The following is a 61546-nucleotide window of genomic DNA, read 5'->3' as shown; positions in this document are numbered from 1 at the left end:
GGTTTAGAACGTGATTCCATGAGTTGAGCATGCAATATTATATATGTATCTATTTTACTCTACCGAGCCGCGCTATAGTCAACCAGGTACGACACCTATTGTGCAACCACTGATCAATTGGGTTTTACCGAGATCCACCTAGCTGGGTACGATTCTACTAAGCCTTATGATGGCCGGGTACGTCTTTACCGAGCCTATTACGGCCGGGTATGATATGATGATGATGATACCCACAGAGGCATATGTTTTAAAAGTTTATGCATATATACATATGTATCATGCATTGCATGTCAGTAGCCCTCAGAGGTACCCAGATGTTACAGGTTGTATATTCTCTATCTCTGCTTACATTACTGTTCGTACTTATGGTTCCCTGCCTCACATACTCAGTACTTTATTCGTACTGATGTCCTTTTATTTGTAGACGCTGCATGTCGTGCTGCAGGTCCTGATAGACAGTCAAGCGCAACTCCCCCACCACAGTAGGCAGTCCAATTCAGCGGTGATTGGCGAGATCCCTTCTTCGGACTTGCCGTGGTCTTGGTATGCATTTTTGTTATAGACATTATGGATATGTCGGGGCCCTGTTCCGGCAATGTTGCAGCACTTACGTTCCTTTAGAGGCTTATAGACAGGTATCGACTCATGTATAGTTTGGTACGCTTTGTCGGCTGATTTTTGTTGTATAGTCTTTCATGGTAGCGTGGTAGCTCGTACCTTATATATAGTTTCTTGATTGTCTGGTCATCCCATGTTATGTATGTTCATGTCATCATCTTTTGTTGTTAGTTGTCCATGATCCATGTCTACCCATTATATTGATCTCGTCGGCCCTAAAAGATAATAAAGAAGGTTAGATAAAATATACATTGGTGCTCGGCAAGTATGACCGGGTGCTAGTCATGGCCCTCCAGTTTGGATCGTGACACTATGATTCAATGTATTAATATTTGTTGGAAACAAGACGATATCTGCCTTCTCAAATTTGGCTTTATTTATTAATTGTACTTTCTCTAAATTGTAGTTTACTATCATATATAAAGAAAACTAAGAGAATAGTTTACTTTCATGATTCTGAAAAGAAAATTATGAAAATAGCTTCAATATCAAATCGGGAAAAGAAGAGGAGTAGAAGACATACCTTCGTCTTCGTGTGTGGAACGTGGGGGTTTATAGTTGTTTTGTTTCAATAGCAGCAGTCAATAGAGAAGCTCAAAGATGTATAATATTCTTGTTTCAATAGTAATAGTTAAGGATAGGTTTGGCGTTTGGGTATCTTGTAGTTACTTCTTTTCATCAGAATCCACCCAAAATCCAAGGCCCAAGGTAAATATTAAATGCCTTCTATTTTAGACTTAACATATAAATATATTTTATACATATTATAAATATTGGGTTCGCTTTGGTATTATTGAAACCTACGATTTTACTTTAAAAAACCTAGTAATCGCTTCAGTTAGATTCGGTTTGATATGATCGATCGATTTTCAGAATAGTTTTGACACCCCGGATTGAGATTGTACTATTTGATCTTCTCCTATGATTTTGTCTTACTTCCCACTGTTTTCGCTCTTCAATCATATAGTAGCATCTCCGCTCTTTAAATGCTACAAACTCATTACGGCAAAATGGGAATTAAAATAGGAAATAAACAACATCTCCATTCTCCAACACAAGGCGAGCCATTTGAAAGCTCAAGACTCAAGCTGCTGATCTTGAGTTTTTTTTTTAGTTCTATCATCTGTCAAATTGCCCTAAAAACAGGCTCACATGAGACATGTACGTTGTACTCACAACAACAACAACAACAACAACAACAACAACCCAGTATAATCTCACTTAGTGGGGTCTGGGGAGGGTAGTGTGTACGCAGACCTTACCCCTACCCTAGGGTAGAGAGACTGTTTCCAAATAGACCCCCGTCATCCTTCCCTTCAAGAACTTCACAACCTCTCGGTTGGAAGTGGTGGTTGGAAGTGGAGTACGTTGTACTCCATCAATAGAAATATAATTATGATAATTTTTAACGGGTTAGCAGTTTATTCTATAAGAAAATTGAGTAATACGCCTCCGAAACTATAAACCATTAATTATAAAAATTCATTCTATTCACCAACCGTTAATTCGAAAATTTGATACCAGTAAGTCAATAAACTAGTTTTGATAATCTGTTATCAGTTACAGTTTGATTTTGAATAACCCTAATATGTATTTTTGAATAACAAAAAAATTATTTATGGATAAACGAGTATAAGCAAATACAGAAAAGAAAAAGAAAGCTGTGTATAAAAGTCCAACGGAGGCCCTTTTAACAGAAAATCAAACTATGTTGGGAACACGTGTACATTTTGAATCCTGAAGGATCGAAGTATTAAAAGAAAATAAAGAAAAGGGTCGAAGTGACACCTATAATCAGAATCTGAAACTCCAAAAAAGATCTTACGGCCCACGATCCAGTTCAAGAATGTAAGCGGTTGCACAATAGAATTCCCCCAAGGAAAAGATCATTAATGTGTGAGAAGGTTTTACTTTCTTTTCTCCCAGCTACCAGCCCTGCCTCTGCCTCCCTCTCACCATCATCTCTATGGTATGTGAACTGTGCAACTCTCTCTTTTGCCATGTCTGCTATTTCCCAGGTACCAAAATTTTGTCTTTTTCACTCAGTACATCTCTTCATTGGACATTCCTTGTACAGTTCCAAACTAAACAAGAATCTTTTCCTCTCTAACATTTGACCAGAATCACCTAGAGACCCTCCAAGGAGTTTGGACCCAACTTCTTTTTCTAACTTTTCTCTCTTTTATTTTAAGAATTGATGCCTATTTCACTTGTTGGGTTGTTTTGTTCTTTCTTCAGCAAAAACCCCTTCAGGTCATATGGGGTTTTGTGACTCCAAACCCTTAAAGTTTTGATTTTTATGTCTAATTCATCCCAGATCTTTGTTGTGGGGTATTAGTTCAGAGCTTTGTTACATATCCAGTTTTTATTTGAGTTCCCACAAGCTAATATATGGTGGGGTTGAGGCATAGTAGTAGATTATCAAGATTGTGCCTTTTTCTGAACTGATCATCCTTTTGAGGTAGCAATTGAGGGGTTTTGGGTTACTTTTTGACAATTTTGAGGGTTTAGTTTAGGCACGGAGCACAGTGTTTCAAGATTTTACGAATTAGGGTTTCTGTGAGCTTGTTATGGTGCTTTAGAGTTGCAAAGATCTGATTTCTTGGGTTGTATTCTAAAGATGGGTAGCAATGATCACTGCTTTGTTGAATGGAAGGAGCAATTTGTTTCGAAAGAGAGGGGACACCGTGTGGTTCACTATTTCTTGAAGGATATTTCAGGGGAGTCCATTCTTGCTGTTGTGGGCACTGAAAGAAGTGTTAGGCACATGTTCTATGTCGTCTCTGACGAGTTCTTGAAAGCTTATGCTGGTGAGAACTCTGTCTGTGCTGGCTTCAGATGGAGGTCAAGGAGAGAAGTTGTTAATTGGCTCACCTCTATGCTATCAAAACAGCACTTACAAAGTGATTTTTTGAGTAAGTACTGTCAAATTCTATTTAGATTAATGAAGGACATATACCAACTAGCTATACATTATGTGGTGGATCTATTGTACAAGTTTGTCTAATTGATTTCTTATCATAAATAGTTTGCCTAAGAGGTAAGATCAATTTAGATTCATGAAATTAGGACTGAGAAAATGTTTTCTTTAGCACAAGAAGAAGATGGGGAAATGTTTCATTGCTTCATTGGTTTTGACTTTTTCTACAACAATCTCATCGCATAAGTTCCATAAGAATGTGACGAATGGAGTTCTTTGTGATATTTATTTTTATGCAGTAAAGCATTCGGATATCTATGATTTTCTATAATGTTTTCCTTCTCTGTGATGGATGCACTTTAGCACATTCTGCCATGTAGTCTGAATATTAATGGAGTATCCGCTGCATATGCTTTTCATTTGATATTAATGACTTTTAAGTTACTGAATTTTTAATGAAAAACACATTTGCATACAATGCTGTCTTGTGAATATGGATTGTTAAGGGAAAACAGAAGCTTAACATACGCTCCATGTAATGGCAGAATCACCAAAAGATGATCATATGTCTGCATTCAGTGTCCAACCAACAGATATGGCAAGCAACAAGGTACACCTTTCTTGCAGCACTAACGCGTCTTCTCGTTGCTGTTTGAGATTTTTGACTGATCTTTTATGACAGGGTTCTATAACAAGAAACTTGAGAGTACATTCTTCCGACATTGTTTGGTCAGGTGAACCATGGATATGCAGTAAACAGCTCAAACACTACCCAACATTTTGCCGGAATGGGATTACTATTGCAGTAAGTTTCCTGGACTGACAATAAGAGGAATCACTTTTAGTGAGTTTTCCACTTGAAATGCTTTAGATTTTTCATCTGAAATTTCTTAGAAGCTGACCAAACTTATTCAAGTGAAAGACTTGAGACAAATGATAAAATATAGTATATCAAAGATTCAAAGAGTATATATGCCTTCCAAACAAAGTTAATTTTGTTGTTCATGGACCAAGTATTAAGCTTGTTGAGACCATTGGCAGTTTCATACTTGAAAGGGACAGAAACAAGCTTTTATGCTGTTATCCCAAAGAGGCAATAAAATTTATTTTTTCCCTCTAATTTTAATGCTGACAAATTCTGAACACTGCACAAAAGCATCAAAATGTATGGAGATGATGCAGGGCTAGCGCTTATACGGAGATTGTCATTTAGCTCTAAGTTCTGATCTAAGTTGCTCCGACACGACAGATTAGGTGCCGCACCCGGGTCGACACGACACTAGTATGGGTGTGGGTATGGGATCTGTACCGGATCTGGTCAAACAATTTTGGGTACTATGAGTCTTTGACCACGGCGGAAGAAAAAATTTGAGACGAGATACAATTTGATTACCAAAATCAGAATCAAAACTAGGGTAAATTTGAAGAAAATAACATACCTTATCTAGGAAATCAATCCTTTATTTACTTACAACTTGAGAATAAAAAAGAAATCCACACTTTACATGCTATACGTAAGTGTTCCACAAAATTTCTCATAATTTAGAGATATTTTTATTTTTTTATTTTTTTGAATTATTTTTAGCCGGATCTCTGCACCTTTATCCGTGCTAGGATCCATATCCCCAAATCTCAGAATTTTCGTTTCGAAGGATCCGACCTCTAGATCCGCACCCGTGTCGATACCCGCACCCATGTCCGAGTAACTTAGGTTCTGATACAAGTGGAAATATCAAATAGTAACTGATTTTGTGGTTCTACACTTCAAAATGTCCTCTTGACTGCCATAAGTCAAAGCTTTGCTTCGTCTGTTGTATCTTCCTATTCCTTCTCATGCATATTTGGTTTGAGCCTTGTACATAGATTGCAATCTAAGCTCCTGAAACAAGTAAAATACCAAATGAACCTTTTCAAGTGTATGCCATTTGGTAATGCCGTAATGGTATGCCCTTTACCTTTGCATGCATATTTCTTAGTTTACAGCTGTTAGTCTGTTTCTTTTCCATGTTCCAGGTACACGCATTTGTCTTTGTCATGGCTGAAAAGGAAAATCACTACCTTGCATATCTTGAAGACATGTATGAGGACCGTAAGGGCCAGAAAAAAGTCAAAGTGAGATGGTTCCACTTTAATAGGGAAGTCAGAGGGGTTATCACTTTAAGAAATCCTCACCCTAGAGAGGTTTTCATCACTCCTTATGCCCAGGTCATTAGTGCAGAGTGTGTAGATGGTCCGGCAATTGTCTTAACTCGGGAACATTATGAGAAGTGTGTAGCTGTTTTCCCCAATGACTTGCTAACAAGAGTACATTTCTGCTTCAGACAATTTAAGGGAAACAGAGTAAAACCTTTTGAATTAGGTAAAATGCGCGGCTACCTTGATCAATCAATTTTCTCATGTTTCAGTCCAGATTTCTTTGAAGACGAGGATTTTAGTGCTAAGGATGATACGAAAATTGGAGCTAAAAGGCCAAGAAAGAAATATAAGGAGCATCAGATGACAACATATGAAGAGTCCTACAAGAAGTTAAGGAATGGTTTCTTAAGTAGGAGATTTAACTCTAATAAGCATGTTGGAGGCGAGCTTTGGTATACTCCTAATTATGTGGTTAATGAGAAGATTGAATGTCTGAGCCAAGATAGTGGAATCCGAGGGTGCTGGTTCAGATGCACAGTTTTGGAAGTATCTCGGAGACAGATGAAGATAAGGTATGATGATATTAAGGATGAAGATGGATGCGGTAACCTTGAGGTATGACCCGGCATCTTTTCACAGCACTTTCATTACATGTTAAAAACTTTAACTAGGAGTAAAAATATTAATTATATCATTCTTGACCAAGATGAAACTACAAATTTTATTTTGTTACATTTTAAAAAACGAACATTAATTTTACACTTTCATCGACTTGATAGGAATGGATCCCCACATTTAGACTAGCGAGGCCTGATAAACTTGGGATGAGAAACTCAAGCCGTCCAACAATCAGGCCTTTCCGTTCTTGTGACCTGAGAGATGTTGCGTTTGACGTGGGAGCACCTGTTGATGCTTGGTGGAGTGATGGTTGGTGGGAAGGAATAATTGTTGACACAGTCAAATCAGAAAATGAAACCTATCGAGTTTATGTTCCCGGTGAGTTTTGCTCTTTGTTTTTCAATATTGTTGCTAAAGCTGTTTCACTGTGGGTATAGACCTTCTTATTGATGCAGCTTTTCTCCTCTTTGATATCAGGTGAGAGGATGTTTTTGAATATTGACAAAAAGAATCTAAGAATTTCAAGGGATTGGGTGGGAGATCGATGGGTAGATATTGAGACAAATAATGATATTCTTTCAATGGTCTCTTTCATCCAAGAAACCAAGGTTTCTGTATTATCAAGTATTACTTCGGAGTGCCAGCACGCTAGTCCCATGGATCATAAAATTCATGCAACTAGTGTGGATGAAGAAGCCGGCCATGGTTTTGCAGAAGCAAGACCTATCGATGGCCATTCAAAAGATTCGGTGTGTGTCAATGATGAGAAGCAAGGAGATGATATTGCAGAAAAGAGACTAACTGATAACGGCTCTAGAGATATGGACTTGATCAAGGATGAAAAACATTCAACTGAAAATAACGAAAAGGAGAATGATAGTAATAACAACAGCAGCAGCAGCAATGACAAGCATGACACAGACTGCCACCTTAGCGATGATAATGATTCTTACAACATGGACATTGACAATGAAATTAACGAGGACAGCAACGGGGAAAAATCATCAGAACCTGAGATTGATGGGAGAAAATGTGAAACGGAAGTCATGAATATGGCATGAGGGGATTATCACCGAAACGTATACCACTTTGTTTCAAGTGTACCTGGTGCTGTTTAATTGTACATAAGAGATGGAGAGCGAATGAGATTTGCTTGTAGTGTTAGGATTGGGTGTCTTAGCTGTACAGGCGGTATGCTTATTTTTCTTTTTCCCGGTTAGAACCTGGAGATGCTCTAGTAATTAGAATCTCTCTAGTGACTAGGATCTTCAACTATCTCTGTAACATGGATCTTAGTGCCACGATTAAGTCGAATTATTCTGCAAGCGTGTTGCACACTATGTAATAGTCGCTTACTTATTAAGAACCTTGCATTTTATGTTTAAAGGTAAAAGCACTGTGACAATTTGAGTGGCCTTTTCAAAATTGAGGGTGATGGATTCTGATCCACACCTATGAAAGTGGGAGGCTCATATCATAAGCCAGTTTAGTTCTGTTTTACATTTTGACATGACAGGAGAAAGAAAATTAGTAGTGAAATTCAGAGTCTGAGCCATTGCTGTCCACCAATGAACTTTACATCCAAAAAGGGCTCTGCTTCAGATTCATTGAGAGACTTGGACCATGGCACTCGACCTGCTCTATTGGCTCCATTTCCCCTGCACTCGTATTCTCCAAATACTGCATGCCTATAAACACAGATAAATACAAAGTTCATGCCTGCTCAACTTTTCCAAACTGATTAGAATCTAAGGGTGTGTTTGGAGATTAAAGTGTTCTTACTGGCGCCTAGAAGGTAGATTCCAGTCGGTCCAACCTTTAGGATCTATAATACCATCAATATCACATTTGGAGTATATAACCCTTGAATACTCTCCCCAAGCCCTGCCCAAAAACACTCTGCCACTTCCACTTATTTTACAGTTGACAAAAGAGAAACCAGTATCCTGATATACTGAGTTTCTGTGCTGAGCTGCTATTGCTCCATATCCTTTGGCTACTGAATGAAGTGTACAATTCTGTTGAAACATTAAAGAAAAAAGACCTATCAGTCTAAGTAATAACCAGTCTTTGTAACATCTAGTAGGGAATAGTAGTACCTTATAAAGTGATCTGGCATTGCCACAAATGAAATCAACAGATCCTTGAATATAACACTGGTAAAAATAATGAGATCCAGCATCATCTAAAAGTGTGTCCTGTGATCCCAATATCCTTACTCTATACAACACTGCTCTATCACCCGTTAATCTCAGCGCTACTGCCTGCATTCCAACACCTTCTGGCTCTGGAACTATGGTGTTCTGAAATCGTAAAGTAACCGTGTCAAGTCAAACATTGTCATTTCATTCTCTGATCAATTGTATAAGTAGCTAGTACCTCGATGGTGATACCCGTGGCGCAGAAGTAATCTGATTCTACTGTAACAGTTGCAGTTCTAGAAGTGCCTAACTTAGACCCAAATTGGTCCGTGTCAGAGGCTTTGTCATGCCCAGTAATAATGGTTCTGGCCGTTTGGTTTTGATCACCAACTAATGAAATGAATGGCTTCGACGCTGGTATATGCACCTTTTCTCTGCATGTCACAATATTAATTAGATAGCCAACGTTAACTAGACATCACAAGCTTGGCAAAGTGGTGTAAATTTATTATCTCAACTCCACTTGTATGAGAGTTTCTCCGGGGTTGTAATGGTTCTCAAAATTGTACTTCTTGTCTAAAATGATGTTTATTTCAAATAGTTCAGTTAATATTATTATTTTTCAATATATTACGAAGTGGTTCCAATGACACCCAGGGGCGGAGAGAGAGTTTTACCTAAGGGTTCGAACGAAACACAATAGCTTTTTCCTTAGATATTGTATTTTTATTAGAAAATTTATTAAATATGTATAAATACTTAATCGCAAACCCATTAACTAATGAGCTATGGGTTCCATTGCAAATTCAGAACCCATAAACTTTAAATCCTGGCTCAACCTCTATGACACCCGAATGCCTCCGCCATTCACACGTAAAACAAGATTGCAATAGAATGGATACTACTACCATTGCGTTATGGGCTGACAGAAATATAGAGTACTACGTTCTCGTAGATTAAATACGATTGTTTGTTCTTTTTATTTTTGTGTGTGTGTGTTCTTTTTGTGTGGTTTTGTTAAGTGGGTTGGCGGGGATGACCCACTACCATTCTATTAACTGTCAACCTTCTCTACTACCCACGTACTCAAGCTTAATTTGGCTTCAAACCAGTCAAAATAATACTGCAAAAACTGCATATAGGAATCAATACTTACACTTTCAAGATTTGTAAAAACAACAAAATTAAGGGTAATATTAATATCCTAACAAAAGCTCAAAGGAATTGATCACAAGAAAAAGTTGCAAATTTGAAGAGAGCCTTGCTTGAGCAACGTAAAGTTATGCATGTATGACCTATAGGTCACGGGTTCGAGCCGTGGAATTAGCTACTAATTCTTGCATCAGGGTAGGGTGCATACATTACACCCCATTGGAGTATGGCCTTTTTCGAACCTGCATGAATGGAAGATGCTTCGTACACTAGTCTGCTCTTTTAAAAGGTGCAAATATGATAAAATACGTAGGAAAAATAATTACCTGTAAGTTCCGGGATGAATGTAAATTATAACTCTTCGAGAATTATGAAAAGGCACCTTGTCAACTGCACCTTGTACAGTAATTGAATCTCCTTTACCTTTCTGATCAACCACTATGACTCTTTGAGAAGTACGTGATCGTTCATCCTTCAAACTCAAAGAACTAAAATCCAGTTTCATATCATCCCACGTAATATAAGAATATTGAGCCAGGCTTATATCAGCACAAATCAAGAAGAAAATCGCAACCCAAATGCTAAAATCACTTAAATTCATCACGATAGCCAGAAATTGTTGGTAAGAAAAAGAAATGAAGATGGTAAACAAGAGGTGTGGGCAGACAAGGAAGAAGTGAAGGCAATAAATATAAGAGCGTGGTTGGTTTTATAGTACTACAACGTAACTTTTTATAGTACAAAAATTCTTCCAAGAATGCATGTTATAATATGCATGTTACATAAAGTCCAAGAACCATACTAATATATAGAATTAGAATTTAAGAAAGATATAAGGAAAGGTGATTAAGTAAAATTACTGAGATGTAAAGAGTGATGGGGTAGTTTTTGTTAAGGAGTAGTTATGAAATTCCAAGATTCATCAAGAGGTGTGTTTTGACAGATTTGTGTGTATATATATAACCGTTATGTTTCTAAAGCTAAAAGCACATTCTCTTTTTATTGTTTTTTTATTCCCAGTGGTTTAACTATACCTGGAAATAAAGAGTCTGTAGTGTTACAGATTGATTAGGCCGTGATTTTAGAATCACATGTTCTGTTCATAACTGGCGCCTTTGTTCCGAAACTAAATTCTTTTTCGGAAAAAGTATGTCTATTCACATTCCATTTCCATATTAATTAAGAGTGTAACTTTTATATACTGATGTTGTTAAACCATCATCTATGATAACCTAAAAAATAAAGCGAGTAACCGACTACACCATATTAAAATATATTGATAATTTATAACTTTACACCATATATAAGTGAAACAATTAACTAAGGAAAAATGTATAAATTCTTTTACATTGACCGTGCATACAAGTTAAATCAATCAATTAAGGAAAAAACTAACTTGGTGGATATTACAGTGCATCTTAATTATATACAGTGACAATGTTAAAATTCTTTACAACAATGATTGTTACTAATCACTTAATTCGAATTAGTAATCAATGATTGTAATATATATATATATATATATATATATATAAATTAAAACATAGAAGGTGTAGACGTCAATCTTCAACATTTTTTGAAGTACTAACATTTTAGGAATGCACATAAGGGAAGACAATTTGTCCTTGTATTTGTCTGGATTGTTCATAACTTCGCCAGAGCTCGCTCGTTCAGATAATCGGGTCCAAATCCGGATAGAGGAGGAGGGTCGGTAGATGACAGTTAGCATAAAACTAATCAATTCATGACGATATTGGTCAATGAGGATTCATATAGCTGACAAGTCTATTTGAGATCAAAGCGTTGTTGTTATATTTGTCTCGAGTGTTCATATAATTATAAAGAAATTTTGGTTTAATTCAAGGTTTGTCCCCAACCTGTCTTTTCTTCGTAAGATCATGTATACCCGTGGCTAGCTAACTGATAGCTCCTCTGCTTCAATTAATGGTACCCTGGAGCTATTTATCAGAAAGATTTGAGATGAGATCACGTGATGGTGTTAGGATTTGGTGTTTTTAGGTGAACCACTCTAGTGTTCAGTTCTTTGCTTTTGAGAGGGACTCAGAAGCTCATGCAACTTATACGTTCTTATAAAATGGATATTTCTGTAACGGTACAATGAATTATTTATTTTAGCCGGCTAAATTTATTTCTAGCCGGTATACATAAATTATATATTTATCACATACAATTGTATACTTATTATACATTGGTTACACATATATTACATATCTTAGTTTAAACGGTTGGATGTACGGCAATTTAGGCAAATAAGTTTGATTTTCTTCTGCATGGATCTTTTAATTTGTTGTGTTACATGACTACAACCACCAAAAGATGTGGTGGAGTGGATGAGACTGTTCTTCCCTTAACCAGAGGTCTCGAGTTCGAGCCCTGAGTATGAAAAAAATCTTTGGTAGGGAGCGCTTCCTCCCGAATGGGGCCCTACGCGGCACGAATTCGGATATAGTCGGGCTCCAATGAGGGTACCGGATACCGAATGGAAACCAAAAAAAAAGACTATAAACCTAGTTGCGGTCACTTGAGATTGCAGTCTAGCTTAAAGTGAATGATATTTTACGCAAGGGTTTACCATATACTAAACACTAATAGCATGAAAAATTGTACACTAACAGATTACTTAAGGGTAACTAAAGGTTTTGTCAACTGAAAAATAAGGCAGGTAAATCTACTACAATTGCTTAAAACACACCGAAATTCTTTTATATTGTCCGTGTATACAAGTTAATTAAATTCTTTTGCATAAATGCAGCACACAATGTTCTAGTTAAAAGACACTTAATCATGAGTAAAACCTGAGTCTTTTCACTACTGTGAGTGCATATAAGTTAATCCTTCGTATAAATGTAGCACATGTTCTCGTTAATAGACATTTAAACTAAAGTAAAACCTCACAATGTTTGTTCAAAATTGTTGCACTTCTCAATGTCATTATGAAACTAGACTCTGAGCCATTGCTCTCCGCCAATGAATTTGGTATTGAAGAAGGGCTGAGCTTGGGTTTTATTTAAAGATTTAGACCATTCCACTCGACCTTTTCTATTGGCTCCTCTGCCCCTGAACTTGTACTCTCCAAACACTGCATGCCTACAAACCACAAAATAAGGCTCAGATTTGAATTTAGTTTTCTTTTTACAGCAACTATCTAAATTAAAAAGGGTTCAATATATACATTGACAAATAATGACTTGCCAATTGCAAATATCAGTAGTTATCTTTTAGATGACCTTATAATGTAAAAAGGATTGTTGAAGTTTGGCAAAATGCCAAAGTCCCACATCGGTTGGGAGTTAAGTTTGGGGGGGATTTTTCCCCTATAAAAGAAGGCCTAATGTTTAGGATTGAAACACACCTCTCATTTGCCTTCTCATCTGTTTAAGGCATTTGTATCTTCTCTCTTTAGTATTATTTCACTTGTATTTTTGGAGTGAAATAAAATATTGGTTGTGTCCGAGGAGTAGGCAAAATTAGCCGAACCTCGTAAATTCTGGTGTTCCCTTTATTGTTGCTTTATTGTCTTATTTATTATTTGGTGGCTGTCATAATTTTTGGTATAGTAGTTGTGACTTATTCACACTATATACATTTGGCTTCCGCAACAATTGGTATCAGAGCCAAGGTACTGTCTAAGTATGCTCTGTGGTTGCAGCATAGTCTGATCTTCCACATCAGAAAAGATTTATCTTGGTAACTGAGTCAAGGTTCTGTCTGAGTATGCTCTGTGGTTGCAGCTTAGTCTGATCTTCCACACCAGAAAGGAAATAATCTTGATTTGTGTCGTCAGCTATTAAATAATATTTGTGTCAAAGATGGGAGACAATAAACAAGAAGAATCTACATCAAGTGTCAACAATACGTCATCATTGGCATCTTCGCTTATGACAAGAATTGTGTCAAATGCGAAATTTGCGGTAGAAATTTTTGACGGGTCCGGACATTTTGGGATGTGGCAAGGCGAGGTTCTAGATGTCCTTTTTCAACAAGGGCTAGATCTGGCCATTGAAGAAAAGAAACCAGATGTTATTGGAGAAGAAGATTGGAGAATTATCAACCGTGTTGCTTGCGGTACCATTCGATCCTACCTTGCTAGAGAGCAGAAATATCCATACACAAAGGAAACTTCTGCAAGTAAATTATGGAAAGCACTGGAGGATAAATTTTTGAAGAAAAACAGTCAAAATAAATTGTACATGAAGAAGAGACTGTTTCACTTCACCTATGTTCCTGGTACCACGATGAATGAACATATCACCAGTTTCAATAAGTTGGTCACAGATTTGCAAAATATGGATACAACTTATGATGATGGTGACTTGGCCTTGATGTTGTTGGCGTCACTTCCTGATGAGTACGAGCACCTTGAAACTACTCTACTCCATGGAAATGACGAAATTTCTCTCAGAGAAGTTTGTTCGGCTTTGTACAGCTATGAACAAAGAAAGCGAGAAAAACAGAAGGGCGGAGAAGGAGAAGCACTATTTGTGAGGGGTCGTCCTCAAAGTCAAATGAGGACAAAGAAGGGAAGATCCAAGTCAAGATCCAGACCCAGCAAAGATGAATGTGCCTTTTGTCGAGAAAAGGGGCACTGGAAGAAAGACTGTCCGAAGTTGAAGAATAAGGCCAAACATAACAATGGAAAGGCCATTATGGATTCAAATGTAGCTGATTGTGATGATTCAGACTTCTCATTAGTTACAACAGAGTCATTAACATCATCAGACATATGGTTGATGGACTCGGCTTGTAGCCATCATATGTGTCCCAACAGGGACTGGTTTGTGGAATTTCAAGAAGGAGAATATGGAGTCATCCACACAGCGGATAACAGCCCTCTTACCTCATATGGCATTGGTTCAATACGATTAAGGAACCATGATGGAATGATCAGAACATTAACAGATGTTCGATATGTACCGGATTTGAAGAAGAATCTCATCTCTGTGGGAGCCCTGGAATCAAAAGGGTTTAAAATCATTGCAGAAAATGGAGTGATGAGAGTATGTTCCGGTGCACTAGTGGTAATGAAGGCTAATCGGAAGAATAATAATATGTACCGCTATTGTGGCAGTACAGTTATTGGGACAGCGACAGTGACATCCAGTGACGACAAAGAGGCAGAAGCAACCAAGCTATGGCACATGCGCTTGGGACATGCTGGAGGAAAATCCTTGAAAACTCTATCAGATCAAGGATTGTTAAAAGGAGTCAAGGCTTGCAACTTGGAGTTTTGTGAGCATTGTGTTAAAGGGAAACAGACAAGGGTTAAATTTGGTACAGCGATCCATAATACTAAAGGCATTTTGGATTATGTACACTCTGATGTTTGGGGTCCTTCCAAAACACCTTCATTGGGTGGGAAGCACTATTTTGTAACCTTTGTTGATGATTTTTCTCGAAGAGTGTGGGTGTATACAATGAAAAACAAAGATGAAGTGCTGGGAATTTTTCTCAAATGGAAGACGATGGTGGAGAATCAAACAGGCAGGAGGATCAAGTGTATTCGCACAGACAATGGAGGTGAATACAAAAATGATCATTTCAATAAGGTCTGTCAAAATGATGGCATCGTCCGACACTTCACTGTCAGACATACACCACAACAGAATGGAGTGGCTGAACGTATGAACCGGACCTTGCTGGAGAAGGTACGGTGTATGTTGTCCAATGCTGGCTTGGGCAAAGAATTTTGGGCTGAGGCAATTACATATGCATGCCACCTCATTAATCGTCTACCATCTGCTGCTATTGATGGCAAGACACCATTTGAAAAATGGTATGGAAAACCTGCTGTAGATTATAACTCTTTGCACGTGTTTGGCTCAACTGCATATTATCATGTGACGGAGTCAAAATTGGATCCAAGGGCAAAAAAGGCTATTTTTATGGGAATTACTTCTGGAGTCAAAGGATATCGCTTATGGTGTCCTATGACAAAGAAAGTAATATTCAGCAGGGATGTTACCTTTGATGAATCTGCTATGGTAAATAAGGTAACAGAAGATACCAAACAAAATAAAGGTGCTTCTAAGCAGGTGGAGTTTGAGGGAAAATTTATTTTTCCTACACAAGAAGCAGAGGAGGAAACAAATGAAGATTACCCTCTGGAAGGAGAGCCAGTAGAGGAGATTCCAACTCAGGAACCTCAACAACAACTTGAATCAATAGCAACCAGCAGGCCAAAAAGAACAATAACGAAACCTGTTCGTCTCATAGAGACGGTTGCTTGTGCAACCTCAATTGTAGCTGATGATGTTCCTACCACTTATAAAGATGCTGTCCAAAGTTCAGAAGAAGATAAGTGGAGGATTGCCATGAATGATGAAATACAGTCCCTTCATCAGAATCATACATGGAGATTGGCCAATCTCCCGAAGGGAAAGAAAGCAATTGGGTGCAAATGGGTATTTGCAAAGAAGGAAGGATTTCCTAACCAAGTAGATGTTCGCTACAAAGCAAGATTGGTGGCCAAAGGATATGCTCAAAAGGAGGGAATTGATTACAATGAAGTATTTTCTCCAGTTGTAAAACATTCCTCCATTAGAATTATGTTGGCTTTGGTAGCACAATTGGATTTGGAACTAGTTCAGATGGATGTAAAAACTGCATTTTTACATGGAAACTTGGAGGAGGAAATCTACATGACTCAGCCAGAAGGATTCAAAGTTGCTGGAAAAGAAAATATGGTGTGCAAACTTGAAAAATCGTTGTATGGATTGAAACAATCTTCTAGACAATGGTACAAGCGATTTGACGAGTTTATGTTGCGGCAAGGGTACAAGAGAAGCAAATACGATCATTGTGTGTATTTGCACAAGCTTAAAGATGGTTCCTTTGTATATCTTCTCCTATATGTTGATGATATGTTGATAGCTTCCAAGAATTCGGAAGAAATTGATAAGTTGAAGATTCAACTGAAGAAGGAGTTCGAGATGAAGGATTTGGGTGAGGCAAAGAAAATTCTTGGCATGGAGATAATTAGAGATAGACGTTCAAAGAAACTCTGTTTATCTCAAAAGGAATATTTGAAGAGAGTACTTCAACGTTTTGGCATAGATGACAAGACTAAGCCAGTTAGTACTCCACTTGCTTCCCATTTTAAGCTAAGTACTATTATGTCGCCAATGGATGAAGCTGAACGAGAGTATATGTCAAAGGTACCATACGCAAATGTTGTTGGTAGCTTGATGTATGCAATGGTTTGCACAAGGCCTGACATTTCACAAGTTGTTGGAGTTATTAGCAGATATATGCACAATCCAGGGAAGGAGCATTGGCAAGCTGTGAAGTGGATTCTACGGTATATTCATAATACTGTAGATGTCGGGTTAGTTTTTGAGCAGGAAGACAATCAGTCTGTAGTTGGATATTGTGACTCAGATTTTGCGGGTGATATGGACAAACGAAGATCAACTACTGGTTATGTGTTTACTTTTGCAAAGGCACCAGTTAGTTGGAAGTCTACTTTGCAGTCAACAGTTGCTTTGTCTACAACAGAGGCAGAGTACATGGCTATTACAGAGGCTGTGAAAGAGGCAATTTGGCTTCAAGGATTGCTAAAGGAGCTTGGTGTTGAACAAAAAGGTATCACAATTTTTTGTGATAGTCAAAGTGCTATTCAATTAGCGAAGAACCAAGTTTATCATGCAAGGACGAAACACATTGATGTTCGGTATCATTTCGTACGAGAAATCATAGAAGAAGGTGGAGTCACAGTGAAGAAAATTCATACTACGGAGAATCCTGCTGATATGCTAACTAAGGTGGTGACTGCGATCAAGTTTCAACATTGTTTGGATTTGATCAACATTGTTGAACACTGAAGATTGAAGATGAAGACACAACCAAAATTTGTTATTGAGAGAGAATTGAAAATGTGGAATTTTGCCAAGGTGGAGATTTGTTGAAGTTTGGCAAAATGCCAAAGTCCCACATCGGTTGGGAGTTAAGTTTGGGGGGATTTTCCCCCTATAAAAGAAGGCCTAATGTTTAGGATTGAAACACACCTCTCATTTGCCTTCTCATCTGTTTAAGGCATTTGTATTTCTCTCTTTAGTATTATTTCACTTGTATTTTTGGAGTGAAATAAAATATTGGTTGTGTCCGAGGAGTAGGCAAAATTAGCCGAACCTCGTAAATTCTGGTGTTCCCTTTATTGTTGCTTTATTGTCTTATTTATTATTTGGTGGCTGTCATAATTTTTGGTATAGTAGTTGTGACTTATTCACACTATATACATTTGGCTTCCGCAACAAGGATAACCCGGTGCACTAAGCTCTGGCTATGCGCGGGGTCCCGGGCCACAAGGGTCTATTGTACACAGTCTTACCCTGCATTTCTACGAGAAGTTGTTTCCGCGGCTAAGACGCGTGACCTCCTGGTAATGTAGTAAGTAAGTTTTGGTTAAACTCAATTAAAAGTTGATTTATCTTACTTCCGTCTAGATAATTGGTTCCAATCAAACCATCCCTCTGGAGATATAAGCCTATCAAAATAGCAATTTGAGTATATAATCCGTGAATATTCTCCCCACGCTCTGCCTAAAAGGATACTGCCACTTCCACTGATTTTACAGTCAACAAATGAAAATCCAGTATCTTCATCAGCTGAGTTTCTTTGGTGTGCTGCAATTGCTCCGGATATTCCTATATTGTCTTCGGCTACAGAATAAAGATCACAACCCTGTTACAACAAATAACAAAAGTCGCAATCAAATCTTGAAAATCTCCACCATCAATAAATAGATTAATCGGAGTCTCAAATCAAGAACCTGATATAGTGATCTAGCATTGCCACAGATGAATTCAACAGATCCTTGAATGTAACATTTGTAAAAATAGTGAGAACCAGACTCATCTAAAAGGGTGTCCTGTGATCCCAACATCCTAACTTTGTACAACATTGCTCTCTCTCCTGCTAATCTTAATGCCACTGCTTGCATGTCATTGTATTGAGGCAACGCGACCACAGTGTTCTGAAAAAGAAAAGAAAAAGAAAACGCGATTGTCCTAATCAGAGGCAAAACTAAAGTGTTTTCTATAGATTCAACCGAACATATTGCTTTCTGCTCAAGTTATATACAGATGCCTAAAGAATTTAAAATATGTACTCATAACAAGATCATGCGACTCATTCTGAACCCGTTGACTCTAAATCTTAAACATCAAAGTCTTTTAGTAGTACCTCAATGGTGATACCAGTTGCACAAAAGTAATCTGATTCAACGGCAACTGTGGCTGTATTGTAAGTGCCCAACACATTCCCATTTTTGTCCTTGTCTCTGCATATATCAAAATTTTCACAAAAACAGACAGCTAAATCTTATATAATGGGACCAAGATATTGGACTGAAAGAGTGAAAGTAGGATTCTAAGTAAAAATATGAACTCACCCGTATATCATGGGCTGAGAAAAAAATCAACATGGGAAGAAGAGGCATACGAAAATTGTAACTGTTCATTTTTCTAACTATATTGTACCTTATAACTACACTGTTTGACTTTATTATGGACTTTTGAGTCCTATAACTATCATATCTTTTAGGGTCCGAAAAATCCTGCTTCACTAATTTCTCAAACAACTAATGCTAAAAATAGTGAAGAAAACAACAAATACAATATTTTGGTCGGGGAACATACTTGTATAAACGATTTATTAAAATCTAACCAAAATTGAATATATATCCCACAAATATCACAGTTGAGTTTTACACCTTTATTGCTTATTTGCATAATTTATATGTTGTTAAGCATATGCATAAATAGTTTTAAAAAAAATTCAAGAAATGACAATGGCGGTCCAATTTGTTTTACATAATATTAGTGTATAATTAAGTTTAATTTTTATTAGTAAAGTAGTAGGAAATACCTGTACGTTCCGGGACGTATGAAAATTCTAACCCTTTGAGAATTATGGAGAGGGACCATGTCAACTGCACCTTGAGCTGTAATAGAGTCTCCATTACCATGCTGATCAACTACGATCACTCCCTGAGACTTGCGTGATCTTTCATTTGTCAAATCTATGGAATTATAATCCACTTTAATATCATCCCACGTAATGTAACGTTGAGCAAAAATTACTCTTGTATTTGCCAAAAATAGGAAGAATATTATCAAACTCCAAATGTCGATGAAGTTTCTTAAGTTCATGCTGAAATTAAGCCAAGATTTGATGGTGGGTATTATGAAAAATATGAAAAACAGAAGACGACGTAAAGAGGCGTGGGCAGGTAAAGAAAAGGTGATTGTAATAAATACCAAGAGCGTGGTATGTTTTATGTTTTTATAGTGTTACAGTTTATTAAGAGTGAAAGTAGTAATTTGCATGTTAATGGAGTGACTGAAGTTTGATATAAGTGAAGGGAAACTTGTAGAGACAAAAGAGAAGCAGAAGGAAAATGAGATATGTGAAGAATTTACTAGTAGAATAAGAACGAGGTGAAATTAAGTAAAAGGAGGACACTTAACGAAGTTGAGAAGTAAAAGGAAACGGTAATTGATAAGAGACAGATGTAAACACTATGTCTCAATCTTAGTCAAGTATCAGCGTTCACATAGGTTCCGAAAACGGCCGCATGGCAGTCTACCCTATATGGCTAATTCCACCGCTCGAACTCATGATCTATATATAACACAGAGACAACATGCCCGTTGCTTCAAAGATCCCCTTCAATCTTAATAAGCAAAAAAAAAAAAAAACAGATTTAACCTCAGAATTATAAGGTATTATTACAAATTCACTAGTAGTTCTCAAACTCATTCAAGCATAAGATTCCTACCACTCCGAATTTATTAGTAAACCGATAATGGATTGCCAAAATATTACAGAACTGCAGCTTTAAATCCCCAATAAATTAGCGATTGATGAATGTACTCAAACTTTGTGGAGGAAATTTTAAAATATATAACCAATTAAACAACATTAATTATGATCACACTACCATGCAGCATAAAACAAATTTTATATGATATTCACTATAAGGTATTTGACTAAGTAATAGAAGGAAAAAAAAAGAGTATTTTGATTAGAAGCAGAAGTGGTTTTTGAGAAGTCAAAAAATTTAGCTTCTCCTCAAAAATATCTTTTGAAAAAATATTTTTGAGAAAAATATATTTAAAAGTATTTTTTAAAAGTATACCCAACATTAATTGCTGCTCAAAAGAGTTTTTCAAATTAATTAGTCAAATACAATTTTTTTAAAAATTATTTTTGAGAAAAATATTTTGATAAGCTGATTTTAGAAGCTTGGCCAAACAGGTTATTCGTTTGTGTCCATTAGTGGTTAGAAACCTACTTGAGAACTCCAAATATTAACCTTCACTTTGTCAGGTTTAGCTACTATCAAATGTGTAAGAATTTTTTACAATATTAATGTTTATAAGTTAAATGATCAGTTGAAAAAGAAAAACTATAAATTTCGAGAGTAAAGAATAGTTTGAGGGCTCATTAAAATGGGCTTCATCTTAAGTGGCCGAAATTTCCAGCCCAACTCAATCAAAGTTGGCAGTGATATGGCACAATTGATTTATTTGTGAAAAACTGAAAATAATACGGGCTAGCCAATTTTCGGATGGGTAATTGAAAATAGCCAGTATTTTTAAAGTAGTTGAAACATACCACTATTTTACTGGAACATAGAAAGTTCCCGCATAATATGCTGGATTATGGAGCTCATGTATATAAAGTTTCAGTATATTATGTTGGAACAACAGCTGATCACGCCCAACTATGCCGTATAAAAAGAATTAAGCAGTCGTTGCAAATAAAATTTGGTTTACCAGTCCGGAGTCGAATCCCACAGATAACTAAGGCTTAGCTAAAGTTGTTCAATATCGCTCAGAAACACAAGTCCAAACAATTTTCTAATTATAAAGATTATAATATTTATTTTTATCTAATTACCTAACAAATACTAGAAAGCAATAAAACTATCAATTAACAGGACAAGAATTGGAGACAAGATTACAGATGTCTAGAGTTATGATTTTCCCTATTGTCGAATTCCTTTCCGCTACGTTATTTATAAATTTGCCTAAGTCTTCTCTACCAATCATGAGCACTCTGACCGTTGTAACTCTCTCTCGAGTAATTACCACAATTTACTAGACATATTCTCCCGAATTACGCTAGCTGGCATTAAGTATGGCTCACTCGGATCGCACCAAAGGTTTCGTTATCCCAAATCCCATCTTTAAACCCTTTGTATTGATCCCTCATATACGTTAGAAGTGATGTTGTTCAACAACTACATAAATATGCACTTTCTCCCGAGTAATACACACTAAATAGGCACAGTCGATTGAGAGCTCTTCAACCAACCACAATATAAATGTAGTTGAACAAATAGAGAAAATACTACGACAAATCTATATTAACGTAATAGGAAAATCATCCTTCAAGAGGTTCCATCAAAACCCTAGATAACAAGTTAGCTATTCATAATAGTATGCATAATTACAATACTAGAATTCATAACCAATAATGAAAATTGGAAGAAGGAAGTGAAAAACTCGTAGAAGAATTCTCCGCCTTGCTCCTAGTGTGTTCTTGCCTCCTTAGGTCGAATCTCGAGTCTAATGTCAGTCTCTTTGTCCAATCTCTCGTCTGTCTCTACCGTCTGTCTAAAGTATCTCAAAAGTGACGTTTTTAGGTCTATTTATATGTGTAGAAAGACCTAAACGTTTAGGCCAAGTCCTAGTCAAACCAGGAGACGAATTAAGTTTTCAAAACTCGGATTGGCTCTGGCCCCAGGCCTGGCGTTGCCAGCCTCAGCCTGGCTTTGGCTGGCCTCGCTAGGCTAAAGACTGGTTTCGCCTGGCCTTTGGCTGGACTCGCCAGGCTAAAGCCTGGTTGAGCTGGCCTTTGTCTGGCCTCTCCTTTTTACTGTTCTCGAGCACACTTTCGACGTTAAGTATCCCTTTTGCTCTACTTTCATTTCCAATTCACCGACACATAAAATAGACTCCATTATGTACAAATAAAGCGTAATTTATCATTAAAGCATGTAAAATACAAGGTAAATCATGTACGAAACTATGGAATTATAGCCACACATCAATACCCCACACTTAAACATTGCTCGTCCTCGAGTAATCGAACTACACTTATTTATTTATTTATTTTTTTAAGCAAAAAGCAACTATATGAGATAAATGAATGGGTGAAGGGAAAAGATTCCCACCAAACATTTCATTTCTTCAGCTGTTATGCCATGTTGACAGTGATTTAGGTGCTCCATCTTACAATAACCCACACCAAAACCGCAATGATAACACTCAACAACATTTGATCTGGAAACTAGGACCTGTCTTATGCTAATTCATCTTGGAGATCAATTCATTGATGTGATCCTCACGATTTCCTGAATCGCCGCCATCCTTGTATCGCCTCTTCTTTCCCTGCAAAGCTTTCTCTGGCTTGGTGAGAGCAAAGGGGCATAGAAAGCTAGAGAACTACACTTATAGACACAACCTTCAGCACTTTATTTTTATACAATTGAGGCACACAACACCAATGACCATGGTTTATAGCAACAATTAAACTCTAGCATATGCAATCACATACACTTCCCTTTTCTTATGTCTTACTTCACAAATATTCATAACAAAGACAACATGCTCCTAACAATCCTAGCCTCAAAAACTAACTCAATGTCACAATGCATTCATGGCTTGAATACCCAACATCATAGAGAGAAGTCTAATAACGTTACCTATCCCTCGTGGAACCATGTGCGCTCACCACAAGAATAAGAGAGTAAGTTGAATTCACATATTCAAATCAAATGCTCAAATATATTTTAAGGACTCATATATATCAAAGGATATCGTTCACTCTCACAAAAGAAGTCACATGCATGCAATTGGTACCATAGGCTTGCTCATAATGTAAATCTCTACAAATGTAAGCTCACTCGATCTAAAATCAATTAGGACTTTTTCAAGGTTGTAATGTGGGCTAAGGAGCGGGTAGTATATATTTAGGAATAGTGATTCACCCTCCTAAGCACTTTACACATCACTTAATAATCTTTGTGCGCAAATTCCTCAATCCCCTTCAATTTCACAAACTAAATCATCCCTAACAATGTACCCTTCTTATTTAAGCACTACTTTAATTCATACCCACTAACAAGAACAAGACAACAATTAATCTCTTTTTTCTTTTTTTTTTCCTTCAGATTTTCTCTCTTTTTTTAATTTCCGCTAGTGAGGTATTATTTTACAAAACAAGTGCACATTTCTTCCTTTCATTGGTTTTACTCGAAAGCCACCCCACACTTGCCCTTACTTCTTCTAGTGCTCATTTTACAATTAAAGTGCTTTAAGAGGTAAAAGGGTCAAAAATATCAATTAAGAACAAAAAGGGTATAGGTTTGTAATGTGGGTGCCAAATAAAAGTCTATAGGCTCAAAAAGGTTAGCTAGGGACAAATTTTATTTGTGATAGCGATAATGCTCGAAAAGACATCAAAGAAAGCCTAAAAATAATTTTTCACACTGAGCTTCACCTAAACTTTCGCTTCAACTCACATACCGGGTAAGTTCTAGACACAAGTACAATACATGAACTACACAAAATCTCACCACACGTGGCACATGATTCACTAAGGACGGTCTCATTCCGATTCTCAAACTAATGCAAGTATTCATATAGCCACAAGATATTAAGCATTAAGCACAAAGTGAACATAAGTCAAGAAAATGAGACGTAGGCGTCATAAAACATGCTATCCAAATAACCAAGGCATCATAAGCAACTTTAGCTCATAGGGAAGATACTACACATGCCAAAGCCTAAATATGCTACTATCAAACAAGTCAAAGGATCCTAGGAATCTCATCTTTCTTCCTCTATTTATTTCCTAATTCTAATATACTCTAAAAATAAAAAAAATAAAAGGAAAAACTACTACCCGGTTCTACCCGGTTCAAGCAGAACCCTTGAAAAAGAACCACAATACAAAAAGATCAAGGGGGAATTACTACACTACCTACCAAGAAAATCTTTTTTTAGACTTAAATCCCTCAAAGTATTGTCTAATAGATCCATCGTCGGCAAAGTCCAATAATTTTTTTAAAAAGCATTATTCAATTAAACTAACACAGCTAAAGTAGCATAGAAAGTCACTCAGACAATCTCCTCACCCCACACTTAAAATTGTGCATTGTCCCCAATGCACACCATACTAATAAGAGGGTAAAAGGAACTCCCTGGAAGGCCAAAGGCCGAAGCACTAGCAGCTCATGTCGCGGTACGACGTGAATCACTTTCTGACTCTACTTCGAACTTATAAATTGGACCCCAAGTTTTAATTCTACTCTATGATCATGCTCTTGGGGCAATACAAATTGTTGTGAGCCAAAAATTAAATGATACTTTATGAACTTTTTGGCTTTCAACCAAGGAGTGTCACTTTGCCCAGTCGGCCTTGAAACAGAATATAGGGCTCATCTACATCTTCCTTTGACTCTTGCATTGGCTCATACAGATCAGTTTCCATTTCACCATATCAACATAATGTAGAGAAGTATTTGGAATGATGTCCAACGTGCTCAAATACCTGAACTTCAAGATTTTTAACCTCCTCAATACCAATCACACTAGAGTCAACTAAATTTGTATCTTCAACATCCCTGGTTGACTCTAGTATTACTTCTTCAACATCGGCATCCTCAAATTCTAGCTGGATAGATTGTTGGTGTTCTACTCTAACCACCTCCATTAGTACCTCCTCGTATTTTTTTAAATCCTCCAATATAATGGCAATTTCTGTAGTCAATTCATGCTCATATTGGCTATCATCCACAATGTCAACTTGTTGCGCTTTACAAGGTTCAATTAATTTATTCGCTTGAGCCTCCAAGTTGTGAATAGTTGCCTCTTGCATTTTTATCTGCAATGGTTTCTTATCATATAGTTCCATGAAACACATTAACATATCTTTGATCTTTTTTAGGTCAGCTTCCCAGGGTCCTTTGTTCCTATTAACTTCACCAAAAAAAGTAGAACCATCATAGTAAGGGGTTGGAGGACAATAAGAAATATAAACACAAGCATAAAAGTGACCATCTTGACCACCACACATATCGCACACATTCCACACATAATGTAACGACCCGACTGGTCGTTTTGAGTATCTGCACTTTGCTCAGTATTTGAGGACTTGAGTATCTCTGCATGATGTATTATGACTTGCGTAAATTGTCGGTATTGGTTTTTGAGTTATCCGGAATTGATTTGGAAGAATGAACTTCAAGATTTGAGTACTAAGTTGGAAGAGTTGACCAAATTTGGCCTTTTAGAATTTGACCTCAAAATGAAGTTTCATCAGTTCCGTTAGCTTTGTTTGGTGATTTTGGATTTAGGAGTGCGTCCGGATTGTGATTTGGAGGTCCGTAGTTGAATTTGGCTCGAAATGGCAAAAGTTGTATCTTTGGGTAGTTTGATCGGAAGTGGACTTTTTGATATCGGGGTCAGATTTCAATTCTGAAAGTTGGAATAGGTTCGTAATGTCAAATGTGACTTGTGTGCAAAATTTGAGGTCAATCGGAGGCGATTTGATAGGTTTCGGCATCTGTTGTGGAAGTTGAAGTTTTAAAGTTCATTAATTTTTACTTGAGGTATTATTCGTCGTTTCGAGGTTGTTCTGCGTGATTTGAAGCTTCGAGTAGGTTCGTTTTGTCATATGGAACTTGTTTGCAAAGTTTGGCACCATTCGGAGTTGATTTGGTATGGTTCAGACGCTCAGTTGCGATCCTAGAAGTTCTTGAAGTTTAGTTTGATTTTCATGCATTTTGGCGCCCGATTTGTGGTTTTAGAAGTTATTTTGATGCTTTGAGAGCGTGAGCAAGTTCGTTTTGTGTTTTTAGACTTGTGTGCGTATTTATTTTAGAGCCTCGAGGGCTCGAGTGAGTTTCGGATTGGTTTCGAAATGTTCTTTCATAGTTTTTGATTTTTGGTTCTGGTTTCTTCGCATTTGCGATGTTCTGGTCGCAAATGAAGTCCATTGCATTTGCGAAGAAACCTCGCATTTGCGAAACCTGGGCGGTTGGGAAGCTTTTTGCATTTGCGATGAATCAGCCGCATTTGCGAAGGCTGGTCTTCGCATTTGCGAAGTTTTTGTCGCAAATGCGACCTCAGCAGAAATTCTTCAGGTTCGCAATTGCAATGAATTTTTCGCAATTGCGGGGATCGTATTAGCAAACCTCCCGTCGCAAGTGCGACATCTGCAACCTGTTTAGTGCTGAGAATTCTGAGTTTTTGCTTCATTTTTCATATTTTTGAACCCTAGCTTCGAGGTGAGGTGATTTTGATAGGGAATTTTCATACCAAAACATTGGGTAAATGTCTTTAATCAACTTCAAAATATATTTCATGATTTTATACAAGATTTAACATCAAATTCATGGGAAATCTATGGAAAAAATTGGGGATTTTGTCGAAGTTTTGAAAAATAAAAATTTGAGATTTAAGAGTCGAATAAGACTCGGATTTAAAAACAAAATACATATTTGTACTCGTGAGACCTACCTTTGGACCCGGGTTTTGACCGGGCGGGCCCGGAGTTTGACTTTTGTTGACTTTTTAGAAACTAAATAAAAATTATAGCTTTATTAATTGAAATTGTTTTCTCTTGCATTGTGTGTTGTATTCAAGTCATCATTGGCTAGATTGAGTTGAGCGGAGGCAAATTTGTAGAGGAAAAGGCTAAATTGAGTGTTGAGTTAGCCGAATTGAGGTAAGTGTTTTGCCTAACTTTGTTGAGGGAATTTTTTCTCCTATTTTTCATGGTTTGCCACATGCGGGGGTGATACATCTATGAGGTGACGAGCGTATATGTATGTGTCAGGGTTAATCATGCCCGGGGTGGATTATGTTACATTTATGTTTGTAGAAATTTGTGACCTCTTGCTTCATGCCTTACTTGACTCTTAGATACCAAGAACATGATATTAAATGATTGAAATCAAGACTTAGCTTATTATAACTTGATCAAAATTGACGGAAATTCTGAGAATACATTGATGTGTCTAATTCGGTTATCTCTGTGCGAAATCATCACTACATTACTACGACCGATATTTTTGAGATACTAGACTATATAATTGTGTTGTGGATCATTTGTGAGATTTGTGAAAGTATTTGAATAATACGGTTTTTGAGGGTTGTTGAATCATTGTTGACTTGGAAGAGTGTGATTGGAAATTATTTGGAATATCTGTTAAAACACTCTCCTTGATGTCATTTATGCTTCCTGCATGTTTGTCATTATTATACATATGCTTGGTAAGGAAGAGTGTAAAGCATGAAGGGTGATGCCGTGCCACATTATTGAGAGTATAAGCACGAAGGGTGATGCCGTGCCACATTATTGAGAGTAAAAGCACGAAGGATGATGACGTGCCATATCATTTGAGAGTAAAAGTACGAAGGGTGATGTCGTGCTATTTCATTTATATTGTTATGCTCTTAATATCGTGAAGTCATGGCACGAAGGGTGTTTCCATGCAGGTGAGGACGAGAGACATGCATTATGATGTGATATCTATTTCTCGTGTATACGTTTGTGCCCTTACCTTGAGCTGTTATTGTCGTATTTACATATTTCGTGTGACTTGTTGTGACTGTCCGTACTTGACCTTTATCTCAATCGTTGTTGCACTGTCCATATCTTTTACTTGCTTAAATTGCAAATACCATGCCTATTTCCTCCTTTTATAATTATACTCATGTTGTATCTATTCTGTTGCACTTTAGTATAAGCCTTCCACTATGCTAGCCATTCATACCCTTACTTGTTAACGTATAAAGATCATGTGTTTCCTTCTTAATTGTTATATTTGTACTTAGGCCTCCAGTATGCTAATTAATTGAACTTGATATTCCTTATTTTCTAATTATTTTTATTACTCACGTGCTTTCCGCTTAGTCCTTTAATGTCACCCATATGTGTATCATTGTCCACTGTTGTTACTTGCGTATTTTCTACTTTATAATTCCTATTATTATGTTCCTGTCATATAGTTGGTTCTGTTATACGTTTATTTGGAAAGATGAGTTGAACGCACGAAGGATGTTGCCGTGCTAATTGAATTGCCATATAAATTTCTTTATACATGGTGGGGATGAGATAAAAGCACGAAAGGTGTTACCGTGCCATGTGATTTGACATTTTGACATTTTGGACATACTTCTCATACCGGGAAATATCGTATATATTTTACTATGGACCCTTTTTAGTAATTATTGACTGTCTCGCCGAGTTGTATATGATACTTTTATCCGTTATACTTTGAACTGCCTTACTGTTAATCTATTGTACAGGTCATAGCAATAAGCATATCTTTAACTAAAAGCCTTGTCACTACTTCGACGAGGTTAGGAAAAATACTTACCAGTACATGGGGTCAGCTGTATTGATACTGCATTTCTGCATGTTCAGTGCAGATTTTGGAGCGGAGTTACTGGTGACGTCGGGTGCTGATTCAGAAGATGTTCGTGCGTTTGGTTATAGCTGCCACTTGTCCTTGGTAGTCTAGATTATTGCTAATTTATTTAAGTAGCCTTCAAACAGAACGTGTATTTATTCGTATCAGTTTTGAAATTCCAAATCTTAGAAGCTTGTGATTCGTACTACCAGGTCTTAGGTAAATTTGTAAATGCTTAGTTATCTATTCTCTTTTCTATTATAACCTTAGTTGAGTTGTGTTTCTGTTAGTTGGCTTACCTAGCGGGTGGAGTTAGGTGCCATCACGACTTGTGATTTTTGGGTCGTAACACATAAGATTGAGTTGGTGCACATAACTCGCTCTCGAAAATATTTTGATAATTTTTCCATGGGTGATTTTCTTCACAATATGCATAAGGAGAATTAAAAGTAGAATTACCAACATCAAAACTCTCATAATTCCCAGATGCCATATTTTTAAAATCAATAAGTAAAACAAAATAAAAAACAAATCAATTATAAAAAATAAAAATAAAATTTCAAACTTGAAACCTAGCAATATATACACCTACAGCTACACCGTAAGTTCCCCAGCAACGACGCCAAAGTTTGATCACGCTCAACTATGCCTTATAAAAAGGACTTGTCACGACCCGGATTTTTCACCCTCAGGAGTCGTGATGACGCCTACTAGTAAAAGCTAGGCAAGACGACCATTTGAACAAATTACCTTTTTCCCATTTCAATTCTTTAATAAATGTGGATCAACAGTTTTAAACAGCGGAAATTTAAAACAAGCGGAAGAAATAATTAACCCATTTAAATAATTCCAATATGGTTTCTTAAACAAAAAAAAAACTACCCAAGACTAGTGTCACAACTCCACAAACAGTCTAAGAATTCTACAAATAAGGTCCGAAAAATAAATGCAATATTGTTTCTGAATTACATGAGTGAAACAGGAAGAAAAGATAGAGGGAGACGGCAAGGCCTGCAGGACTACCTTGGATCTCCGTGTGGACTGAAGGCAACCACCCAAGCTAAGGTCCAAAAGCTGCTGCTCCGGGATCTGCACATAGTGCAGAGTATAGTATCAGCACAACCGACCCCATGTGCTGGTAAGTGCCTAGCCTAACCCCGACAAAGTAGTGACGAGGCTAGGACAAGACTACCAACTAAACATGTATAGTTAAAGCATATATATATATATATATATATATATATATATATATACGTAGCAAGTAATAATAAAGAAAACTAGCTGTTAGAGATAGGAGGGGACATGATGTAGGGGATATCATTTACCAACAGTAACTCTGAAGAAAAGCATAAAGAACAATCTAAAAGTCGCAGCATAAAGAATAAGGAAAACAATAATAAATCAATATCCACTTTTATCCATTACTTTTGCGGCGCGCAACCCGATCCAAATTATAAAAACACTATTGCGGCGTGTAACCCGATCCATATCATATATCACTGTTGTGGTGTGCAACCCGATCCAAACATAATATTGTTGCGGCGTGCAACCCGATCCAAATAAAATATTGTTACGGCGTGCAACCCGATCCAAATATAATATTATTGCGGCGTGCAACCCGATCCCAATATATAATTCAACATCAATCATAAAAGAGTCCAAGCAAGGGAACAATAAGGAAACAACACTATCCCGGCAAGGGAATCGACAGTATAAGTAAATACGTTCCGGCAAGGGAATTAGCTATAACCAAACTTATTCCAACATTTAACTTCACAAAAGAAACCTCAACTAGCACCAATACTCAACCATAAGCAATTTCCACGAGAATAATCATAATTCTTTCCCAACACAGAGAATCAACAACTTAGGCATTCGTAGTACTTATTAAGAACACAACGATTTCAATTAAGACTCACGGGCATGCTTGACACCAAGATATAGATACTCATCACCATGCCTATACGTCGTACTCAACAAATAACACATAGCAAATAGGACACAACTCCTAATCCCTCAAGCTAAGATTAGACCAAACACTTACCTCAAGCTTTCACGGCCAACTCAAGCCTCAAACACCACTTTTCCTTTAGAATTCGCCTCCAAATAACTCGTATCTAGTCTAAAATTGATTTAACAACATCAATAAATGCTAAAGAATTCATACCCAATGCTTAGTTATAGGGTTTCTATCATTTTCCCCAAAAAGTCAAAAATTGACTCCGGGCCCTCTTGGTCAAAACTTGAGGTTCGGATCAAAACCCGATCACTCATTCACCCACGAGCCTGAATATGGAATTAGTTTCGGAATCAGACCCCAAAATGAGGTCTAAATCCCAATTAATCAAAAGCCGTAACTCCACCCAAATTTCCTAATTTCTACCTTGAAAACCCTAAATTTTAGGATGAAAATTGATGAAATGCAATGGGAAATCGAAAGAAAAAGGTTTAGAATCATATATCATTGTTTTGGGGAAGAAATTGTTCTTTGAAAATCGCCTCAAGGCTCCCAAATTTTGAAAATATGAAATAAATGGGTTCTGCCCGTTTTTGGGTCCATTTGTTTATTTTGCTTTACTTTCCGCTGTATATTATATCACTGCACAAGTATATTTTGTAGTCTGGTCCTAGCCTCGTCACTACTTCGCCGAGGTTAGGCTAGACACTTACCAACACATGGGGTCGGTTGTGTTGATACTACACTCTGCACTATGTGTAGATCCCGGAGCAACTTTTGGACCGTAGTGTAGAGGCTACCTTCAATCCACGCGGAGATCCAAAGTAGACCTGCAGGCCTCCGCAGGCCCTGGCGTCTCTTCCATTCCTATTTCCTGTTTCTTTTTCCTTTTATTTAGAAATAGCGTATTGTCATTTTCTTCAGACTTTGTATGTAGTAATCTCTTAGACAGTCTGTGACACTGTGACACCAGGTTTTGGGTGGTTGAGACTTAAGTAATTGTAATAGATGCAGATTTCAGATGTTTAATTGTTATCTTCCGCTTAATTATTTAAAGTTCTGCAGTTTTTCCTGTTATTGCCTTATATTTGTTAAAAGGAAGTAATTTGATAATGAAGTAAGTAGTTAAGGATTGGCTTACCTAGCTCTTATTAGTAGGCACCATCACGACTCTCGATGGTGGAAAATTCGGGTCGTGACAAAATCTGATAATCTTGAACACAATCATCATCATCCATAGTTGTTTCAGATGTTGAAGGATTAGTTGAAGGAATATTTGCAGCTCCAACTGAATAAGCATCAACAATGTTAGCATAATAATTATATAAAGTTTGTAAATGTGTGTGTAGCTCAGAAATACAAGTGTTAATATCAGGAGTTTCAATTGGGCCAATATCCATATAAGTATATAAAACTCTAATTAATTGGCGACACTTTATCATTTTGACAGTATGGTTTAAAATAGCACCAGTTAGGTAAATATAGGGAATTGGGTAGAAATACTTTTTAAACTTACCTAACATAGATTCAACAACAGTATCATATCCTTCTTTCTGCTTCAAATTATGTAGTAAAAGAGAAATTTTAGCAATATGAACTAAACCATTTGAAATGGTAGGATAATATGCTCCAGAAAACTCAAGTGTAGCCACATAAAAATTTTGTAAAAATTGTACAACATCATGAATGACTTCCCAAGTTCTAGATGTTAAGAAACGGTTAGGATCGGTACAATGAGAATTAGCAACTTCAGTTATAGGCATCTATATTTATAACAACATCTTAAGAACAAATAAGTATAATTCCACCTAGTAACTATTTCTTCGGGCATGAGTCTTGGTTTTAGTCCATAGTGTACACAATTTTTCTTAAATGTATTTAATCTAGCACTTCTATTATTTCCTTGAATTACACCAACAGCTCTCCTAACTAAAGTAATTTCATTTCTAAATAATTCAAGGCCACTCTTCACAATCAAGTTATAAATATGACATGCACATCTAACATGAAATATTTCAGGAAGTGGTGAGTGTAGATGCAATTTTAATATTGTAATAGCAGCATTGTTGTTAGAAGCATTATCAAATGACATACACAAAACTTTTTCTGCAAGATTATAAAATATAGCAATTTCATGTATAGTATTACTTATAAATGCACCGGTATGACTTTGATCTTCATCATATTTAAAAGCAATAATATGTTTTTGCATACAAAAAATATCATCTATCCAATGACATGTAACAGTAAAATAATCATTTCCATTCACAGCACGACCAATATCAGAAGTAAGAGAAACTTTACAAGGAAGACTTGCGAACAAATAACGTATATATGACTGATATTGTCCAAAAAGCCTAAAGATATCAGCTCTACAAGTACTTCTAGGAATACCTTTAAACATAGGGTTATAAATTCATTGAATATAAGTAACAAGATATGGTGAAGAAGCAAAACTAAAAGGTAAACAACCTAATTATTTTAGCTAATTCTTCCCGAGCTTTCTTAATATCGTATTTTCCAACTAACCCCCAGTACTCGGGTTAAGTCTTTGTTGTCTAGATGACTCATCTACTCCCCAATCAAGAGGGTGTTTCTCTTCCATATGCCTACAAAGTTGACCCGTTTCCCTCCTTTACCGGGCTCATGTTTATAATGTTCACTATTTTACATTTTACATAATTTTTTTGATCTTCTAGTCTTTCAGAAAACATCCAACACTTACTTCTTAATCGTCGATTCTTCTTAATAGAGAGAGAGGAGGCCTACTTGTTGCAACCCTAACATTTTGAGCTTGACTAGCATTATCAGGTGTAGGTGGTGGTGTTTCAAGATTATCGGGTAATTGAATATCATCTAACAAAGCATCTAAATCATCATCTACACCATAATTTTCTTGCATTCGCTCATAATCTACATTTAAATTTTCAAGTGAACTTTCAGAAATATGTGCAAAGCTACTAGATGAACCAACACCACCTCTTGTTCTTTTTGAAGTTTTCTTACTACCACCTCTACTAGTGCACGCTTTTTTGGCCGCTCTAAGTAAATTCATTATATAAATTAAACTATTAAAGTAAGAAATTAAATTAAAAAATTAAATTAAGAAACTAAATTAATAATTCTAAATAATAAAATAAGTGTACACCAAATAAGAGAAAGAGATGGAACGAGTGTACCGGGATTCCTTATGCCGCACTAATTTTGAATTTTTGATATCAAAATTCAAACTTCAATTGATAGACCGAAACTTGATAGTTGATAATACTTGAATACTTGATACCATGCTTCACTTGAATAATTGATATTTGATAATAATAATCTAAACTAAATAATTGATGAAACTTGAAATAATAAATAATTGAGAATTTGAGATTTGAGAATTTAAGAACTATAATATCAAGAGAGAATTGAGACTTGGGAGAGAATTAGAGTAGTAAGAGAGTGAATTGTGAGAAAAAATGAAGAAGAATGGGGGCTATTTATAGATTTTAAAAGGTTAAAAAAGTAATTTTGCAATTATTAGGGGTGGGAGGGCTATATTTTTAATGGGGGGCCGAAATTGGCCATTTTTGCAAAATCTGGCCGTTCCCCAACGGCCATTTCTCAATTTGACCATTGGAAACGGTCCAATTAAAAAAAAAAATCCAACGGTAACCGGGCTGCAGCCCGTGTTCAACCCGTTAAGAAATATCGGGTTATGTAGGTTAGGTGCACCGTTAAGCTAAACGTGAACGTCCAAAACCCGCCCCCCTAAACAACCCGTCCCAACCTATCCCAACCCGTCCAATAATGAACAGTAGCGGGTTGAACCGGGTCGACCCAGGTTGAAGCGGGCTGAAAACGGGTCAGCCCGGCCCGATTAACAGGCTTAGCTAGGACAAGACTATCAACTAAACCTGTATAGTTAAAACATATATTTATATATACGTAGCAAGTAATAATAAAGGAAACTAATAGTTAGATATGTGAGGGGACATGATGTGTGAGATATCATTTACCAACAGTAACTCAGAAAAAAGCATAAAGAACAATCTTAAAGTCGCAGCAGAAAGAATAAGTAAAACAGTAATAAATCAATATCCACTTTTATCCTTTACTATTGCGGCGCGCAACCCGATCCAAATCATAAAAATACTATTGCAGCGTGCAATCCCATCCATATCATATATCACTATTGTGGCGTGTAACCCGATCCAAATATAATATTATTGCGGCATGCAACCCGATCCCAATATACAATTCAACACCAATCATAAAAGAGTCCCAGCAAGGGAACAATAAGGAAACAACACTATCCCGGCAAGGGAATCGACAGTACAAGTAAATACGTCCCGGCAAGGGAATCGACAGTACAAGTAAATACGTCCCGACAAGGGAATCAGCTATCACCAAACTTATTCCAACATTTAACTTCACAAAAGAAACCTCAACTAGCACCAATACTCAACCATAAGCAATTTCCACGAGAACAATCATAATTATTGCCCAACACAAAGAATCAACAACTTAGGCATTCATAGTACTTATTAAGAACACAACGATTTCAATTTAAAACTCACGGGCATGCTTGATACCAACGTATAGATACTCGTCACCATACCTATACGTCATACTCAACAAATAACACATAGCAAAGATGACACAACTCATAATCCCTCAAGCTAAGGTTAGACCAAACACTTACCTCAAACTTTCATGGCCAACTCAAGCTTCAAACACCGCTTTTCCTTTAGAATTCGCCTCCAAATAACTCGTATCTAGTCCAAATTGATTTAACAACATTAATAAATACTAAAGAATTCATACCCAATGCTTAATTATAGGTTTTCTATCATTTTCCCCAAAAAGTCAAAAATTGACCCCGGGCCCGCTTGGTCAAAACTCGAGGTTCGGACCAAAACCCGATCACTCATTCACCCAAGAGCCCGAATATGCAATTAGTTTCGGAATCCGACCCCAAAACAAGGTCTTAATCCCAATTAATCAAAAAGCCCTAACTCTACCCAAATTTCCTAATTTCTACCATGAAAACCCTATATTTTACGATGAAAATTGATGAAATACAATGGGAAATCGAAAGAAAAAGGCTTAGAATCATATACCAATATTTTGGGGAAGAAATTATTCTTTGAAAATCGCCTCAATGCTTCCAAATTTCGAAAGTATGAAGTAAATGGGTTCTGCCCGTTTTTGCTTCTGTTTTAAAATCACTGGGCAGGCCTTCATCGCGTTCGCGATGGGTCAGGCCCAGATGGCCATCGCATTCGCGTTCAAGGGCTCGCGTTCGCGGAGCTTCAGCTCCTCGAGCCTTCGTGTTCGCGTAGAGTAAAATCCTCCTCCCTCTGCCCAGGCCTTCGCGTTCGCGATAGCAGGTCCGCGTTCGCAAAAGGGAGCACCCCAAAGCTTCGCGTTCGCGGCCTGTTTCTCGCGTTCGCGTAGAAGGAAAATTCCTTCAGCCTAACTTACCCTTCGCGTTCGCGAGAGTCCTTCCGCGAACGTGAAGAACAAAACTCCAGAACACCAGAAACCGAAAACCTGCAACTTTTTCTAAGTTTAAGACCTTCTGAAACCTATCCGAAACTCACCCGAGCCCTCGGGGCTCCAAACCAAACATGCATACTAACTCAAACATATCATATGAACTTATCCGTGCGATCAAATCGCCAAAATAACACTTAAACAATAAATTTAGCTTAGAAATCTAAGAAAAATCTCAAAACTTTCAAAGTATCAATTTTCACAACTACGGGTCCGAATCACATCAAACGACTTCCATTTCTTACCAAATTTTACAGGCTCGACTTAAATCACATATAAGACCTGTACCGGGCTTCGAAACCAAAATACGGGCCCGATACCAACAACCTCCAAATATTTTTCATTTCTAAAAACTCATATATATTCCAGAAAATAATTTTCTTTAAAAAATTATTTCTCGGGCTTGGGACCTCGGAATTCTATTTCAGGCATACGCCTAAGCCCCATATTTTTCTACGGACCCTCCGGGACCTTCAAATCATGAGTCCGAGTTTGTTTACCCAAAATATTGACCGAAGTCAACTTAAATTTATTTTAAACGAAAATTTTATCATTTTTCACAGATTTTCACATAATGGTTTTTCTGCTATGCGCCCGGACTGCACACATAAATTGAGGTGATATAGAAAGAGGTTTTTAAGGCCTCGAAACACAGAATTTATTTCTAAAATAAGTGATGACCTTTTGGGTCATAACTAGACTAAGCGGTCGTTGAAAATATAATCCGGTTTACAAGTCCGAAGTCGAATCCCGCAGATAACTAAAACTTAGCTACAGTTGTTCAATATCGCTCAGAAACACAAGTCCAAACAATTTTCTAACTATAAAAATTATAATTAACTAACAAATACTAGAAAGTAGTAAAACTATCAATTAACATGATAAGGATTGGAGACAAAATTACGGATGTCTAGAGTTATGATTTCCCCTATAGTCGAAATCCTTTCCGCTACGTTATCTATAAATTTGCCTAAGTCTTCTCTACAGATCATGAGCACTCTAACTGTTGTAACTCTCTCCCGAGTAATTACCATAATTTACTAGACATATTCTACCGAATTACGCTAGCTGGCATTAAGTACGGCTCACTCTGATCGCACCAAAGTTTCGTTATCCCCAATCCCACGTTTAAACCATTCGTATTGATCCCTCATATACGCTAGGAGTGATGTTGTTCAACAACTACCTAAATATGCATTCTCTCCCGAGTAATATACACTAAATAGGCACAGTCGATTGAGAGCTCTTCAACCAACCACAATATAAACGTAGTTGAACAAATAGAGAAAATACTACGGCAAATCTATATTAACGTAATAGGAAAATCATCCTTCAAGAGGTTCCATCAAAACCCTAGATAACAAATTAGCTATTCATAATAGTATGCATAATTACAATACTAGAAATCATAACCAATAATAGAAATAGGAAGAAAGAATTGAAAAACTCGTAGAAGAATTCTCCGCATTGCTCCTAGTGTTCTTGCCTCCTTAGGTCGAATCTCCGGTCTAATATCGGTCTCTTTGTCCAATCTCTCGTCTGTCTCTACCGTCTATCTAAAGTATCTCAAAAGTGACGTTTTTAGGTCTATTTATATGTGTATGAAAAGACCTAAACCTTAGGCCAAGTCCTACTCAAACCAGGAGATGAATTAAGTCTTCAAAACTCGGACAGGACCTGGCCCCAGGCCTGGCGTCGCCAGGCTAAAGCCTGGTTGAGCTGGCATTTTCCTGGCCTCCTTTTCACTGTTCTCGAGCACACTTTTAACGCTTAAGTATCCTTTTTGCTCTACTTTCTTCTCCAATTCACCTACACATAAAATAGACTCCATTACGCGCAAATAAAGTGTAATTTATCATTAAAGCATGTAAAATGCAAGGCAAATCATGTACGAAACTATGGAATTATAGCCACACATCAACAGCACACGGAAAATTCCACCATAATATGCTGGATTATGGAGCTCCTGCGTATAAACTTTCAGCATATTATGTTGGAACTCCAACACATTATGAAATTTCATCACATTATGTTGGAATCTCATATGTGAAAAATTCGAACTCCGGCATATTATGCTTGAATGTTTTCGAACTTTTAAGGGTGTTTTTGTTCATATTTATCTTTACATGAAAAAATAGCTAAATTTCGATTATTTTTGAAACTATGGCTATTTTTCAACTAACGGTCGTAAAATCTGGTTATTTCTGATTATTTTTTCCCGATTTATTTTGTTATCCAAATCCTTCATAAATTTATCTGCTTTCAGGGATTTATGCATCTTGAAAAGTTTAATCCTATTTCATTATCAATGACCAATTTTATTTATCCCTGATACCAAAATCTAAAATTCATTTCACAAATCAAACTTAAGCTTAAATTTTAGTCATTGCTCATTACTTTGAGCATTCTTTTTAAACTCAGTTTTACTGAAGAGCGTTCACAAAAATTTGCACTATGGATATAAAGACACAGTAATTAGGGTGTTCATGGTTCGGTTTGGATCGGTTTTTCCCTAAAAAAAAATTAAACCAAGTAAGTCGGTTTTTTAAATATTAGAACCAAACCAAACCAAACCAATTAAGTCGGTTTTTTCTCGATTCGGTTTATAGCGGTTTTTCGATTTTTTCGGTTATTTGCCGGTTTTTTCGGTTATTTAAGGCATACACTACCAAACACATATTCCGGCGATCACGTTTTCAACGTAACACTATCAAATCAATTGCCCTTTGAGAAATCTATTATTTACTAAAATATATTGATGATAATTGAATGAAATAGTGATGAATAATTTAAGGACTCAATTAAAAATATATATATTTTTTTTAACATGAAATGGATTCTTACACTTAACAAAAGAAAACTACCAATCAAACTAGAATATAAAGGTAAAAAACTGTACTAAAAGTGCAAATGATTAACATTCACCATAATTTTTTTGAAGCTTTGTATAAAAATATACATATGTATAGGTGTAATAATAAATTTAAAATAGTTACTCATATAGTCAGTTTGGTTCGGTTTTTTCAGTTATTTTTTGATTAAAACCAAAACCAAACCAAATTTGTTCGGTTTTTAAAATTCAAAACCAAAACCATACCAAACCAAAAAGTATCGGTTTTTTTGGTCGGTTTGGTTTAGTTTTCGATTTGGTTCGGTTTTTCGGGTTTTTATGAACACCCCTAACAGTAATAATGGATGTCTGGGCGGAGCAAGATGGGCGGAAGGGGTTCAACCAAACCTTTTTCGCCTGAAAATTATATTGTATATATAAGGTTAATTTTTTCATGTACATATATTAGATGTTGATCAATCCCTTTAACTACTTCGCATATTTATTTTTATTTTTTATTTTTTGAATCTTCTTTATAAAAATTCTACTTTTATCACTAATAGATGTAGTGGTTTTTACTCTCACTATCCCATTTGGCCATAATAATATATAAGTAATATTTTTTTTGAAATAATAATAAATGTTAGAAAATCATATTTGAGGAGTATTCAAGTGAAATAATGATCAAACCTTCAGTTTTTCTTTTCGAGCACGCCCAATTACAATTGAACCTTCAAAATTAATTATTTTTAACTTTAACTTCGAATACTCTACTTTCCAATTTCAATCAAATATTATCTAGACACACCTATTTAATTATAAATCCACTTTCGCTTAGTGTGTGATGTTAAGATGAAGAGGAATCTTGAAAATTTATGTAAAGGACTAAGGGCCTGTTTGGCCATAATTTTTTTTTACTTTTATCGAACTTTTTTTTTAGAATCAGTGTTTGGGCATGACAATTTTAAATTTCTCTTGAAGTTGAATTTCAGAAATTTACAGAGATTTAAAAAACCGTTTTTCACTCAAATTACTCACAAAAATTCAAAAACAACTTCAAAAAGTATTCATGTCCAAACATAACTCAAATTTTCAAATACCAATTTCATTTGAAATTTTTTGTTTTCACTTTTTTCTGGAATTTCATAATTCTTATGTCCAAACACCCACTAAGCTTGCGTTTTGCATAGACTTGGTTAAAACTTGAAAAAATAGAGTTTTTACAGTTTTATTGAAAAATAGATTTTGTAAGTTAAGAGTTGTGTTTAGACATGCATTTTACTTAGAAAAAATTAAAGTTTTGTGAGTGAAAAAAAAATTCCACCAAACTAGCACAAATCAGTTTTTGGAACTTGAAAATTTTGCTTGAAGATTTTTTAAAAACAGATCAAATTTCTTAAACAAATAATATTTTCATTTTTTTTTGCAATAAAGTAATTAAAAAATGTCCAAAGAGGAGTTAAAAGGAGAGTTAATTATGAAGTGGCTAGGACGCGGCCCCTAAAGAAGCTGAGAAGGCAATAGCATTTGCCCTCTGCAGCTGAAAGGGACGAGTGGTTCTCCCTTGTAAGTTTTAAGTACTCCCATCCCATGGTTCAGATTGAGCACCCACCACCACCATAGAAAGTGTGTTCAAGTTTCCACGACCATAAAGAAATGAACCCACCATTATAATATCCGTTGTTTGTTGACTATGTGTTTTATTTCTGATGCCATATTCGGATGTCCCTTTGTCCTCTTCTAGTTCTATTGGATTTAGTGAAAAGATCGTTGAGGAAATGGGTCGTTATTTGTTTTTGCCTCATTAAAGACAAGCATAATGTATAAAATATACTGTTCAGAAAACTACAGCTTATTGTGTTTACCTCAAAAAATAAGAATAATAATTAAATATGATTTGTGGTTTAGATATGTGAGTTATTCGAAATATATTGGGCTATGATCAAGTCTTCGAAATCGAGCTCTCCGATTTCGACCGTATACATATAGCTATTAAGATTTCTATAATCTATGGGCACTCAAGCTAGGAGCTTCTATTGAGTATTTGCACAAAATCATATCAATTATCCTTAAGTGATAAATTGACGTGACAAGGTATAATTCAATTATGATTTAGTAATAACAGTATATGTGAAAAATACATCTTATGTATTCATGGTGTGCGTGTGAACATAAAATGTGTGTAAGTTTTAATTTTCTATACCAACTTTGTGGTCATTATTATTTTTCTGTCACTATCGTGTGATAATCCATCATTTCTTTTACGGAAAAGGTCTGACCTATCCCTCTACTATAGTAAATTATTTAAAATTATTTCTCGTTATACTATTGGGCCATAAAATTTTTTGTAGTCTTATTATCCTAACAAATTTGCTCTTATATAGTTAGACGGAGGTGTCATGTGACATACATCCGTACTCTTTTTACATCTGGGCACATATGAGACGACCCGCTCCATGAAACCCACCAAATCCATAAGCCGCGACCTGCCATTTATAAACCAAATAATACTCATTTCTAATAATTGCATTGGGGAAGTAATTGTTTTAGGTAATCTAATTTCCTATGGTGATTTTAGTTTCCATTTTTTTAAGCCAAAAACTTTCAGATTTCAAATTCAAAATCAGAAATCTGAGTTTGTTGGTTACCAATTGTTAGAATCGTTTGGAAAAATTATTTGTTGTGCTTAAGTTTTGATTCACTTATGAGAAAATATAGTTGAAGGGAAACTAAAACCATCATTGGACTATTTGGAAAAGCTTGAAGAACACCCAAGTAGGTCTGTTGTGAATCTGTAATTGCTTAAAAAAGCTTTTGCGGATGAACTTTAGTTTCTGATGGCTCCTTCTACACTTCTTATCATTTTCTTAAATTTTAATTAATTGTTTTTGATTGGCATCTGATTTCTAATCTTCCTTTATTTTATAATGGATGGAAAACAGACACGAACGAACCATTTTCTTCCACACAATTCAGTAATTTCTTGGGAATATAGTGATGAAAAGTAAGGAGAAGAAGAGGATGGGAACGATGATGTATCAATTGGACACCGGATTTAAAATTTTGGAAGAGTTGAGCTGTCTGTGTTTCTTGTTGAAAGTATTTTTTAGAACATTGTTAGAAAGCTGGTACGTGAAGCAAGAGCTAAAAACTCCATTAATGAAAGCTCTGAAGCTTAGCTCGAAAATTGGGTTTTTGAAAATGTGAACTATTTTCGGTTGGTGTTATTGTGTTTTGTTAGGGATCTCTTGGGGAGCTTAAATCTGAAATTATAACAAATTTGATGAAGATTCAAAGAAGTTGGGTTGGAAATTTTGAGCAAATATCAATAAAGATGAAGAACAATGTTGGTTTTTCAGATTTTTAAGTTATGTCTCTCTTTTTGCCTTTAGGTTATGGGTCTTAACTTGGGCGGGTCAGTATTGGATGTATTTTTTAAAATTGGGGGTGGGTCGTTTAATGAGGAGATGCCACGTGACACCTCTGTCTAACTAAGGGCAGATTTGTTAGGATAGTAAGACGACATGGACTTTTATAGCACAATAATATAACAGGGGATAATTTTAAACAATTTACCATAATAAAGAGACAAATCAGACTCTTTTCCGTTTCTTTTAAGGAAAAAGATCCAAAATTGTCCTTGTGGTTTACAAAAATGATCTACTTTTGCCATATTCATTTTTCAAAACTATGTCCCACTGTTACAAAACTGGCACACGTATATCGTTATTTTGCAACTCTGCTAACAAAATCATTTTCTTATTATTTGCTCTTATTTCTGTTAGTTGAGTTGGAAAATAAGAGCAAATGTGTGCTAATTTGGTAACGACGAAAGTATATTTAAACCCAACTTTAAATGGAAGACAAAAATAAACCATTTCGCAAAATACTGGGACAATATATAGGAAGTGTCACACCTCCTTTTTCAGCTACACCCTGCAAAGGGGCGTAAAAGGGAGTTTTTCTAATTAAAGGACAATCGAAACAGAATTTTATTTAAAGATTCAGAGTCGTCACTTGAGAGATTTGTGGTGTCCCAAGTCACCGGTTGAATCCCGAATCGAGAAAAGAATGACTCTGTTTAACAGTCTGTGCACCAGAAATCTGGATAAGGAATTCTGTTAACCCGGGAGAAGGTGTTAGGCATTCCCGAGTTCCGTGGTTCTAGCACGGTCGCTCAACTGTCATATTCGGCTTATATATCTGATTTTTGATACATGTTGAATCTATGTGTAAATTTTAACAGTGTACCACTTTTATTATTATTATTTTTACCGAGAATTTGCAACATCGTGAAAATACATCTTGAACCACGTCACATCAATGCATCCGTGGTTATTGACATATTTCAACTCTGTTGAGATTTGGATTTGGGTCACATAAATGTGCATCCAAGTTTAAGAAGATAACATTATTAAATACGCGCCTAAAGCGACTAGCGTGTCATTATTTTGGGTAGGGCCGTGAAATTTTGATAAACGGCCCATCCTGAAGTCTAAGTAACTTTACCAACACGTATAGAGGGCCCCGCAACTTGTGTATTTTTGTTTGTCGAGGCTCGTCTCATTCATTATTTTTAAAAGGAATTTGCAACGTCGTAGAAATGCATCTCGAACCACGTCATAATCAATGTACCCGTGATTAGCGACATATTTCGACTTTGTTGAGATTTGGATTTGGGTCACATAAATGCGCACCCAAATTTACGAAAATAACTTTATTAAAATATTGCCCTTAAAAGCCACTACGCATTTTTAACTTTGCAAGGCCATGGAAAATTCACTAAATGACACACCTCGATTTCTAAAGGATTAAAGTTAATTAAGTGAGGGCCATAATTGTTGGCTTGGCTAATATGTCACATCTCAAACCAATCGCAAGAGCCTAATTAATTAAGGAGAGCTTAAAGGAATTCTAATTATTTTTGGCTAATGTTCAAGCTGACTTAATAACTATTGGGCTTGTGTTAAATTGAAGCTAAGCGTTCAGCTGAAATGGCATTGGGCTGGCAGCTAGCCCAAATGAGTTGCAAGGCTATACATTCCTTATTTCACAATGGTCTTATGGCTTAAACAATTATCGAAACGGCTCATTAACAGAATAATTCGGAACCAAAATCAGCGCAACCAAACAAATATTATATGACATCATTCAAAATCTCAAGTTCGTTCGCCTCTGTTTTCGTCGCTTATTAGACATGAGCTTCTTTTTTTTAACAATAACCAACTAGTATTCAAGCATAAAGAAGTGGGTTGTTATATTTCTTTTTTAATGGATTTTGTTACCTGGACTTCTGGAAAGAACATGGTATAGAAATAGAAGCAATAGATCGTACCCTTTGTCAATTAGCAGTAAGCAATAAATCACAAACATATTTCAATCAGTCACCAAGGTGGAGCCATAATAGGAATCAAACTTCCAACTAATCAAGAAGGTCAACAAAACCTTATAACAATTGAGTTCTACCTTAAGATCACCAACAAACAGATACGCTAAACAATGGCTGAATACGTTCTAATGCCAACAATTACAAAATCATCCTCTAAGTAAACTCACTCCTAAAATACTGGTGCAGCAGTTATAACCACAAACTCTAGCTCAAATCATGTTTAGGTAAGGCTAACCTAGCAGCTCAAAGTTGTAAACTAATAGCATGTCAACATGAACATAGCAGTTCAAATTTGTAAATTAAAAGCATGTCAACATGAACATAGCAGTTTAGTTAGCTCTTAATTACAATCCGTATGTCTCCACTGTTCACATAATACAAAACACACAACCAATATTGACTAGGTATAACTGACTAACAATTCATCCAACAACAGACAGCCTACTACTAAACCCAAATCTGTGAATATTTCCATTTTTTGTGAGCTTCAAGGAACATCAAGGGAGTTCGAAATATGCACCTGATATTGACAATACAAGAAGAAGAAGAAGAGAGTCAGCAACAGCAGTAGTAGCAAACAGAAGTGGCAACAGCAGTACAAAAACAAATAACCAGCAACTATAAACTTCCCCAAGTATAAAGCAGAAGTAAAAGGAAGAAAGTTCTAGCTATTTCAGATCCTAAACCAGGCAATAAAAGAATAGCTATTCTTTTTCAACTTTTTTTTCCAGCTTTCAGAATTCAATTCCCGTCCTCCTCTACAGACCTCTCTCTGCCCTCTTATACAGACCTGCCCTCCATTGCAATTTACTGCCCGACCCCCTTCTTCCACTAAAAATCTGAATTTTTTCACTTTAAATCCCACTAAGGAAAACTTTTTCTTATTTTCAGCCCCCATTCCCTTTTGTTCCCCATTACCATATTAATTTAAAGACACTAATATCCCACTAATCAAAACACTAACATTAAAATATTATCCTAACTATTTTATTCCCAAATCACCCCTGAAATCCCTTAATATTACTGCCCCTAATACAATTATTAAACTGTATTAAAACTTTTAATTCTGAAATCTGTTCAAGCTAACAAAGATTTAAAAACTAAATCTGACTAACAACTATAACCAAACTTATTGACAGCTAAATGACTAAGGTTGAATTCCAATTGAAACAAATGAACTAAATTTAAACCACCACACAGAACTCGACAAAATCATTTAAACTGAAATTGAAAATTGAATCAGAATGCACATGAATGCAGGTAACATGAATGCAGGTTCATTGTTAGCCTATTGACAATGCCCTAAAGCTAAGTGTCCCCAGATCAAGCATACACAACAACCATTTGATGAGCTTATTGGTTTACAAACAAGAACGAACTAATCGACGAAACTATTTATAACCTATGTTATTAATCGACAGAACATAAACTGATGGAGAAGAGAGAAAATAACGGACAATAGACGAATTACGATGAACCTAATTTAGGTAAACCAAGAGTTGATTGAACTACTCAAACAACATTGGAATATTTAATCTAACCAAAATCAGAAAAAGAAATAGAATATACATACTGGATTAACTTAAACTAAAAACCCTCAAGAAACGACTAATCATACAGACAAACAAACACATAGAAAAAGAAAAAGAATTTAAGAAGAACTCACTTTTCTTTTTTCGGATTTCAACCATATGCCCTTTCGAACTTGATTTCCAGTTAGTATTATACGTCTATTTCATCAAAAATAGATTTATAATACTAACCAGAATCCGTTCGACCCTGACAGCTTCGAAACAATCTCGAACTGTCGAGCCCTAGATCCGCCATTCGATGAGTTTTTACTCGGATTCGAGCCAATCTGGTTAGGGATTAGTGACGAGGGAAGTCAGGTGGACGTTGGGTGTTGATTTGGGGGCGATTGGGTGAACTAAGGTGTTGGTCCGATTTTTCAGATGAAGATTCGAGACGTTTGGTAATGATTCGTGGAGAAAGGGTTGTGGATTCATAGAGGGGAGGGTCTGGGGGTTCAGGGGTGTGTTTTTGGTGGTCACCGGCATCGTTGCCGCCGGGTTTACAGCGAAGGGGAGGGGTAACGACTGCTAGGGTTCCTCATCTCTGAAAGAGACGAGGTTTGGGAGAGAATGAGAGGGGGGCTTGGTTTGGGGGCGGGGTTCGTTTGGATAAATATATACTGAGGGTGAGGTTAAATCCAGGCCGTTCGATCAAACGAGACCAACGGCATGGATTGTTTGATTGGTTTGAACGGTGTCGTTTGTTAAGGTTAGAGGCCGGATCGGGTTCAGGGGGAAATGGTTCAGGGTCAGGTTAAACGGGTAATGGGTTAAGTCCTGGCCGTTGGATGTAGGGAATGGACGGTTGAGATTGGTTGACGCTGAAACGATGTCGTTTGAGTCGCCTCTGAGGTCTGAACTGAATGGTCCGGGTATGGCATGGGTTTGTGCCGATTTGGGTTGGGTATTAGGTGTGTTTGATTTGGGTTTGAGGATTAGATTGGATTGCTCCAAGAATTCTTTTCCCTTTTCTTTTCTTCCTTTTTTCAAAATTTGAAATAAAAATCCTAATTAAATTATAAAAGACCTAAATTAGCTTGAAAATAGTAATTAACTTTAAATAATACCTATCACAAATAATTAAACACTAAATTAAAAGAAAATCACACAATTTGACAAAAATGCAAATAATATGTTATTTTTTTGTGAATTTTTATTTTTGTAAAACACCTAATTATTAATTAATTCCAAAATATAAAAACTCAATCCTAAATGCAAATGCTATATTTTTTGTATTTTTAATGCATTAATAAAATTAAACATGCACACAGATCCATGAAAACAAACAGGAAAATCGTACAATATTTCCTAAAAATAACACATAATTAAAGAAAAGACCTAACTTTGGGAATTATTTTCGAGTAATTCGTATGAGGCAAAAATCACGTGCTCACAGTTGCCCCTCTTTATCCGGAAACACGAAGAGTTTTTGTGCAAAGATAAAGTGAGCGGATATGAGCGATTTTTTGCCCGTTGGAATACTCCGTGCGAAGCATTTTTTGAAAAGAATTAACCGAACCTTTGCTTCAAAGGTTTCCTACATATCCCTGGCTAAAAGGGAATCAGGTTAATGTAGTTCGGGTAATTTTGGTAGCTGGGACTACCATGGGACCGCAATTTTGTTGTTACTGCTGTTGCTGCTGATGTTACCGCTTACCGACCTCCTTATTACACCATTGCTGAAAGATAAAGAAGTTATACTAAGCTATGATCTATGCATTACAAAATTTTATTCTCAAACTTGGTCATGTGACTGGTGTTGCCTCGTTGCCTTGTGTTTCCTCTGATGTTGCTTTTACTTCTGACTTGACTTGTATTCTCCCTTGATCACCGATCTCGAACTGTTTATTTTCTTTCGAATCTTGAACTGCCTTCCTCTGCTGGGGATTTTGTTGTTTCCCGCTGCTTTACTGACTTCAACAACAATTACTCCTCAAATTATAACACCTCAATTCTCCAGGCGGGCTCCTGACTTCAATAACTTCTTAAATGTAACACCTCCATTCTCCAGGTGGGCTCCTGACTTCAACAACTTCTTCAAAATATAACACCTCCATTCTCCAGGCGGGCTCCTGACTTCGACTACTTCTTAAAAATATAACACCTCCATTCTCCAGGCGAGCTCCTGACTTCAACAACTTCTTAAAAATAATTCAGCCTCCATTCTCCAGGCGGGCTCCTGACTTCAACTACCTCTTAAAAATATAACACCTCCATTCTCCAGGCGGGCTCCTGACTTCGACTACTTGAATCATCTTCTTTCAGAACTGCTTCCCTCAAAACTGGTGTTTTATTCCTCTGAAAACTGCTGGGGATAACACCGATATTTTATTCGCAAATATGCTATTTTCCTTCTTCACAGACTACTTCCTTTAAAGCTGGTGCCTTCCTTCCACTTGGAGCTACTTTCCTCAAGCTGGTGTTTTCACTTCTCTGAAACCTGCCGGGGATAACACTGCTGGGGAATTATCTTTCTTCTTTAAGACTAGTTACTTTCCTCCCTTTAAAAATGGTGGGGATGATACTGATTCAAAGACCACTACCCTTAAAACTTGGGTTATCTTGCTTCTTCCAAGATTGTTTTCTTTAAAACTTGTATTCTTTCTCCCGTAAACTGCGGGGAATTCCACTTCCTTCAAAACTTGTGTTATCTTCCATCTTCCCCAAGTGGGTATCTGATTTCAAGAAAATTTTTGCAATGAGAGAAAATTTTCTGCCCCAGTTTGATAATCTTCTTTGTGGCCATGTCTTCCTACTGTCAATAATATTTCCTTTCCCTGCTTCAAATCAAAGAAACATTTGTTAGTTTAAAACGTGGTGAGTTGTCGTGCCACTTCTGCTGGGGATGGTTTCTCCCTTTTTCCTTTCCCTGCTTTGCTACAGAACTTGCTGGGGACGATATTATTTGCTGGGGATGATATTCCTCCTGGGGATGGTTTTTTTTTCTCTTCCTTCCCCGCTCTGTGTATTGCAGAACTTGGTCGAGAATCTATCGGAGTTGTTCCTGTATCTCGCAAATCTGCTGGGGATCCTCATAACCTTTTAACTGTTGCTTTTCCATTTTTTTCCAACTTCACCTGGAAATTTGGTCCTCTTGGGATCTATACCCATTCATAATTTGGTCTTGCGACCAACTTCTTTTTGCTTTGTCGCCTTATCTTTGGCCTGTCCTATTCGCATTTTGTTTTACACCATTTTGGCAACTGGTAGTAAGCTCTGAAAATCCTTTTCAAAAACAAACTGCTGGGGAGGTAAAGTCTTTAAACCAAGAAATGAAAAAGTGATGATTTCAGAAAATAGAAAAAGAAGAAGTCTTTCTGAACAAATGCTGGGGAAAAAGAAAGAAAAGAACTTATCTGAATGATATAACCGATCACAACGATCATGTCGTGCATTCCGGATTAATCAACCCAGTCTATTTGTATCAATCAATCTTTCGGACGGCCTCATCCTGCTGGGGATAAACATGCATTCAACTCTTTGCCAACTGCGGATCCTTCCCGCCAATCTTGTCTTGTCGCCTCATAGTGCCCTTCGAGGGGTTTTCACTAATAAGACTCTCTCATTTCTCTCAACTCCCGTTGCTTTATGGTGCCTGTGAAGGTTTTCACCGATAAGACTCTTCTCGTTTTATTTCTCAACTTACGTCGCCTTATGGTGCCTGTGGAGGTTTTCACCGATAAGACTCTCTCATTTTTTTTTCAGCTGGGGATCGGAGTGTTACCGATTTGACTCTCTCTGCTGGGGATTCTTTTTGGCTATCAATTCATTTCCAGTTCATGCTCCTCTTCTCTGCTGGGGATCGGGGTGTTATCCTCGACTTCCATTTGCATGACTTGACACCTCTCGGATACTGATCGGGAGGTCTTTTTGGACATCAACATGGGTTTCGTGTATGGCTAAAGAAACGGGGTATCAAGAGTTCAAAATAATTTTGATGGGTAAAACAGTACAACTCTTGGAATCACACTTTCTTTCCAAAATTACAAACACAAACTTCTGCCCCAGTTTTTTCTTACTTGGGGATTTTTATTTTTTGTTACACTATGTTACCTTATGTGCACTATGTTACACTATGACCAAACCGTGAGGCGCCTACATATCCTTCTTTGAGGAATCAGGTCAAACGTAGTTCCCAATTCCTTTGTTTTTCTTGTGACTTTCTTTTATCTTTATTATCATTATTTTTCTCTTCTATTTTCTTTCATTTTCATTAATGATTCCAAAAGAGGGGTATGAAAGAACAAATAAGGCTCAAAAGGGGAAGCAAAGGTTAAAGTGTTTGGATAGAAGAAGGAATTGCCTCCTCATTTCATTCTCCGATAAATGCCAAATACAAACAAACAACAATTATAACTAAAAGAAATCATACATAATATCTCTTAACTGCGTCAGAATTGATAGCCATGTCGACGCATTTCCCTTCGATATCTGTTAAGCATAAAGCGTCATTGGACAACACTCTGGTTACAATGAATGGCCCTTGCCAATTCGGGGCAAACTTGCCCTTTGCCTCAGCTTGATGTGGGAGGATGCGTTTCAGCACTTGCTGGCCCACTTCAAACTTCCGGGGACACACCTTTTTGTTGTATGCTCTTGCCATTCTCTTTTGATATAACTGGCCATGACACACAGCTGCCAGCCTCTTTTCATCAATCAAGTTCAGCCGCTCCAAACGGGTTTTGACCCACTCGTCATCATCAATCTCAGCTTCAGCGACAATCCGAAGGGATGGAATTTCAACTTCCGCCGGTATTACTGCTTCAGTTCCATATACCAACAAATAAGGAATAGCCCCTACTGAAGTACGAACAGTAGTGCGATAACCCAACAATGCAAATGGTAATTTCTCATGCCATTGTCTGGATCCTTCTATCATCTTCCTTAGTATCTTCTTTATGTTCTTGTTGGCCGCCTCGACCGCTCCATTCGCCTTGGGACGATATGGTGTGGAGTTGCGGTGTGTAATCTTGAACTGTTGACATGCTTCATTCATTAACCCACTGTTAAGATTAGCACCATTGTCCGTGATGATCACTTTCGGGACCCCAAATCTACAGATGATATGGGAATGAACAAAATCTACCACTGCTTTCTTGGTTACCGACTTGAAAGTTTTAGCTTCAACCCACTTAGTGAAATAATCGATGGTCACCAGAATGAACCTATGACCGTTGGTAGCTGCCGGTTCAATAGGTCCAATGACATCCATGCCCCAAGCGACAAATGGCCATGGTGCTGACATTGTATGCAATTCTTTCGGCGGAGAATGAATCAAATCTCCGTGTATCTGACACTGATGACATTTTCGCACGAAACTGATACAATCACGCTCCATAGTGATCCAATAGTACCCTGCTCGAAGAATCTTCTTCGCCAACACATATCCGCTCATATGTGGCCCACAAACTCCAGCATGTACCTCTGTCATAACTATCGTGGCTTGACTAGCATCTATACATCTCAACAACCCTAAATCTGGTGTTCTTTTGTACAACACTTCTCCACTGAGGAAAAATTCATTGTCCAATCACCGAATGGTTCTCTTTTGATCTCCGGTGGCCTGCTTTGGGTATATCCCCATCCTGAGGTACTCCTTGACATCATAAAACCACGGCTCGCCATCCATTTCTTCCTCTATCATGTTGCAATAAACATGCTGATCATGAACCTAGATATGCAACGTGTCAACATTAATTTTGTTTGGGTGGTGCAACATCGATGCTAAAGTGGCCAAAGCGTCGGCAACCTCATTGTGAACTCTTGGGATGTGTCTGAACTCCACTGATCAAAATCACTTGCTCAGATCGTGCAAACATTGTCGATATGGTATGAGCTTCAAATACCGTGTTTCCCATTCACCCTGGATTTGATGCACCAGGAGGTCCGAGTCTCCCAAGACCAAGACGTCCTGGACATCCATGTCTGCAGCTAATCGTAAGCCTAAAATGCACGCCTCATATTCAGCCATGTTATTGCTACAATGGAAACGTAGTTGTGCCGTAATAGGATAATGATGCCCTATTTAGAAATAAGTACCGCTCTTATTCCAACTCCTTTCGCATTTGCGGCTCCATCAAAGAAGAGCTTCCAACCTGGTTCCCTAGATAATTCCAACTCATCTACATGCATTATTTCTTCATCAGGAAAATACGTCCTCAAGGGCTCGTATTCTTCATCAACAGGATTCTCGGCCAAGTGATCGGCCAGTGCTTGGGCTTTCATGGCCGTCCTCGTCACATAGACGATGTCGAATTCTGTGAGTAGTATCTGCTATTTCACCAATCTCCCTGTGGGCATAGGCTTCTGGAAAATATACTTCAGCGAATCCAAGCGTGAAATGAGATAAGTAGTATATGATGCCAGATAATGCTTCAATTTCTGGGCTACCCAAGTTAGGGCGCAACATGTCCTCTCGAGTTGAGTGTACTTAACCTCATAGCCTGTGAACTTCTTGCTGAGATAATAGATAGCTTGCTCCTTCCTTCCTATAATGTCGTGTTTCCCCAGTACACAGCCAAACGAATTCTCCAGGACCGTTAGATAAAGAATTAACGGTCTCCCCGGCTCAGGTGGAACCAACACAGGTGGACTTGATAAATATCCTTTGAATTGGTCAAATGCCTCCTGACATTCTGCCGCCATTCTATCGCAACATCTTTCTTCAGTAGCCAAAAAATGGGTTCACAAGTTGCCGTGTGTTGAGCAATAAACCTGCTGATATAATTCAACCTTCCCAACAGACTCATTACTTCTGTCTTGTTCTTCGGCGGTGACAAATCTTGGATGGATTTGATCTTTGACGGGTCCAACTCAATGCCTCACCGACTGACGATGAATCCCAACAACTTTCCAGATGGAACACCAAATGCACATTTGGCTGAGTTGAGCTTAATATCGTACCTTCGAAGTCTTTGGAAAAACTTCCTCAGGTCTACTACGTGGTCTTCCTGATGCTTGGATTTTATGATCACATCGTCCACGTATACCTCAATCTCTTTATGTATCATGTCATGAAACACAGTAGTCATTGCTCTCATGTATGTTGCCCCAGCGTTCTTCAAACCAAATGGCATTACCCGGTAGCAATAAGTCCCCTACGGCGTAATAAAAGCCGTTTTTTCTGCATCTTCTTCATCCATCAGAATCTGATGATACCCAGCGTAACAATCCACAAAAGACCCGATCTCACGTCCGACACAATTATCGATCAAAATATGGATGTTGGGTAATGGAAAGTTATCCTTTGGACTTGCCCTGTTCAGATTGTGGTAATCGACACACACCCTGATCTTCCCATCTTTCTTCGGCACAGGCACCATATTAGCCAACCAATCAGGATATTGAGTGACCCGAATAACCTTTACTTGTAGCTGCTTGGTTACTTCCTCTTTAATCTTCACACTCATGTCTGTTTTGAACTTCCTCAATTTTTGCTTGACGGGAGGGCATGCCGGGTCAGTGGGCAATTTATGTACCACTAAATCAGTGCTTAATCTCGGCATGTCATCGTATGACCATGCAAAAATGTCTTTGAATTCAGTGAGTGCTTTGACTAGTTCCTCCCTTATATTTGGTTCAATGTGGATGCTTATTTTAGTTTCCCTAATATCGTCTGCATTCCCTAAATTGATGGCTTCTGTGTCATTTAAGTTGGGCTTGGGTTTTTCTTCGAACTGGCTTAATTCTCTGTTTATCTCTTCAAAGGCTTCATCCTCATCGTATTCCGATTCGTCATCATAATCGACCTCTTGTATAATTAGTTCGGAATCAGATTGATCTTTTAGACTAGGTTGAAAATTCGTGGTGCATGCCATGTCATTAAGACCAGTATAAAGAGAATTGTTCAGACAAAGAAAAGAAGAAAACAAACTTAAAAATAAAAATAAAAATAAGGAATGAAGAAGAAACTTTTTATTTTATTGAACTATGGGATAACAAGGTTTCACACTTTGATGAACACAAAAAAAATAAAAAGAAATCTGGATTACAACCCTGGAATAATCCAGAAAACAGGAAGAAAAATCAGAGCCAACTACCAGGACTCCCTCCGAGTAGGAAGATGAGTAGCTGTCCAATTGTTGACATTAGCCCTAGGCCCCACAAACTGTATGTCTGCCTTACTGGAACCTTCTCCAGCTTCTATCATGTTGACATCAGCGAACAGCCTTTCAAAGCCTTCATTCAAATCTCCATCTAACCCGATCAGTGGTCCGAGAACCTTCGGGACCGACAAATCTCTGATACCTGCTCCGACAAATGATCTGGATAGGTGCGGGATTGGCTTAGGGAGGACCCAGACTCTTTTCTTCAACTTGCGGGCCCGCTTTACATCTGCTGCCGTAGGCTTGAATCCCAGCCCAAAAGTATCCAGGTTCTTGGGCAAAGAAACTGGCTAGACAATACCCTGCAGATCAACCCCCAAACCTTTTCCTGGTACAAACCCGCTGTTTAACATCTCCGAGGCTATCATGAAGGCCGCAGCTGCGATTATGGGAAGTGGAAGGCCCTCACCCTCAGGAATTTTGTCTACTGAGACTGCGTCAAAAACCTGATAAACCCATGGGCCCTTGTCATCGTCGGTTTCTATGAAGGGCACAATGGCATCACTAACAGCATGTGTACCGTCATCCCCGTGTACGACAACCTCTTTTCTATCCCATTCAAATTTGACCATCTGATGCAGTGTAGAGGGCACTGCTTTGGCTGCGTGGATCCAAGGTCTCCCCAACAGAAAATTATACGACACCGCTACGTCTATCACTTGAAATTCCATGGTGAACTCGACCGGGCTAATTGTCAATTCCAGTATGATATCATCCACTGTATCAGTACTGCCCCGATCAAAACCTTGGACGCAGACGCTGTTCTTGTGAATCCTATCATCATCAACCTTCAGTTTGTTCAGAGTGGACAAAGGACAGATATTGGCACTGGACCCATTATCAATCAGTACTCGAGTGACCACCGAGTCTTCGCATTTCATAGTCAGGTAGAGTGCTCTGTTATGTTCTGTACCCTCTACTAGCAACTCATCATCAGAAAATGTCATTCGATTTACCTCGAAAATTTTGTGCACTATTTTCTCCAAATGGTTCACTAAGAGCTTGTCCGAAACATGAGCTTCGTTCAGAATCTTCATTAATGCCTGACAATGATCGCTTGAATGGATCAACAAGGATAGCAATGAAATCTGGGCCGGGGTCTTCCTCAACTGCTCTACAATGGAGTAATCCTGTGCCTTCATCTTCTTCAAAAACTCCTCTGCTTCTTCCTCCGTCACTGGCTTCTTTATTGTTACAGGATTGGCCCTTCTCAATTCTGTGGGAGCAAAACACCTTCCCGAATGAGTTAACCCCTGGACCTCGCATACTTCTTCCACAACCTCCTTCCCCTTATGCATCACCGTCACTTGACTGTAGCTCCATGGCACAGCTTTCTCACTTGTTATCGGCAACTGCATTACTGGCCTGATAACAACTGGTTCCACGCGGGCCGCCTTCACAACTAACACTGGTGTGCTTGGTACTCCCTGTAGCACTACCTTGACCGGCTCTGGCTTCTTCGCAACAACAGACGCACCTTTCCCTATTACCACAACTGGTTTGTCATCTATCCTTCCCAACTGTACCACTGCCTTTCCACTGGTTGGCCTTTCGTTTGGACTGGCACGAATCATTATTACCGTTTGTGAGGGTTTCTTGGGCTCCCCTCCTTCGTGCATTAGTTCGATCATGTGAGACTTATGGTGCACCAGCAACGGGTTCTCATTGATGTTGGGTGCCTGAACCTCGATCCTATTTGTGTCAATTAGATCTTGTACGACAGTCTTCAACTTCCAACACTTCTCAGTATCATGCCCGGGAGCCCCCGAACAATATTCACAGCTTACCGAGTGGTCCAGATTTTTGGGAAGGGGATTTGGCAATTTGGGCTCAATAGGACTCAATAGGCCTAATTGCCTCAATTTGTGGAACAGAGTAGTATAGGTTTCTCCCAGCAGAGTGAATGTTCTCGGCCTGTGCACCCTTTCATTCCTGAAAGCCTGATTTCCGCGGAAGCCTAGCCCTGAAGGATTCCTGCAAGCCCTTGGTGGTGGATATGTGCTTTGTGGAGGTGGGTATGTATTCTGGGGAAATGGCGCACGCCATTGTGGGTGAGCCGGAGGCTGGGTGTAGGTTTGGGCGTGATGGACGGAGAAATATGTCTCTTATGGTGGATAATAGGGTTGTGGAGGGTTGTGTGGAGTGTGTGGGTAATTTGGGTGATGGGGTCTGGGTTGGTAGTGAGGGGAAGGACCTCTGGATCTGGACCAAGTACCTACTTTGACTGTTGCGACCTCCTCTCTCTTCTTTTTCCCGAGCGCACCTCCCGTGCCGCTTTGGATAGCCTGAGTTGTGGCCTTGATTGCCGAATAGCTCATTATCTTGTTGGACCTGAGTCCCTCTTCAACCATACCGCCCATTTTTACTACTTCGTTGAAAGATTTACCAAATGACGTCACCAGGTGACCAAAGTAAGTTGGCTCCAAAGTTTGTAAGAAGTAGTCCACCATTTTACCTTCCCTCATTGGTAGATCGACTCTTACTGCTTGTTCTCTCCAACGGAATCCGAATTCCCTGAAACTCTCTCCAGGCTTTTTCTCAAGTTTCAACAGTGTGAGACGGTCAGGGACGATCTCAAGGTTATACTGGAAGTGACCTGCAAATGCTTGTGCTAGGTCGTCCCAGGTATACCACCTGCTAGGATCCTGCCTCGTGTACCATTCCAGTGCGGACCCGCTTAAACTTTGACCAAAATAAGCTATCAGCAGCTCATCCTTTCTACCTGCCCCTCTCATCTTACTACAGAAACCTCGTAGATGTGCCATGGGATCACCATGTCCCTCATATAGATCAAATTTTGGCATCTTAAAACCTGCCGGCAATTGAACATCGAGGAAGGGACACAGATCTTTGTAGGCCACACTAACTTGGCTGCCCAATCCATGCATATTCTTGAAGGATTGCTCCAGGCTTTTCACTTTACGAAGCACTTCATCCTGCTCCGAATTCTTAGCCGGCCTCTCAGTTTTCGCCGGGAGCTGAAGGTGAGGGGTGTAAGTGTATGGCTCGGGTGCTTTGAAGGTGAGTTCGGGAGGATAGTATTGGTTGTCGTGAACCTGAAACACTGGTTCATCGGATGATTTTTGCAATGTGGCAGGTGGAGGTGCCACGAAAATAGGAACAATTGGTGGAGGAGGGTTTTGTTTGGGTGGTGGAGCTTGGGGATTATAGGAAGTTTCCCCCTGATAGTATTGGGCAATGGGGAATCTTGTTGACAGATCAGTGGGAGGGTGTTCCAGAGTCCGAGCCGGTGAGAGGGTAGGAGTAGGGGGAAGTATTGATGATGTTTGTCCCTTAGCCCAGGCTAAGTGCATCCCAGCTATCTCTTGTCTCAACCTGTCTACTTCCTCCTTCATCATTTGTATCTCTATCGTTTCCTCCTCAACACTTTTGTCCGAACTAGACATACTTTCCGGAATCTTATGTGGATTGCCTACGTATTATCTCCCCGCATGAATCAGACCGTGCGTAGTTCTGACACAAGTGCGGAAAATAAAGACACCATTTTTGGATTTTCCAGCTTTTACTTAGCAAAATGTTTTATTACAAGACAAAACATTTTTGAAAGGAAATTGACAGACTTGATACAGACTACAGACTTTTATGCCATAAAGGGAAATACAAACTCCGATGGACAATCGACTCTGAAGACAAGGAAAATACATACTCAAACTATGAATGTTTCAGAGTTTTGAATTTTGGCGCCCGTGGGGCGTCGTTTGGCCTTGCCGGGGGTTTTTGTGCAAGGCCCCTTTGCAGATCTTTCAAATCTTCCATGATCTGGTGGACATAAATCATTATTGAAGCAAAGAAGGTGGTACGGGACATATCCTCACAAGCTAGGCACTTTATGGTGATGTAGTGCCCGATATCGTCGATTCTTCCCTTGATTCTATCCCTTTCCATAAGCAATCGCTCTATTTGTTGATTCCGCGTCCCCAGCATTTGCGCGTCGTAAAGGAGTTAATCCTGGAACTCATTCATCTGTTTCTCCATTCGGGACAGTAGATCATAGTAGTGCTTCTTATCTGCTCTGGAATCTCGGGCTTGTCCGAAGATCCGCTCTTCGAGAGTGGATATTGTTTCTCTCAATAGAGCGATGCTCCTTTCATAGTCCCTCTTCATTTGTTGCATAGACCGTGCTCGCTCTTCTGCCTTCTTTATCCATTTCACCTGGATTCTTGCTAGACCAGTTTTAGGTTTTTCCGGGTCTTCTTGATACTCGAGGACTTTCTTCTTCAGACCGTTTATGAGCTTTTCATCAGCCCGGCTTCTCTTCGAGTTTCGGGCAGCTATTTTCATTTCCCGGATTTGAGCTTTGAGTACCTTGCTTTCCTGAGCTAATTTGTTCTTCTCTCCTTCATCGGCAGAACTTGCACTTTGTTCTCAAATTTCAGATCCTTAACCTATTGTTTCAGCTTGCCTATTTCGGCCCGGTATTTGCGCTCTTTGGCCAATCAGTCCCACGGTTCTTGTGACGCCTCAACGAACTCTTGAATGTGAGGTTTTTTGGTTGGCCGTTCTGGCTCATCTCTTACAACATCTCTCTTCCTGTACCAAGCGATATAAGCCGGTGAGACTTCACCTCTGGATAGGTCGTGCACTCGAGTGTTTACCATTAAATACTGGCATTCATTCCATATAGAACGAACGGTTTCTTTATGAAATTGGCCGTTGGTGCTAACCTCGATTGCATGAACACTAAGATCTTTATCTGGGTGTACCACTTGACACCTCCCTAACTGTCTCATCACCCGGTAAGGCGCATAAGGTTGAATGCCTCGGAGTCCCATTAAGAGGAAGTAAGGACCCGTGGCAGGCATGTACACAATTTCTTCAACAGGAAGCCAACCCAATGTCCACCCTATTTGTGCTGCAATGATGGCGCGAAGGCAAGATACCCAGTCTTCAGACCCTTCTGGCAATTTGAGCCCTGAAACCCTCGTGTTATATCCTTCAATGCAACCTTTGTTTGTAGATCTATAGCTCATATACTGAGGATGATGACACAGGTGCTCGATCATCTACATCTGCAATAACAAATTGCATCCTTCGAAAAAATCTGCCCCGGCTTTACAGGCTGTGAGAGCTCGGTATATCTCGGACACTATCATAGGGGCAAGCGTGCTTTTGTTGTTGGTAATTAGGACCTTGACGACTCCAGCCACCTTCAAATCAATATTTCTGTCTTTCCGGGGAAACACCACAATGCCCAAGAATGCTACCATGAAGGTGAACCGCCTATGTTCATCTCATTTTGTCTGATTCCCTCTGCTGCAAACCCCGCTTTCCAGATCGTCGAACCCTTCTATATGCCCATACCTCTGGTATATGAACTGCAGAGTAGAAAAACCCCTATCCAATTCAGAGTACGAGACTCCCTTGCTTATCTTCAGCAGATCCATGAACTTGTGCGAATTGACGGCTCTTGGAGCAATCAGATATTTGTGCCATATCCCCTCAGTAATGTCCATATAACTTGCTACCTCTTCTAAGGTTGGGGTGAGTTCAAAATCCGAGAAGTGGAATATGTTGTGGGCTGGGTCCCAAAATGTAACCAAAGCCTTTATGATGTCACATCTGGGTCTGACGTTCAACAAATTGGGGAGACCTCCCAGATGTAATTTGATCTTATCTCGCTCTGACTTTTCCAAATCCTTCCACCACAAGCGCAACTCCAAAGGGATCTTGGTCCTAACTGTTACCGGCAAACTTGGACCCGGGCTCATTCTGTATGTTTGTTTGGGGTGATTAACACTCATTGGACTCAAAGAAAGAATAAACTAAAATTGACACACGTTTAAATAAAACTCCGGTTTTGTCAATACGGCCTTTCAGCACTTCGAAGAAGATTTAAAGGCTGTGTTTTACCAACCGGACAAAACCTTGAAAATGACCAAAAGTGGCTATTTTCGCAAAAACAGCCTTCTGGAGTCTTTTTAGGGACATTCGGCTTATTTTACAAGAATGGAATCACCCGACTTATTTATGACGAAAGATTAAAAATTTTGACATTTTTTTGCTATTTTTGCAAAAAGGGGAGGTTGGACCCGATGAGGGTTGCCAACGTATCTCACATCTAGTGAGAATCAAACCGCCGTAGTTTGGGCCATGACAATAAACTAACTCTGACAACAAGACTTGTACAACAAATTACACTAAAAAAAACATTTTTTTCATTTTCACAAAATTTTGACAGAGTTCGCCGGTAACTCAGAATTATCTCTCTACACTGCTATTTTCTTTTTTTTTCTTTTCAATATTCCAGTATTTTCAGAAGCCAGTAAGCATGCAAGTCTGCAGCAAATAAATGCGTAAAACAAACAGGATGCCGCAGGATGGTCTTTTTCATTTCAGGTCGCTTATCCTAGACGGACCCAACCCCTGTGTTGAGTCCCCTAATTCAAGTGCACATGATGCAAATAAACGTTCCTACTAGAGATTCAGCATGAGGTTTTGTTATACTAGGTTTATCCTGGGTCTTTGTTCTAGACCTGGCTTACTCGAGCGGACAACTCGAGCCGAGGATGGGAACTGCGTACCGGTAACCAAAAGATCATCCAGTTTTGCAACTCCTCCGAATCCTCGTTCTATTTTGGGATATGACACTAACAGAAAGAAGTCACGACCAGCGTGCACTCCTCAAGAGAGAGAAGAGAGGGATTTCGTAGCAGTTTATATATACAGTTCAGATAATATCAAAGCGGTAAAAGCAACATTTTAGCACATTAGGACAAAACATGTAATAAAATCAGATGATAAATAAAGCCAAATATAACAATTCATCTAAGCTCGAATTCTGAACCCTGAACCAGAGATTCTGGGTTCGGTCCCCAGCAGAGTCGCCAGAGCTGTCACACCTCCTTATTCAGCTACACCCCGCAAAGGGGCGTAAAAGGGAGCTTTTCTAGTTAAAGGACAATCGAAACGGGATTTTATTTAAAGATTCAGAGTCGCCACTTGGGAGATTTGTGGTGTCCCAAGTCACCGGTTGAATCCCGAATCGAGGAAAAATAATGACTCTGTTTAACAGTCTGTGCACCAGAAATCCGGATAAGGAATTCTGTTAACCCGGGAGAAGGTGTTAGGCATTCCCGAGTTCCGTGGTTCTAGCACGG

General features: G+C 38.0%; 3 protein-coding genes across 3 annotated transcripts; 1 reads left to right on the top strand and 2 right to left on the bottom strand.

The window, feature by feature from the left end:
• The first annotated feature begins 2483 nt into the window (after positions 1 to 2483).
• LOC104216343 (uncharacterized) lies at positions 2484 to 7697 on the top strand. Its single transcript, XM_009766367.2, has 6 exons — positions 2484 to 3533; positions 4084 to 4148; positions 4221 to 4343; positions 5552 to 6289; positions 6454 to 6670; positions 6770 to 7697. The coding sequence occupies exons 1-6, from the start codon at positions 3239 to 3241 to the stop codon at positions 7351 to 7353; spliced, it is 2022 nt and encodes a 673-aa protein (XP_009764669.1). The 5' UTR covers positions 2484 to 3238; the 3' UTR covers positions 7354 to 7697.
• A 96-nt stretch (positions 7698 to 7793) lies between these two features.
• LOC104216335 (pectinesterase QRT1) lies at positions 7794 to 10364 on the bottom strand. Its single transcript, XM_009766356.2, has 5 exons — positions 9912 to 10364; positions 8672 to 8867; positions 8392 to 8595; positions 8075 to 8310; positions 7794 to 7980 (listed from the first exon to the last, which is right to left on the bottom strand). Exons 1-5 carry the CDS (start codon positions 10184 to 10186, stop codon positions 7833 to 7835), a joined length of 1059 nt encoding a protein of 352 aa, XP_009764658.1. The 5' UTR covers positions 10187 to 10364; the 3' UTR covers positions 7794 to 7832.
• A 1994-nt stretch (positions 10365 to 12358) lies between these two features.
• LOC104234524 (pectinesterase QRT1-like) lies at positions 12359 to 19770 on the bottom strand. Its single transcript, XM_070152437.1, has 5 exons — positions 19471 to 19770; positions 18787 to 18883; positions 18374 to 18577; positions 18038 to 18285; positions 12359 to 12693 (listed from the first exon to the last, which is right to left on the bottom strand). Exons 1-5 carry the CDS (start codon positions 19752 to 19754, stop codon positions 12546 to 12548), a joined length of 981 nt encoding a protein of 326 aa, XP_070008538.1. The 5' UTR covers positions 19755 to 19770; the 3' UTR covers positions 12359 to 12545.
• Positions 19771 to 61546: the final 41776 nt, after the last annotated feature.

This window comes from Nicotiana sylvestris, chromosome 7 (genome assembly GCF_000393655.2).
Source record: "Nicotiana sylvestris chromosome 7, ASM39365v2, whole genome shotgun sequence".
NCBI lineage: Eukaryota > Viridiplantae > Streptophyta > Magnoliopsida > Solanales > Solanaceae > Nicotiana > Nicotiana sylvestris.
The sequence above is the reverse complement of the archived record's forward strand: the minus strand, read 5'-3'. Positions and strand labels throughout refer to the sequence as shown.

Bases quoted from the DNA above. Each gene is read 5' to 3' on its own strand.
- LOC104216343 (XM_009766367.2), top strand. From the start codon at position 3,239: ATGGGTAGCAATGATCACTGCTTTGTTGAATGGAAGGAGCAATTTGTT. The intron at 3,534-4,083 runs GTAAGTACTGTC...ATGTAATGGCAG, and splicing joins CTTACAAAGTGATTTTTTGA to AATCACCAAAAGATGATCAT. The intron at 4,149-4,220 runs GTACACCTTTCT...CTTTTATGACAG, and splicing joins CAGATATGGCAAGCAACAAG to GGTTCTATAACAAGAAACTT.
- LOC104216335 (XM_009766356.2), bottom strand. From the start codon at position 10,186: ATGAATTTAAGTGATTTTAGCATTTGGGTTGCGATTTTCTTCTTGATT. The intron at 8,596-8,671 runs GTACTAGCTACT...TTACGATTTCAG, and splicing joins CCACGGGTATCACCATCGAG to AACACCATAGTTCCAGAGCC. The intron at 8,311-8,391 runs GTACTACTATTC...ATGTTTCAACAG, and splicing joins ATGCCAGATCACTTTATAAG to AATTGTACACTTCATTCAGT.
- LOC104234524 (XM_070152437.1), bottom strand. From the start codon at position 19,754: ATGAACTTAAGAAACTTCATCGACATTTGGAGTTTGATAATATTCTTC. The intron at 18,884-19,470 runs GTATTTCCTACT...TGATATATGCAG, and splicing joins ATACGTCCCGGAACGTACAG to AGACAAGGACAAAAATGGGA. The intron at 12,694-18,037 runs GTAAGATAAATC...TGTGGTTTGTAG, and splicing joins AACCAATTATCTAGACGGAA to GCATGCAGTGTTTGGAGAGT.